Below are 72,089 nucleotides of genomic sequence, written 5' to 3'. Positions count from 1 at the left end.
TATCAGAATCACAGCAGACTTCTCAGCACAAACAATAAAGTCAAGAAGAGCATGGAGTGAAGTATTCCAGATCCTAAAGCAAAATGATTTCCAACCTAGACTGATGTATCCTGCAAAACTATCATTTAAAATTGATGGTGAAATATGATACTTCCATGACAAAGAACAGCTGAAGAACTTCAAGAACACCAAACGAACCCTGCAAAAAATATGGAAAGACAGTTTAGATACACAAAGGAAAAAACCACTAAGCAAAGCAGATAATTAAACAGAACAGAAAGATAAAGATGCAACAGCAGAGAGATAACATGTCAACAATAAGCCAGCATTTAACAGTAATAACCATTAATGTAAATGGTCTCAATGCACCAATCAACAGAAACAGACTAGCAGAATGGATCAAGAAACAAAATCCAACCATATGCTGTTAACAGGAAACCCATCTAAACCAGAAGGATACTCACAGACTGAAAGTCAAAGGATGGAAAACAATACTTCATGCAGCAGGAATCCAAAAACAACAACAACAACAAAAAAGCAGGAGTAGCCATTCTATTTGCAGACAACGTGAACTTTAAACCAACAATGACCATAAAGGACAAAGAAGGTCACTACATACTCGTTAGGGGAAAACTCCAAGAGGAAGAGATAACTATCTTAAATACATATGCACCAAACTCCAGAGCACCCAGTTATATAAAACAACTATTAACAGAAGTGAAAACTCAAATTATCAATAACACAATTGTAACAGGAGAACTTAATACGCTATTGACACCAAGGGACAGATCAACCAGACAGAAAATGAGCAAAGAAATAACAGAACTGAATCACACCTGCGAACAAATGGATTTGATAGACATATACAGAATGTTCCACCAACAACATCAGAATACACATTCTTCTCAGCAGTACATGGATCATTCTCTAAAATAGACCATAGATCAGCTCACAGAACATATTTAAACAAATGCAAAAAAGTTAAAATCATCCCTTGCAGGTTATCAGATCATAGCGCAATGAAATTAGAAATTAATGGTAAAAGATACTGCAAAAATCCCGCCAACACATGGAAACTGAATAATACACTCTTGGGTAATCAGTAGGTCACAGAAGAAATTAAAGAGGAAATTAAACAATACCTAAAAGAAAATGAAAATGCAGATACAACTTGCCGGAATCTGTGGGATGCAATGAAAGCCGTCCTCAGAGGAAAATTTTTTGCACTGAGTTCCCACATCAGGAAAACAGAACGAATACAAATAAATAACATGATGCTACACCTCAAACAGCTAGAAAAAGAAGAGCAAGTCAAGCCCAACGTCAAAAGAAGAGAGGAAATTATAAAAATCAGAGCAGAAATCAATGCAATAGAAACTAAGAAAACAATCCAAAGAATCAACAAATCAAAGAGTTGGTTCTTTGAAAGAATAAATAAAATCGATTAGCCCCTAGCCAACCTTATTAAAAATGGGAAGAAAAAGCTCAAATTCATGCAATAAGAAATGAAAAAGGTGAAATCACTACAGACTCAATAGAAATACAGAAGACCATCAACACCAATTTTGAAAACCTCTACTCTCAAAGGTTTGATAACACAGAAGAAATAGACAGATTCTTAGAAACATATGAAGTACCAAAGCTAGATCAAGAGGATGTAAAACTGTTGAATAACCCCATCTCTGTTAATGAAATTGAAAATGTAATTAAGTCCTCCACCATATCAATAAAGCCAAAAGTAAGAATCACATGATCATTTCTATACATGCAGAAAAAGCCTTCGATAAGCTCCAACATTCATTCATGATAAGAACTTTACAGAAAATTGGAATAGATGGTCTTTACCTCAATATAATAAAGGCCATTTATGACAAACCAACAGCCAACATCATACTAAATGGCCAAAAATTGAAAGCCTTTATTTTAAAATCAGGCACAAGACAAGGATGTCCTTTATCACCACTCCTATTTAATATAGTACTGGAAGTACTAGCCAGAGCAATTAGGCAAGAAAGAGAAATAAAAGTGGTAAAAATAGGAAAAGAAGAAATTAAATTATCATTGTTTGCAGATGACATGATACTCTACATAGAAGACCCCCTAAACTCCATTGAAAGACTCTTAGATACAATAAATTCAGTAATGTAGCTGGATACAAAATCAATACTCAGAAATCAATAGCATTCCTATACATAAACAACAAAATCACAGAGAGGGAAATAAGAGAAACCACCCTCTTCACATTAGCAAGCAAAAAAATGAAATATTTACGAATTACTCTTATGAAAGAAGTGAAAGACCTATACAAGGAAAATTATAATGCACTGAAAAAAGAAATTGAAGATGATCTCAGAAAATGGAAAGACACCCCTTACTCATGAATAGGAAGAACAAACATTGTTTAAATGGCCATTCTCCCAAAAATGTTATACAGATTCAATGCAATCCCAATAGAAATACCATCAACATTCCTTATAGACCTAGAGAAATCATTCCTAAAATTCATCTGGAACCAGAAGAGACCTAGAATAGCAAACGCAATTCTAAGCAGCAAAGGCAAGGCAGGAGGCATCACAATCCCTGACTTCAAGTTATACTACAAAGCAACAGTAGTAAAATCAACATGGTATTGGAATCAAAACAGAGCTGAAGATCAATGGAATAGATTAGAAGATACAACCACAACTACAAACACACTCAACCACCTTATCTTTGATAAAGAAGCCAAGCAGGTTCACTGGAAGAACGACAGTCTCTTTAATAAATGGTGCTGGGAAAACTGGCTCTCCATTTGCCAAAAACTAACGCTAGACCCATGTCTACCACCATGTACTAAATTAAAATCTAAATGGGTCAAAGATCTGAATACTAAAACAGAAACACTAAATCTATTGGAAGACAAATTGGGTAGAAACCTTGAAGACATAGGAGTAGGTAGAGAATTCATGAACAGGACTCAAACTGCACGGGAAATACTTCCCAGAATCAATAACTGGGATCACCTCTTATTAAAAAGTTTCTGCATGTCAAAAGAAATCTCCAGCATAGTGAAAAGAAAACCCACAAACTGGGAAAAGATTTTAGTGAACTCTCTCTCAGACAAGGGACTCTTGTCTAAAACATATAAAGAATTAAAAAACTCAGACCCCCAAAATTCAAAGATCCAATCCAAAAATGGGCATCTGAGATGAATACGCCCTTCTCAGATGAAGAAATACAAATGGCAAATAAATACATGAAAAAATGTTCATCATCATTGTTCATTAGAGAAATGCAAATTAAAATCACACTGAGATACCATCTCACTCCTGAAAGAATGGCCAGGATCAAGAAAACCAACAACAACAAATGCTGGAGAGGCTGTGGGGAAAAAGGAACTCTCCTACAATGTTGGTGGGAGTATAGACTGGTACAACCTTTGTGGAGGTCAGTCTGGAGATTTCTCAAAAAGCTGGGATTGGAAGTCCCATTTATTCCAGCTATTCCACTTCTAGGCATATTCCCAGAAGAACTGAATGCATCATACCACAGTGATATATGTGCACCTATGTTTATAGCAGCACAATTTGTAATCGCCAGATCTTGGAAACAACCCAAGTGTCCATCAACTGAGGAATGGATAAAAAAGTTGTGGTATTTCTATACAATGGAGTATTATTCAGCTATAAAGAAGGATCACATTGAGATATTTATCAATAAATGGGCGCAGCTTGAGACCATACTCATAAGTGAAATAAATCAATCTCGCATGTGTGAATACCGAAGTTTCCCTAATGTAATGATTCAAATATATAAAAATATGGGGTAATCATGATTCCCCATTATGTGGTGTTAAAGCCTCATAAAGTTTTCACTTATTAATTGGAAAGGCTTTATTCTGGGCTTCTTGATATGGAAATATTTGAAGCTATAGTATACGAAATTTTATTCAAATATTTCAAGGAAAAAGACAGACACTGTGGTTACTACTGTTAAGTCGGGTTATTTGGTGGTGAAGCATTAGGTTGCTGAAACAGTCATGCTTTGACTTGTATTGTTATATTGTTATGTCCTCTTTTATCTCAATTTCTCCCTTATTCATTAAAAATCATTTAGTTATTTTTTATGTTTTTTTTAATTAAGGGGAAAAATTTAAAAAATTAGCAGGATATATAATAGTAACTTTTTTTGATTTCCTATTAACTTGTTTTGAAATCCTGTAATACTCCCACTATCTTGTTTTGACTGATTAGACTCTGTTCCATTCTGTATGATAGTATCAAGTTTGAGGGTATATGCAACTACTTTGTTTTTTTTTTTTTTTTTTTTTTTTTTTTGTCTTTTTCCTTTTTATCGGTACCGGGGATTGAACTCACGACCGCCTGCTTGCAAGGCAGGTGCTTATGCCACTGAGCTAAACTCCCAGCCCAGCTAAACTCCCAGCCCAATGCAACTACTTTGAAGGCAATAAGATTCACTAAGATGCCCATTCTGGTTTGACTATTGTCTCCTTTGGAAGTCCTATAATGTTTACAATGCTTAAGTTTTATTGGTCTTGTTCTCTACTGTTTTGTTCAACTTTATAATACCTAATGAGATATACAATTCTTTTTAAGGAAACAAGAGACATTATGGGAACCATTGTTGATAATCTTGTACTATGTTTTTACATCATATGCTATGTCTATCCTTGGTTTTGACTGACAGCTTTGTTTTGCCATATTTGACTTTATTCTCCCCCCCCCCCAAGTAGTAAGAACTAAAAGTAATAAAACCCAAAATGTGTAAATTTTGTTGTAAAAAAGAGAGGGAAAAAAAGGTGCTCTAAAGGATACAACTGCAAGTGTGTTTAGGGATGTTAAATAGCTGACATATTAATGTTTTTGGTTGGATCATTGAACACAACTGTTGGCAGTCTCACTGTTTGAATGTCCACTTTGTATGCTTTCATACTGTGACTTGAGCAACTATCTCTAAGATGATAATGTATAATCTATTAACTGGTGATTTCTTACTGTTTTTTTTTTTTGTAGTTCTGTATTACTTGTACCCTTACACCACTTTGTTTTGTTTTGTTTTTTTCTCTTTTTCCTTTTAAATCAAATTAAAAAAATTAAACAAAACAGAAACAGTTAGAAATAGTACACACTTTCAAAGAAAAAATAAACAGTAAGAAATCACTAGTTGATGATTACAGATTGTCCTCTTACAAATAGTTATTCAAGATACTAAAGTGAAGCATATAAGGAGGGGATTCAAACAATGAGATTGCAACCAGTTCTGTTCAACTATCCAACAAAAACTTAGAAATATGGTTATCAATCCTATACACTTAAACATACATGCTGTTTTCCATATCTTCAAATAGTTGAGATTGAGTAAACCCAAGCAGACTAATATCATTCTGAACAAAGAATAATACTATTGCTGGGTTTCATATTATGACACTCCAGGATCAGCACTGATTTTAGTGTCTCTTTTTCTTCAAAGTATCTGTTCACTTCATCATGTGTCATAAGATCAGTTCTCATAAACTGTTTATAGATTCCACACATGCATGAGTCTTAACATGTATTTCTACCCTTGCTATATTAGAGGGAGAAACAAAACAAAGCAAGACAAAACAAACCATATTCTTATAAACACATGAAATGAAATTACATATAAGACCATTGTACAAAGAGTTCTACCATGGTTCCTGTGTTGTCTGTTGTTATCTCCAATAGAATTGGCTATATCATCAGACATAGTATAATTGAATATATCAGTACACTACAGTATTAATAAAAACACAACTTTGTATACAGTATAGAACTTCAAAAACCAGCAATTATCAAACCAGAATATGTATCATAGTCTTGTCATCTTCAATGTAGTTGCCTATACTCTCAGACTTGATATTATCAATCGTATCATTTTTAAATAAACTCTTCTCTGCCTCATTTCTGTTATGCTCTTTTTTGCCATCAGTTGTCTGCTTATCTTCTTCATTCTGTTTTCTGCTCAATGCACTGAGGCCTCTCAGCCACTGTTCCTGGAATCCTAGTACTTTTCTCTCTCTCTCTAGAATGCCCTGGAGTATTCTCTGTAGAGTTGGATTGGTGGTTGCGAATTTCCCAAGTTCCTCTTTGTCTTGGAAGCATCTTGTTTCTCCATTAATTTCTAGAGAGAGTTTATCAGGGTATATCAATCTGGGATGGAGGTTATTTTCTTTCAGGGCTTGGAACATTTCGCTCCATGTTTCTTGACTTGATGGTTTGTGCTGAGAAATCTGTCGTTATTCTGATGGGCCTTCCTCTATAAGTTATCTGTTTCTTGTCTCTAACAGCTTTTGATATTCTGTTCTTATATTGAATTTCTGGGATCTTGATTATTATATGCCTGGGTGCAGCTCTGTTTAGGTTGTAAGTGGCTGGAGTTCTGTATGCCTCATATATCAAAGTATCATTCTTTTTCCTATGTTTGGGAAGATTTCCTTAATTATTTCTATGAATAACTTTTGTAGTTCCATTGTTTGTACCCCAGCTTCTTAATTCACATTCTTTATTCTCAAGTTATAGATCCTTTTGTCATCTTCTAGCCTTTGTATTGTTACTGTTTGTTTCCTTGTTATTTTTAAAATGTTTTCCCTTTCATACTCCCACATTGCAAAATTGCCCTCCAGTTTGGATAACCTATCTTTAGCTTCTTTTAAGCTGATTTGCCATCTTTCCATAGAGTTTTTAATTTCCTTGTGATTTCTTTGAATCTGCTTCATGTATTCTATATTTTTTTATATTCTTTACCAAATAGTTCTCTCCTTTGTTTGAGTTCCTCCCTTCTTCCATCTGTGTCTACTTAAGGGGTGCTTAGTATCTCTTTTATTAATCTTCTTATATCTTGCTTTATTTGGCTAAATATTTCACTTTTGAACTCGTCTATGAGATCCTGAATACATCTCTTTATGTCCACTGGTGCTGTGTCTGATATTGCATACTTGCTGTTCTCATTATCCTTTGTATTTACCTGTTCTGGGTCAATGTTCTCAAGATTGGGACCTGGGGACATTTTATTGTTGCTTCCTCTTCCCATCTTTTTTACTTCTTCCAGGAGGCCCCAGTTTCTTTCTTTGTTGGTTACAATCCTTCTGAAGTGCGCTGGCTAGATGACCCTTCCCACTGCTGTGTGCTAGTGAGTTGCAGACAGGGACAGCGTATGTTGGCCCCTCCCCTCCAGATCAGTCAACCTGCTGTGGCTTGCACTCTACCACCTTGCACCACTTCTCCTCCCGATCAGTCAAACTTCCGAGGCTTTACTGTGTTAGTGTGGTTAGTGTGCACCACCTCCATAGGGAATTGATTTCAGATACCCTATTGGGTCTCAGTCAGGTCATGTGACCCAGGCCTAGCTCACTCCACCAATCCCATTTGGGAAGGGAAAAATTGACTGAAGTCACTGCTGCCTCTTGTACTTGCCAGTCCTGCCCAATCCCAGAATGTTGTCCGCAGGAGCCCTCCTATTTATAGAATGGTTCCACTCCCTCCTGTTATTCACCACAGGTCGATGTAGGCACCCTGCCAACTCAGCTCTCTGTTTGGCTCGCTAACCCATGTACTCAATGTAACTGAGCCTCCAGTGAGGTGAAGTGGCAGGAACCTCGGACACCTCAGAAAGTCATGGACCGGGAATGGTTGGCAAGTTGAGGTGGGACCTCGGATGGTCAGCAAGTCACCTTAATTTCTTCTTGGGATGAGAGAATTCATCTCCCTCTGTTTGGGGCTCCGCACTCTGTATTATGTTGAATTCTAAGATGACTATCTCAGGGAACCTCAGTAGCCAGTTGTTATCTATCCATCATCTTTTTCTCTCATTCCCAAATCTTTACTTTTGTGAAAATTGCATTCAAGTTGGAAGACATAGATGAAGCAAGATCATGTATGTACATTTGTAATGGAATTTCAGGTAGCATTTGGTGGAGAAAATAAAAGGAAGCCATGTGACGAGGGTTCTTTGCGCAGGGATGGGGTGAGGAAGGCCAGCAAGAGTCAGGGAAAGCAGTCTCCATGAGGAGACACTTGTGTCAAAAGCCAGCTGATGAGGACAGGGTTTGGAGAAAGGGGATTCCATACAGAGGAAAAGCGAGGTCAGAATCCCTGAAGGTGCAACGTGGTATGAGGAGACCTCGTTTCTTATGAGCTGGCATGGTGGTGGACTGGCCTTCTGTTCTAAGCACACTAGGAAACCCTTGGAGCTTTACAAGCTGAGGAGTGAAACAATATTCATGCTCTGAAGGGGTCACATCTTCAACTGGATAAAGATGAATGGCAGACAGGCAACTCAGAAGTGAGATCAACTAGAGGTCACTTGGGGATGGCACACATGTTGGTGGCAGTGTGGGGATGAAGATGGAGCACAGGAAATCATACATAGGGATTAGAGGCAGGATTCATTTTGGAGGAGTCTACTTGCTAAGGGTGTCAGGGGTTTGGACATAGGTAGCGAGAAGAAGAGAAGAATCTATTCCTGCTAGGATTGGTCCTGAGCAGCTTGTGAGATGGAAACACATTGAAAGAAAGATTGTGAGAGACCAGCTTATTAGAGAGGAAATTAAATGTACTGCCCTATTTTGGGCATGTTAAGTTTGTGAGGCTGTGGGTAGTCTCAGCAAACTCCAGAGCTCTATGGGTAATCAGTGTTTTTCTTTTTGTATTGCCTCTCCTGCATATTCTTAGAGTAAGAAAAAAACAGAGCAAATTCACTTATTCAAACAAATATTCATTTAAAGTCCACATCCTAATAAGCACTGATGGCAAGCACTGCTTTAGCAGATGTGGATAGGGCAGTAGAAGGGAGGGAACTCTATTTTGTACTCAACTTATTTTCCCCCTTGCAGGTTTAGTTTCAAGAGTGTGGGTGAGACGAGGGTGACTCATTTCCGCGCTTTGCTGGCATGTACAAGGCTGGCAGTCATGTTTGGTCTCTGTTGTCTTTCTCTTCCGCGGCACTCAGTAGATACATTCAGAAGAAGACTTAGTAGCCTGAATATACAATGTCACCTGCCAAAGTCCTTGAAGACAAAAGTAATGTATGCACAAGGAATGAAACACCTTAATGCATATTTCCTCCCTCTTACTCATCCTATCCTTCATTGTTCCATCATTTATTGTTTTATAAAGTACTAGAGTAAAATAAATATCTTTCAAGTCATGATGATTAATAGCAATGGTTAGATACAGAACTAACTCAGTTTAGGTCTGCCGTAGGGACACCCGAATCCTGCTGAGTAATTGGTTATTGCAGCTTTCTTAGAATTTCATTAGGGGTAAATTGAATTTCTGGATCTAGGAAATTACTTGGTGATTCAATCCTGACATGATAGATTCTGATCCCATGTGCTTAAGATAGGAAAATTTCTAGCTTCTCCCCACTCCTTCCTAAAATGCAGAGCGAAGGAGAAATGCAAAATGTTTATGCTTTGAATCAATTCAGGTCCTGATTAGAATCCCGGCAAAGCAAAGTGGAAACCATAAAACAAAGTCAGCTTGACTGTTTGGCTTCCCCAAACATCCTGCACCCTTCCCCAGAACTGGTTGCTCCAGCTTGTATCTGAGTGATGCTTTCATCAGAGCGAGCTGTGCCAAGCTGAGATTACTGCCTGCTGCAGTCATAGTCTGGCTTCCTGTCTGGTGAAGAAGTATTTCATGGTGGTTTATAGCACTGGCTTTTGTCAGTTACACTAGCATCCGAATTCCTACACTGCCATTCATAAGCTTGATGACCTAGGGCAAGAAACTTATTGTTCCTCCTTGTCTGTGTTTATAATGTGAGAAAAACAAATGCAGGTAAAGTACCAGTCACAGTGCCTGGCACAGGGAAAGGATCCGTTCACGCTCCTAAAATCTACTCTAGTGCCAGGCATTCTTCAAAGCTCAGGGGCAAAACAAAGACAAATTAGACACAGTTTCTGCCTCCATGGGCCGTATATTTGAACCCTCCACAACTTTAGTTATCCTCTTTCATTCCAGGGTGACTCTGGGGAAAACGGTGAAATAGGCAGAAAGTGTGTGCTATACAATATTTCTCTCTTTGTGTATTCTAGAAGCAGCTGGAGACCTTATCCACACCTTATCCACATGTAGGCCCTCCATAAAGGTTGATGTACTGGATCAACTTGAGAAGTCTAGAGGCTTAACTAAGTAACTCAGCAGCTCTACCTCCTGGGGTATAGAGGACATGTCCTTATTGCTCTAGGATGTTGTTCATTGTGTCAGCTTGAGAAGTTTAGAAGATTACCTAAGTGATTCATCAGGGGGACCAGGTCCTTACTCTGAGGACATCCTCAGCCTGTGCAAGAGGAAGGCATGGAGATGGTGTGGGTGTAAAGGACCCCCCACCTCACCCCAGGGTGGGTAACCTGCATACAAAAAAAGGGATATGAAGAAGGACTTGTATGTTGTCTTCTGGCTTCTGGCGCAGACTGTTTGGCTTCTGCTTGGGATTCTTCAGCCTTCTGGGGTACATACTTTCACCTTCCCTCATAGACCCATTGGCCTCCTGATAAGGACTTGCACAGAACACTGCAGTGAGCTCCAGACCTTGGACTGAATCCTTTCATTTCCAGGGTGCAGACCCCTCTGCATGCTTCCTCATCCAGCTCTGAGGATGAGGCCTGTGTTACTGATGTTACTCTGACCATTGTAAGCCCATCTTGAAATTTCTTATCCATTTGTATATTTTGAGTTATATCTGTATCTCTAGTAAACCCTGACTGATATACTTACCTCCTCACACTGTGCCTTCTCGGTCATGCTAGGCAAATGATAAGCAGGCTTTATCAGCTGCTGTAGGCCTAACATATACTGCTGTTGAGGGCTTTCATTGCTTAATTACACTCACACACAATAATGAATCTCTAGAAGCAGCAGGTAGTGATTTGTGGGACGTTGGATGGGATTGGATGGTGATCCCCTGTGCCTGACCAAGTTTCCAGCATCAAGTCTGTGTACTGAGCACAGGTGAGAACACGACCTTCTTCATACTTTCTCGATTCACAAACACCTTTGTTTCAGTAAAATTTTGCTTTGCTTCACCAACTCGGCTTTGGGTGAGCAACACAACTGTGGCCCACTTCCCCAGAATGGTGGAACAAAGTGAGTTCATAAACCATGGATGCCACTGTGTTTCCTTCCTTTTTCTCTCCAGTTTTCTCCCTTATGTTTGCATCACTCACATTACACAAAATACATTGTGAAACCAATTTAAGTAAATACTGCATCTCCTGCAAGACTACCCTTGCCCATTCCAGGTGAGAGAAACCTCCCTCTTCTGTGGCCAATCTACTATCCGCTTACTGGATCCTGTTCATTTCTCTGTCCACATTTGAGTCTGTGTGAGTGACCCAACTCAGCACAGACCACTGAAGCCAAGCCATGGCCCTCACGTGATTAAGATCTGAAATCTTTCTCTTTTGCATTTCCTTTCAATGTGAAAGTGTATTTAGAGAAAAAGCCATATCAATTTGGAACATTACACATTAAGAAATAATAGGTTGTGTGCACAAATTATAATACAATTTTGCTATTCATAATATTACATGGGATTTTATTTTTTTAAATTTTATTTAAGGAGAAAAAAAACAAAAAGGGTACAAGTCATACAGAATTTCAGAAAAAAATAAACAGTAGGAAATCACTAGTTAATAGATTACATATTGTCATCTTAGAAATAGTTGTTCAACTTACAAAATTAAAGCATATAAAGTAGACATTCAAACAGTAAGACTGCAAACAGTTCTGTTCAATGATCCAACAAAACTCAGTAATGTGGTTATCTATCTTATACACTTAAATATACATGCAGTTATATCCTTTAGAGCACTTTCTTTTCCTTTCTTTTGTACAATGACAATTACACATTTTGGGTTTTATTATTCACTGGGATTTTATTTTAAGTCATTTGTGATATAATATAGGTATCTCATCGTGGGCTATTAAACTTTTAGGATGAACAAGATCTTAGGTGTAAGCCAGAGACCCCATGAATAAATTAGTACATGCACAGGAATTATTCAATGTTTGTTTTGAGTACCTACAAGGTGAGTGGTTCTTTGGCCCCCACTGTGTGTTCTACACAGGCAGTGGTATCAGGTGTAGATACACTTAGTAAGCAAACCCTTCATGAGAGAGACCACAGGAGTGTGAAAGTCACAGGGGGAGGGAAGAATGAAGAAGACTGGATAGCAGCTTGGGAAGGCAACGCTCGTGTTCACTGAGAGTCTGGCCACAGAGCTGGGGTGCTTTGCACTTACACAGAATCAAGCGGGCAAAAAATTTAGAGACTCAGAACCTCCTGCAGCCTGGATTTTCACATAGGTGGAGGAAAGTTACCGAGGTAGGACCTTGCTAAGGGCAAAGAGCAACAATTTAAGGGTTTAGTATGTCTGGTGGACTTGCTTTGGAGCATCTCTGCTATTTGCTCCTTTCTTTGAGGTGCTTTTCCTTGTGTAGCAACAGTGATGATACTGATAAGTACCAGTAACCCTTGGCCCCAAAGCTGGTCTGCAAACAGAGGCAAGAGAGAACAGAGAAATGTGACAAAAATAAAAATAAATAGATAAATAAGCAGAAACTAGTCTAAGTGCATCATGAAAGATGAAATGAGTCATTTCAGTTTCTCAATGACTTCAGTTCTCATGAATCAGTTGGTAATTTGCATAGTTTCTGTGGATAGGTAGCATTATTTGAAGCTCTCTCGCTTTGTCTCCTATCAATGGATCACTGCTTTTCTCATGAAAAAGGTCTTGCTTAGGACAATAATTAATAGATGCTGAATGTTGATGGTCCCCTTTTGTCCCAGAAATTTAGACTCTTAGCCACAGGTATATAGAGAAACGTGTGTCTCTCTTCTCTTTCATACAGTTGGAGCTAGTTCTCTTTTGTTGCTAGAGAGAAGCGTTTAGTTTTCTTCAGTCATTTGGGTTGGAGCTCAGATAAGACAGCGGAGATTATTTTTAATGAGGTCTGGATATAGATTGATGGATGCGTTGTTTAGTGTAAAGGCTAAGCTGCTGGAGCAATAGGACCCTTCGGGTAGCATGAGTTAGATAAGACTGGAGTTTATTTATATTTGGTGGTTGTCATAATAATAGGTGAGTTTTTCTCCTTAATGTCAATTGCATCAGTTGTCCTTGTCTACACGGCCGCCAGTATGATGATCATGCTGTGACTTGCAGAACAGAGAAAGGGCAGAGGACAGCGTCACTGAAGATGGGAGCCGAAACTCAGGATTTGTCACACTCTGTCATACACTATTGACCAAGACTCAGCTAATCGACCCCATCCACATGCAACAGATGCTGGCTAACACGCTCTCCAGCTTCATGGCCATCCGCATTGCTAAATAACTTTCAGCACTGCATTATTTCAAGAAAGAAAGGTGACTCCTGACCTCATGGTTTATAGGTCCATGAGGCGAATTTGCAGGGAGCAGGAGTCTAATGTGAGTAGAAGCTCTAGCAAGAGTCACAGCATCTGTTTTCTCCTCTCCCTCTAGGGTGGACTGAATTTTGGGTTTTGTTTGTATACAACTTTAATTCACTCATTTATTGCCTACCATATTTGATGTTGAAATTGTACTCCTAATTCATTAAAAAGTAATTAAAATTCGAGTTAAATGTCATTTTACTTTGATATGATCACTCATAGTTTTTTTTCAGTTGTAGAGAGGTATCCTAAACTCTCTGGAGGAAACAGGCCAGCCACTGCTGACCTAGCCCTTTGGGTGCAGGAGCAGAGAAAGGGTGTTTCACCCTCATAAGGGCCTGTGGATATCAGAAAATGCTGATTCAAAGAAGAAAGGCACCTCAGCCAGTGGCTGCAGGGGGCGGGATGCGTGTGGAATACGTGATACATACTTCCATAATTCATTTAATTCTTCAAAAATAGTTGTGTGGTAACTCTGCATGGGCCACGATAGGGCCCATGAGGGCATCCTCAGAGCTCAGCGAATGCAGGCAGACAAACCAAACTGTGGGAAGGATGATAAACCTGAATTGGAAAACTAGACATACGCAATCTTTTCTAAAAAAGGTGTGAAAAGCTGCCTTCATCATTAGTGTATAAAACAACAAAAAACAAAAACAACATGCTTTAGATAGCAAAAACCCCATACTTTACCACATTTATTTTCTAATTGAGACTTGTGATTGAGGAGCTGAAGGATCACATTACTCCGCAATCCTCTCTGGCTTTGACGTCCTACTGCGTCTTGGTGTGGTGAGTGACAGGGCCTTGGGACCCTTGGTGTCCTCTAACCAGACCTGGCTGCTTTAAACAGGACCCAGCAGGAAAGGCTCCTGGTCAGCTCACCTGGCTAAGGTTCTAGGGAGAGGCAGGAAAGAGTAGTGGGGTGTTGGAGAAAAGTGCTGTGAGCACATGCTAATTACCTTGCATTGTCTATCCTTTACAACACATCTGGAAGCTGAGTTTCAGGAATCATTTTGGATTCTGCTGTGTCCGGGGCTCTGAAGTTGGGACCCTTCCTGCCCTGTTGCCTTTGTCTAGATTCATGGTGGCTCTGAACTACCCTTTGACAGTGGCTTTGACTTGAGCCTTTGGTACAGGTATTCAAAAAGTATTTCCTTTGTAGAGGGTTTAATTAGTTCCAGACTCTACCTGCTGGTCTCTTGATTCTGAATGCTCACTGTGCCTGCCCTGCTCATGTGTTCACACTTTTATTCCCAGTTTCTCCTCAGGTTTTTCCAGCTTGTTTTCGCTGTCTTTTTATGAACCGTTGTGTACCAAGCCTGTCATTATCACAGGTGTCTCTGTATTCATCTCCACTGTGTGGAACACCTGCAGATGGTACCGGATGTGGGAAAACAGGGATGGATCATCAGAATTTGAGGTAAGAGATCAGGGTGGAGCATGCTGTGGGGAAAGGATGAGGTGTGTCCAGGACTGAATGACACCTTTTGATGCTCTGGGGTAAAAGTAGCTGAACCTGTAGCTGACCGCAGAAAACAGTGCTGGGTGGGGAGGAAGTTTTTAGCAGACTGTGTGAAGCTGCCCGAGGTTTGAACCCTGTGTCTTGTCTCCGGATACCTGGGTGCATTTCCTGCTTAGTGTTTTGGATACCTCCCAGGGTGATAGCATTGGAACTTCCTCATTGATAGGTTTTCAGGGACTTCAAAATGATCACCAGGTTTTAATAGGTACTCCCCCATAGGGTCTTCTGATTACAGCCTACACTCATCATAAAATCAAAATAAAATATTTCCTACTATTTTGAATTTTTTTATTATCCTAGTTATCAGTACACGTTCCCATTCCTGGGGGAAGCTGGTGCGTGTAAACCACACAGCTTAATTCCTTTTCTTGGTGCTTTCCTTTCCCTCCCTGCATCCTCTTTTATGTCCATTTGCAGTACCTAATGGCTACATTCCTTGCATAGTTGGTACAAGCACATAACACACTCCAGTTCCTTTTCTTTCATCCCCATCCCTTCCTTTCCCTCCACCCCCCAGCTCTGGATCCCCTTCCCCACTGAGAATGACCTCTCTCTGTACTTGCTATTGTCTAGCTTTTATTTTGGTCAAATATTTCTTATTGATTCTGTCTTCCTTTGTGTTTCACCTTTACTCAATCCTTAGTCGCTCTTTGATGGTTAAAAGGCGGGGAAAGATCTTTCAGGAATCAAAGAGAATCTAATACTAACCCGTAAGGAGCATGAAGTTTTATTTGATAATGTAAATGAAATGCTGAAAAAAGAGGAGGCATAAATGTATAAGACACAAGAAATGCAAATATGAGGCCCAAATTACATAAGAGCACTTGGGTTTATTGTGTAAGACCCATTGCCTTTTATGCATTGTGAGTTATACATTAAGTAAATGTTGTCTTTTGCACTGAATATTTTAGAGCACAGTGTCCATGTGTTAGTCAGACAAGAGGACTCATCTGGTGCTCTCTGAAACTTTCGTTTTTCCAAATGTTCAACACATGGCCAGTAGGAGCTAATTGTGTATTTATTTTTCATGTTACATTTGACTTTGGAAGTTATATCTGGAGTTAAAAAAGACTTGGCAGAGCCATAAGGATTGCTTTAAAACTAAACTGACAATATCTTTTTAGCATATAATGTCATGTTCACTATGTGTGGAGATGTGGGAAAGGAAAATATCTTTCCGGGGAAAATATCGACACCTGGAATACTTCTGTCGATTTCCAATGAAAATCTTGCAACAAACTGCATATCAGATGCTATGCAAATGTGTTTCTATTTACCAAGAACACTTACCCTGCTATTTTTATACACATTGGAAATTAATTTTATCATCCATTTTCAGATATTTTATTTCTCTGTAAATCCTCCTGAAAAGAACCTTCTCTGATAACCCTGTACAATTATTTATTAAAATAGCAATTTATCTCTGAGATTTCCTCCTCCTAATCTTTAGTGCATTTTATTCTTGTTTCATTGATGGTCTAGTTAGTTTCAGGGTTATTTACCTTCTGGATTTCTCTCTCTTAGTTTCAAACTCCTAGAAGACAGATTCCATATTAAATTCACCCGTTTTTCTTGTATAAAATGCTGCTTAAAAATGATGCTGAAAGAACAGATTGTGTTGTAATATGAAGTTTTAAAATTTGTACTATATGCTCCTTAAGGTCAGAAGAGAATATCGCATTCAGAATCCCCAGCACCCATTATATTTTGAAAGCTGCAAAAGGACTCTATAAATCATTGCCATGTAAAGAAATAGAAATTGTACCCATATGTTACAGTTTATCTTGTACAACTGTTTGTCTTAGGCTTCAAGGGAAGAAGAGTGTTTTGACAAACCACATCAACTACACGGAATGGTTTCCCTGTTCTCCAGTCCAAAGGAGGAAACTATGGCATTGCTAAGAGATCATAAATCTCCCAAGGAAATTGTGGAACAGGTGTAAGGTTTATATGGAGCACCAGGGTAGAGTCTAAAGTGTAATTATACTTGTACTATTTCAACTTGCATGTTTTGGAGACAAGCTTGTTAACATTCTCAACTGGAAATACCACATTTAATTTGAAGCTTTTTCACCATTGTTATCTAAGGCAGATGGAAGAGAGTTATTTAAAGGAAACTTTTTTGGGGGGATATTATGGGTTGATGTTGCCAACTGTCACATAGTTGAATCCACAGATGAATATGAAAGTTATAGCAATGAGTTCTTACTGATGACTTCCTGTAAATTACAGTTCAAAAGGCCAATATGGTACGGAAGAGCAGGAAAGGTTGCAAAAGAAAAATAACGAAAGTAAAAATAAACTGGCAAATTTTTGATAATATTGGAGAAACTCTGTGAAACAAATAAAGTTGTATATTTAGACAAGCCACACCAACCAGGTGGAATGGTCCCCTGGGTTCTCCAATCCAAACAGAGGTGACTGCATGGCGTTGCTAGGAGATCATAAGTCTAGTTTTGTGATTGGATCAGAAGTCCTGTGAGGATTTGTTGACCTCTTGCACATAGCACATGAGCCTATTCTGATTTGTGAGCAACTGATTTTGGGAGTCACTGTCAGAAGCCAGATTAAGAGGCATCTAACCCAGTTTCTGGTCATTTTTGTTGATGTTAGGAAGAAAAATTATGTCATCTTGCTTTGTGCATAGTCATTGGCTAATTTTAAGCAAATTAAGGAGGAGGCTTTTAGAAAATTACTGAGCAAAAATCTTTATATAAAAGTAAACTGAGTTTGGTATAAAAGGAAAAGGAATTTTTGGAACCACAGATGTATGACAAGCAGACAGCATAGTAAAGCATCCGAAGAGATCCAAAGGAAATTATTTTACTTAATTCTCTTTGAAATCAGCCAAGCTCAGAGTTTTGGGCAATAGAGATTTGAGGTAGTCTTTAGAATCTCTTTGCTCATGATCATAAGCATTTGGTTATATTCTTTATCTCATGAAGAAAGATTTTTTACTCTTTAGTTTGAATGTTGAAAAAAGTGATATCTGTATTCTTGAGCAATCACATCAGTATTAAATGACAAAATGCGTAAAAACCTCCAAAATTTTTATAAAGCAGGAATGGTGTAATGACCAGTGTAGAAATGAAAGCACCTAATATATCCCTAAAAGATAGCACCTCTTTGTGTAGTGAAGGCCTCAGAGGACCGGCTTCGTATGGAAAGTCACATATGAAAGAGAAAGGCAAGGTAACTTTGTTCTGTTCCTCTATCAGTGTTAGGATTTCACAATGTCTAAATTTAATCTGGAGAGATTTTACCAGCTTCTCTTTCCTTACTCTCTTCCAGCTATTATAAAATATGTGAGCACAAATGTGAGTCCTCTTTTTGTCCGTTTAATGACGAGGCACTAATTCAGTTCATTCTGAACCATTCTGAAGTCAAATTTCTTCCTCAAGACCAGGAGGCTGGAGCCCTGTTTTCCTTGAGAACACAGTTCAGCTTAACTTGCAAGGGTGGCTGGGTGCCGTGGTGGGGTCAGGGGTCTAACCCAGTCCCTACCATACACGCCCCAGCAGACTGAAGGCCCCAGAAAGATGTATCTGGTGGCTGCATCCTTTCTAACGGTCTAGCTTCACACTTGGACTTTCTCCCTTTAATTCACATATTTACCAAAAAGACAACAGTCTTTAGGTCTCCTGGACTGAGATTTTTTCTAAAAGGGAGTCCAAAACACTCTTTCTCAAAATTGTGCAGAAGCCAAACACTTAGGCTTGGACTGTGACCTTTGCTGTGTGGTGAGGTGACATCCTTTTTTGCTATCTCAGCTTCCAGAATTCAACCTGCTTATCCATCTGGAGGATTTATTAACCACTGTATGCTGGGCCCCAATTTTTGAATTATATGGAGAATGCCATGGATTCAGTTTGGTACCTCCAAATTTGTGTGTTATAGTTATTCCCTCCAGTACCTTAAGATGGAACTGTATTTGTGACAGTGTTACGAGGTCACTGAAGTGGGCTCTAGTCCAACATAACGAGTGTCCTTGTAAGAAGAGGAAGTGATGTCAGGGATGTCTGTGCAGGAGAAAGGCCATGAGTGGTGACCCAGTCACAAGCAAGGAGCCAGGCCTTGGGAAAAGTCAAAGGTGTAGACACGACGTGGGGCTTCAGAGAAACAGTGATTCCGTTGAAACCATGTAGAGTGTGACCTGACAGACAAATACAGTGGGCTTGGGGTGGACTCAAACTTTGGTTTCCTAACAAAGTCCCCTGATAGGGCCATGTTGGGAGAACAGCAGGGCTGGGCATTTCTGTGGGCTGCTTTAGTTCACAGTAACACCTCGAGGATCAGGGGTTAGGATCATGGTTAGTTCTGGGCACCAAGAGGCTCCCTTATGCTGGTGTCCATGAAAGTGGCCCCTTGCCAGTCACCTAGTCAGTGAACCACGGGAGGCACATTTCGGTAACTGCTGGTGCTGCCACACACAGAGAAGCTCTGAAAGTGGACTTAGGGTATTGCTTTTTCTAAGTTGTATTTTATCAGAAGCTACTTTATGTTAAAACATAAGACAACAAAATGAGGATTAAAACATAATCTGTATAACTGACAGTTAGTACCATTCAGTGTAATTCAACAATCCAAATTGAGCTCCTAGTAGATAATAATAATTGAGTTAATTTATTACCTCTTCCACTTTACTTTTGTGTTTTAAAGCACACTCCAGTTTGATCAAATTGAGAAAATTTTATGAATCATAAGGATCATGTTACATCTTTCTAAACAAAACAAAGCAAAACAAAACAAAATAAAACAAATTCTAACCCAACACAACCCAAACCAAGCCCAGAATACTGAGCTACATTCCTGAAGATTTTAATTCAGTAGACTGGGTGAACGTAGGACTTTCAATTTTTTTAATGTTTTAAATTTTATTAGTACATGTTTACAGTGCATAATAGGTGCATTCATTGTGGGGATTGGCACATGTACACAACACATCTTATTTATTTTTACTTTTTCTTCCTCTAATTTCCATTTTTAATAAAGATAGTTAGAAATTTTAATTCTGAAAATTTGAATATACCACTACATAAAAAGACATTGGCCTTGAAGATGAACACTATGTGAATAATAAAGATTGGTGTCTAGGAAAACCGAAGAGATTTGAGAAGTAAAATGCGGATGACCAATATCCTTAGTTTGCATGGAAATCTATGCTGCATTAATATAGATATCACACGTCAAACTAAGCTCCTTCATAAACTTCTGCTCTCTTCCTTGTCTCTAAAATGCTGCATTTTTCTCCAAAATGCCAACTCTATATTGAGAATAAAAAGTCATTTATTACCTAAAAGAGAATGTAAAAGAAAATTTGAGAATAAGTTGTTGCTTTAATATACAGCATGGCTGCAATATAGGGTTTGGAAAGAACCCTAAAATGGGAGTCTGCTTGGGATGGTATCTTTTTAATTTTTTTTTTTTTTTTTTTTTTTTTTTTGGTGCTGAAGATTGAACACTTCTTAAGGCTCTGTACCTGCTAAGCACAGACTCCCCCATTAAGCTGCACCCCCACTGCAAGTTTCTGCCTGTTTATCTTTAAGGCTAAGGTAACCTTAAGGATCAAGATTCTTCTTTGTATAGGGAGGGCATTAGATTTAAAATTTTATTGGGTTCCAATATTTTATAGGCCCCATAAATTTTAATGAAATGGAGGAGTGATGGAGAATACTTAATATTTTTAATCTCTTTTTAAATCATTGAATGACCATCAGTAATTGGTAATAACAATTTTGGGATCATCAAATGGGCATCAAAGAGGAAGAGCATTTCTCTTTCAGCTTCTAATTCACAGAAAAGCAAGACAAGTGAGAGGAAGAGAGCAGCATGTGTCACTTGAAGAAAATCTATTTGGAAATCTTAGCTCATGTCTTACCCACCAGCCTCGGACAGGGTCTCCAGGTAAGACTCAGGGCCAGGAAGAGCAGAACCTCTGGTTCTCCGTGCTTTCTATGGACATGCTTGCGCCATGGAGCTGAATGCCAATGGTGTTTCACTCCAGACTTACTGATCAGAGAAGTCTTTCCCCAGAGCCAGAGTGAGAACAACATGAAACGTGGCCAGTACAGGGACCTCTGGACGTGGAAACAAGTCTCCATGGCAGGGGGCTCAGCTTTACGTCCTGGGGCCCTCACCATCTCATGATGTGGACGAGTTTGCAAGGGTGAAGAACTCACCCATGTGCACACAGCTGGAGGGGCAGAGCTGGGACTGGAGTGAGGGCTGGAGAGGGAACTGGCTGCTCTGCTAAAGCCTCTGTGTGTGTGTGTGTGTGTGTGTGTGTGTGTGTATGTATATGTACATGTGTGTGTGCATGTGTGTACACACGTGACTGTATGAGTGCAACCCTCGCTCTGATGTTCAGAAAGGAAAGCTAAATTCAGTTTAAAAGTCTGGACTTCATCTGTGATAATCATCACAGATGATTTATATATATGCATTTATTTTGTTTTAAGGAAGAAATTCTTCCCCTCGTTTTCTAAATCCTGATATCATTCCATCCTGCCAGGCCCCCATGTGTTTCAGAATTACTCAGTATTACCCTACCCTCGAAGAGCTGTAAAACTCTTTGGCTTTTCACAAATACCAGATTGCTGCATTGCTTTATTAAAACTCACTTACTGGACTGAATACTCAGAGAAGCACACGGTCTCTCCACCCTCACATTTCTTTCTAGTTAAAATAAATCTTACATTTTTCACAGTTCAGGAAGGACTATTTCCCTTTAAATCTCACAGGAACATTTGAATTTTGGAAATTAGCTGGAGAAAGCAGCTTATGAAAGTAAAATTCACGCCCAATTCATATTCAAACACATGCACAAAATGCTGGTAACAGCAGATGCCTCACCTCGCGGTAACAGGTTTATCCAAATCTGGATACGGTGAACTTCTTTTATTTCTTTAAATAAGCAAATCTTTGGCCAGATTTGCTGGAATACTTTTTTCTTCTGGTGGTTAACAAAATAATTTCAGCTTGTATTTTAATTATGTGGAAATCGAATACTTCACCATGTTTTTCTTCACATAGTGCTTCTACATAATAGTCTCCAGAGTCTAGCACAAGGTACATTTATTTGGTTATTCTTCTATTAATCCTAGAATGGTTCTTCAAAAATATAGTGTTTTAATATTTAGATAACTAAACATTTAGAGAATTTTGGGTTTCAAGATACTCAGAGATTACTAGGGAACTCACTTCTATTAAGTTAGTTTACTGATAATAGAGTAAGCACTAGGGAATTTTCACATTTTTTCTGATTATATACCTATTCTAATATGATGCTAGGCAAATTTTTTCATGTGTGAAAGGCCATAAGAGTGGGGAAAATGAAGAAAAATGGCATTATTATGTAGAAAATCCTGCTGCTTGGCATATTCACACATTTTACATGTTCTCATTAAGTGAACTTGGGTTACAATTTTCCAGAGAAATGTTGGAAGCAACAGAAATCCTCTTGCAATCCTATGTGCTATGGCAATTTGCTTCCAATTAAATGACACACTTTAAAAGGGCAGTGTTTTACATAGGGGTCTGAGCGAGTACTGGACTATTGGGTTATAAACTGTATCCCCTTCCCCAGGAATTGTTCATTTTTCCTTCTTACTAGGAATGTCAGATATGAGTTTATTTTTTTCTCCTGACAAAACTTTATTTAAAGGGTTAATTTTAACATGTTTTATATTTTTTTTCTCAGTGATGTATCATTTTTCTCAGTGATGTATCATCCCTTCTCAGCTCTTAATTTTAGCAATTATACTTTAAAAAATCACTTTTCTGTTTAAACATGCATGTTTGATACTCTAATATGTGCTTTTCTGGATGTAAGAAGTTAAATATTAAGAAAGTGGCTTCATCTGGATGAAGTTTATGCGTGAAATGGAATCATCTGTTCATTCCTTTGACAGATAACTACTTAGGACCCGCTGTGTAAGGACATAGTTGTAGCAGCCGTGGAAATAAAATGATATGGTCAGTATTCATCCACCTTGAAGAGGTTAAAAAAATAGGACCAGGACCGTGCAAGTTGGGTCCTTAATGCTTCTGACACATATAGCAGATACTTACAAATTACTTACTTAGCAAATGATTAGCCGACATACCTTAAATGATCAGTTAGTGCTTCTTAAAATTCTGAGTAAAAAATGTACTGTTCATATTGTTTCTCCCATAAATGGTAAAGGAGGCAAAGTTATCTGTAATTATTGGTTTAAATAAATTTTTGTTTATGGATGGAAGATAGTGAAAACAGCGAGTTCACATTGAATACAGTGCACAGTGCCTGAAGTTATTAACAATTTAGTAGCAATATTATGCCATACTTTGCAATGGACCATTTCTGGAAAAAAACTACAATGTATCATTAATAACATCATTGTATTTTTTTATCTCACCATTTTCATAAAAGAATGTGAAGGAATGGAAGACAGGCACTGAGATTTTGTAAATGGGATTCTTAAAAGGAACCAAGCATAAGACAAGACCAGGGCTTGGATCAGTTTACGACCTTTGCAACTGCAAATTAGTGAAAGTGTCTCCATATTTCTGTAACAGAAGGATGTGATAGCAGAACCATGAATTCTGCTTGTTTGAGTGCTTACTCACAATTTGTTATGTGAAGTCATTTGAATTCTGTGCACTGCTGAGGTGGAAGCTGACACACAGCTGACATGACCAGAGAATTTGGATTCTGTTCTACATGGCGTGCTAAATGAGACCAGGGTTAAGCCACTTCTCCCTGAGGTGGGCAGGCGAGTTTTAATCAGGATTATGCTCAATTCCCACAGCATCTGTACTGCAAATGGAGGAGACATGTCAAGATTAATATTTAGTGCAGCAACAAGATATAAATTCCTTATGAACCAATAAACCCTACAATGACCTGTTTCCAGCCAACACTGGCACAGTATCTCTTTGCTCTCTGTCTTCACCCTGTTGCTCCATCTCACCAAGGTTCCAGGGCCTTTACACCTGTCGTTCTCTCCTGGAATGCTCTCTTTGATCTCCCCACAGCTCTCTCCTCTGTTTGTCACCTTCTAGAATGATCATTCATCATTACTGATGAGACACCGCTTCTATTCACTGTCCCTCCCCATCATTCTGGTGCAAGCTGGAACTTGGTTGATTTCAGATCTGATCCTTGTTATAGATTCAGGACTGATTGGCTGCCTGCTGCACTTGGTAAGTGGACACACTCTTGTGGGGATGGAAGAATTCTCTCCCCCTTCTCTTCCCACAGTGGTGTCTCCAGCCATGCCTGTATTTTCTCTGTGGTCCTAACTCCCTCTTGATGACACCAGTCCTTCGAAGCTGGTAGCACGGACTCCTTTCTTGGTTCCTAAACCTAGTGTTGATATTGGCATTCTGCTCTTGCTGCTTTACTCTTCAGCTTTTCCAAAAATTCAGTATTTTTGTTTGAAGTTCTTAGAGGACTTCCTTGACTGTACACTGTCAGATCTGATCTTCTTGCCTTGTTTAATTTTCTTTAGCATTTTTAACACTAGCTGCAGTTATTCTTGTTATTGGCTGAACTATTTATACTAGTACTATTTTTCCAGTAGAATGTAAAAAACATTAAGACAGATTCTGTATCTTATTTTTCATTATATTTCCAGTGTTCAGCACAGTTTGGGCTAAATATGGCATATGGTGTCCCCTCAAAGAATGTTACGAAGGTGAATAGGGACAGCTGCATTTCTGAGTTTCCTATGCAGAGCCAGTGATGGCACACACGAGTGTTTCTGCAGTAACTGTTTCTAGACACTGAGCCAAAGACAAGGGCCATCATTTTTATTTTCCTAATTCAAATGGAAGGTGAAGTACTTTAATTGGTTTTAAAAGAGGGTGAGAAAAAGCATGTAAGAAGTTTGATCCTGAAAATTCCTAGTTCTAAGATGGATTGAACTCTTAAAAATCCAAATGGATTATTCCTGTAAAGCTTTGGTGTCCCTGTTCTTCACAAAATGGTCTTTTATATGTTATTGTGTTTGTACTTTTTGATCAAAATCCTAATAGGGTGGAAATACCAGCGTTGTTATTTCCTTCAGCTTGGTTGGCATCAACTACACACTAGAAAGGTCCTATTTTGCAGATAAAATCCACATATCACTTTGTGTTCTAAATGACGTCCTGATGAATATCAGACAATTGTTTATTCTGTTGCACGTATCATTTCTAATGATTTGGCTATTGAAGATGTCTTCAATTTTCTACAGATAGTGTTACTTTTAGATACTTGTTATAGTCTTCCTGGACCAATAAAGACCCAGATATATTTAAATTAAAATATACCAGTTGTAAGTAGCTGTCAAAAAGCAAATCCTGGTGCATTATTTATTTATGTATATTGCCATCCCTCTATCTACTCCATAAAAATATAGATTTACTAATAAGTATTCTTGCCCATTCTCCAATTTGAAAAAATAGTTTTAGGTACTTATTATAGAATTCTACACTTTATGTAGAATAAAAAAGCATAAGTTATTGTGATAATTAGAGCAGAAGTCAATGATGAATGGCAAAGGAAGTCAGATGTAAAGTATACCAAAAGTTCTCTACAAGATTCTTAGTTGTTTTAGAGGTAGGCCAATAGTTGGTTCAGAGTTTTCTAGCAAACTAAGGGAAGAAAATTGATGACTTTCAAGTTCATAATGTTTGTAGGGCTAATGAGTGTTATGGATTAAGAGCTGATGGTCAACTTAACACCAGCTGGATTACATCAGTATGTCGCTGAGTGTAGGCGTTCCACCTGAAGAAAGTTGCCAGCATAAATGGAGACATGGAGAAGGAAAAGCCATCACATTGAGGCATTGAGGCATTGTGGGTTCTCCTACAAGCTGCTGTTTGAGCTGTTGGTTCTCTTGGAGAAGCTCTAGTCTTTACATGGAGCATTGCTTCCTGGCTCTGGAGGGGAAGACCTATGCCTCTTGGTCTCCAGGATGAATTCATCACACTGGCTTCTTGGCATGTACTCGACTGTGCTTTTCATCGTTGGAACTCGGGGCCTCTGTGTCACTGAGGAAAAGCACTGTGGTGCTTTTCAGGACCTCCCTGGTCTTTGTTCTTGGCCCCAGCGTAGAACCCTCAACCTACCAGCATAGCTCCTTTATCTTGCTGCCATAGACGTCCTAGCTTCTACCGCTGACCTTTGGGCCTTCCCAGCACGGATCTGTAAAATTGACTGGCGTGAGTTCTTGTTGGCTTTAGACCTTCAGTTGGACTCATGGGATGCATTGTCATGAGCTCTAGGTCTTCATCTGGACTCATGTGGGACATTGCTGTGGCATTCAGGCCTTTGGCTAAATATTCTATGTCTTTAGTGTTGTGGATAGATTTCCTGCATTTTCTTGTGTTAACTCTGGGTGACCATTATAAAAATAATATAAACATGATGTCCTGATTCTAATTGTTCTCTGCACAAACCCTGAATACAACAGAAATTAGGAGCCAAACCTTTTCAGATAGCAAAATCTGAAAGGTCGTCCCAGTGGATTTTGAGAGAATGGATACTCTTCTTTATAAAGGGGAGTGACATTGCCCGGTCAGGAAAGCGCAGGGAACTGTGAGCTATGACTTTGGACATGATCGTATGTAGGAATGTGACAGACATAGCATGTCCTAGTGCCAACATAGCTGGGTGAAAACCGTGCTCCACAGAGAAGTTGAGAAGCCCATTCCAGAGCATTGAAGGAAAGCTCTCATCAGATAGGTTAGACACTTGGGCTTGACCTGAGTAAATAACTTGCCCAAAGACTTGCAGTGTGTATAAAAGGTATTCAAAGTTTCTGACTCCACTCCGTAGTCAGAGTCCTTTCAACAAGTAAATTAAAAATGGAAACTGATTTTATTTTCCTTGCTTAATGAATCAGTGGTAGTCAAGGAAAGGCAGAATGTGGGGAGTAGCCAGGTTTTAAGACAGCAAATTGGCAGGAAATGAAGAGCTCAGCTGTCCACGAGTGTGAGTGACTAGTGTGTGGAAGTGCAGGGGAACGGGGCACTGATCTGAGCAGATTTGGTGTAAATTCTATTACGCTATCTACCAGTCACGTGACTTGGGCAAGTCATTCATCATTTTGGAAGTTGCAGTTTTGCATCTTTAAAATGAACATAATGAGGCACATCTTGAAGGATTTGTTTTTTCAAGAATGCACGGACATTTGTATAGGCACTGATAAATAGCAGGTGCTTAGTTATGTTAGCCTTTAATGCAATTATGATTATTATCAAGTCAAAGAAGTAGTTAAGAAAGCAAATGGTTCAATTCATATACAGGATTTAAAAATCAGGATAAGTAAAAGATAAAATGGAAATAAAACATCATGAATCATAAAGGCAAATTCAAATTTCAGGCCAGAAATCCAGGGTAAACAAAGCCTACAGAGGAGGGGAGACAGGATAACACCTTTTAATTACCAGGAGTGAGAGAGGCTTAGTGTGATGCTGAATCTAGGATTTTTAATTTGGTTCTCCCTGTTCCAGCACTGGTATTGGGTAGAACGGGGCTCATTAAGTGGAAATGAGATTTGATTTTGTCCTTGTGGGACAAAGAATGCTAGTGCAAATCTCACCAAAGGAAACTGCATATTTCCTAAATGCTGATTTGAGTACATATGACATTTGAACTCAACTGTGAAGCTGGCAACAGAATTATTCAACTCTTCATCGAATGTCAGATGGAGAAAACAACAATGGAGAAGAAATAATAGAAATCACTGTGTTCGACTTTCTATGATTTTAAATCTAAACAATAGATCAATTTTGTGGTAGTTAACATGGACAACTTTTATTGCACTTTCAATAAAAAATGTCTTCATAAATATTATTTCTCAGAGCAACTCATTAAATTTGTTTCTTTTTAGCATTGTTCTTTGTTACTATTTTTGAGATGAGGAAACAGCTTCATGCAGAACAACAAGAAAAAGTTATAAACATTAGAAAAGCAAATGCCAAAACTTAATTATGTCAACCAGAACTCTACAAGTAGTTCCTCAGCTCTTCAGATATTTTACTTCCATCTTTAGAAGTTGAATCTAACTCCTCCACTCCCAAAATAAGCTCCCCATTTCTCATGCTCTCTTTTCTTCTCATGTTTCAAATGTTAAATCAAAATTATATAAATTTCATTTTCCTTGTAGGTTCTTCCTTCCCAAGGCTCTCCAGATCAATTCACTGTACCTTATACTTCACTTTGTTAATGTAATGAAGTCTTTCCTTTCTTTTCACAGTGCTAACGATAAGTTAAGTTCTGAGTGCTATTGGGAAGAGGTGGGGGAGTCCTACCTTCTTGAACTTAACAGTTACTTGGGAAATCTAGGAAGCAAATTAATATGAAGTAATATATAATTATATATTATGGCATATATACTGTATGAATGAAAACAAAAACATGTTAAGCGAAAAGCCAAACGGAGTCAAATATAAAAGACAAAGTGAAAAAAAAAAAAAGTAAAAGAAAAGAAAAGAAAAGCCAAACGGGGATGCCTGCTCAGCTTGAGGAAGAGAGAAGCCTTGTGAAGAAGTCAGAGTGTGGTGACAGCTACAGGTTGGCTACCCGTTTACTGCAGTGATTTGCCTGCTTTGGTATTCCCCTGTTGAATCGGAGTTCCTATGTGTTATTTATTTTTATCGTCCCTACAGGATCTGACCTGGGACCTGGCCAGCTGGGCTGGTTGGATGAGTGTTATAAGCACTAAAAGAAAGGGATATGCTCAGTTAGCAAAATCTATAGCGCTGAATCCACTTGAATTCTGAATAAACGTTCGGAGTTCTCTTTTGTTTTGAACTCCAGGGGCTCTGGACAGAGGCTGTAAGTGACCAGGAGGCACTAGAATGGGGGTAAAGAAAGAAACAGTGTTTGCTTTTGTCCAGGTCTTCACTACAGGAGGAAACGTGGGAGCTAGGAATTCCTCTTCTGCTTGTTTTCATTTCAATCTCCTGGGCAGCATTAGGAGGACACTCCATGGGTAATCTTTGTCTTTGTGAAGGCCTAGAGGACTTAGTTTACCACTAACTAGGGAAGGTCAAGTGTTAAAACAAAGACAGGGCTGTTACTGGCACCTGCTTCCTACCTATGTGTTTGAAAACGAGAAAGTCTGTACTCAATTTGTGCATGGGCTTTTAGGGGTCATTCCACTGTGATGCACGCACAAGCCTTGTGCTATTTATCAGTCCTCCTCAAAACTGATTTTCTAATTAGACACCTCTCCATGTCGCGCTTTCTTTGGCAGTAGAATAAGATTGTTTTTGAATCAGGATTGGTAAATTCTGAAGCTCTGCCTTTGGAAATAATGAGTCAGGGAGCTGCGAAGTGCAGCGCTTACAGCACTAAGCTTTCCTTGATTTCCTGGGTGTGTTCATTTGATCTGGCCAGGGAGGTAGGAGCTCCCATCCTCCTCATTTATCTTTTTATTTTACTTAAATTTGACTCTCGCAATAAACAATCTAGTACCGCTCTACTAGGGATGGTCAAAAGTCCAAACAAGCAACCTGGGGGAATGAGTCTGAATCTAGATCCTTTCTGCAGGGAGATGGTCACACAAGGCTTGCAGGCGGGGAGTCCCAGGGGAGAAAAGCCCAGCCCTGTCCCCTGAGAAGAAGTCCAACCCTCATCCTGCCTCCATGCTGTGCAGGCCCAGAGATGTTTTTAGAAAAGCGATCATTATTATCTTTAAGCAATTCAGTATGAGAATATAGTAGTGTGGCAGAACTAAAATAAAAGAACTTTATTTTTTTAAGAAAAGGGAATCTTCCTAAAATAGAGAAAGTTTCACAATGGCAGCATTTCTGCTCCAGCTAAAGAAGATCACCACATTAAAAAAGTTCTTTGTGTGGACTGAAAAGAGTATTAACATTTATTTTCTTTTATTTCTCTTGTCCCCAAAGATTAGTGGGTACAGGGACTACAGCTGCCACACCTTGTGATCTTTCTTAAGACATTTTCCAATTAATTTTATTGCTTCCTTAGGTGTGAGCGCTAAATAGCAGCCCATGTTCAAGGATGTATTTCATAGTGTGTCACTTATCAGAAGGGCAATCAGCCAGTTTTCTGACAGCCAGTGACTTGTGCCTGAGTCAGTGAAACCTTTAAAAAGAGCTCATTATCAGTCAAATGAATGAAATACACATCATAAAATAGTACAGAATTACAATGTTTTTATGGGGGTGATGGATTGGGAATCAGCTGATGCCATTTCAAATATTTTATATTTCAGGACATTAACAGATTTAGCTTAAGATTCCCTCTTTTCCTCTTGGCATGAAATAGCTGTTTTCCTCTTATGACTGGTTCTGTGCTGAGAACAATTAAGAAGACAATTGAGGCATGTTTCTATGGTGGCAAGTCATCTCTCCATGCTAATAAGCATGCAGAATATCTTTTATAAACAACATCAAGAATTTCTTTGAGGCTTAAGGATGAGTGAAATATGGACTGTGCTGTATGGTCTTGGTCACTGCTCAGAATGTCTTTATGGTTCTGTGACAAATTCACATCCTGTGAGAAGTCAGCAAATGGCAAAAAACAAAAGCCAGAGTGGGAAGAGGGTGGAAGAGCAGCATCCTGCTAGCTGACCTAAGGACATTTTTAGACAAACAATTCTAATCACCAATGGCTGGTGGCAGATTATTTACATGTCCCGGGTGTTAGTTATTATATGGATGCTTCGTATTATTTCAGCTATGGAAAGGTGAAATTGTGATAGTGTCAGGTTGAAATCTCATTTGAGAGAATCCCACATTCCACAGTGACTAATAACTGGAAATTCAGACTTGATGAGGGCAGGGAACAAAGTGAGAACACATTGTAATAGCATTAGCATCAGCATGTTTGTTACTGTACAGTACAGTACTTTGAAAACAGCCACATGTTTAACCCAACTCAGGCATACATATGTATGTGATTATGGGGCTTCATATCATTGATACATTTTTCTAATGTCTCCATTAGAAGTACTTTTACTCATAGTGAATGCAAAAGATTTTTGAGACAGTTAAAAGTATGTTAAAATCCTATCTTCTTATATAATATACATGAACAAAAAACTCAACAAGGTGAATCTGTTCTCTGCGATTCACTCTAAAGTACTTTTTCCTCAATTTGATATGCAGTCATGTTGGTGACCTGGTGTAGGGGGGGCAGTGCTGATTTATCTTGCACGCTCTGGAGACAGAGGTTTCGTTCGGATGTCAGCTTCTCCCCTGGTTTTATATCCATGAAAACTTTAGTCTGGATAGTTACGTTATTGTTCAGGTGACTAAGCGAGGCAACCACCCCAAACCCTCTAAATGTAGTCTTCAGATCTGGTCCCATAAAGGCGTCTCAGTAATCACTTACAGCCCTACTCCTGTGATTTTTGCCACTGCTGTAAACCTTGCTCACTTTTTACTTGAATTTCTGAGCTAACCTCTTTTGGAGGCCTTGTCTTCTGCCTTATTTCCTCATATTTCACATTTTAGTGACACAATATCATAATACTTCAAAAATGTACCTCTCATCACACCATGACACAGAATCCATTGTAATAGTTTTCTTTAACTTCCACCATACAATTGTTCACAAGATGCTTCCCTTTCTCTTTGAAGTCTCACATGTGTATTGCATGGGCCAGTGAAGTTGTCCTCATTTATAGTTTCTAGAATTTTCCACTTGCAGCCTGCTCCTTTCTCGCTCTCCTCTGACACACACAAGTTGTGTTCTGACTCCTACTGCTTCTGACCCTTGAACTGAAATAGCCATTCATCTGCAAAACTGTAATGAACTCAGCTTATCTCTATTTTCCACCAGTAACACAAGCCCCCGCTTCTTCTCAATGCCTAGATTCTATTTTAATGTCAGAGTTGGGGATTGAGTTTATTACGGGAATGTGAATTTCTTTACACAATGATTATGTCTTATTTACTTTTAGATTCCTGGCAGGTTTGGGCGATGGAATAAGCAAGTTATAAACGTTTATTGAAAGGGGAAATGTCTAAAGTTTAGGTGCAAAAATTCTGTATTCAGTCATAGGATTTATACTAAGGAAATGAGGCTCTAAATGTGGAATTCCAGGCTTTGGCCAATTTGCAAATAGGATGTGTGTGGCTGTGTTGTGCTGAGTCAGAGGTGCAATAGCAGTGTGTGTACTGGGGCGAATGTGGGGAGTAGGCGTGGCTCGCCGTCTTTGAATGTCATGCAGTTAACTATTACATTAGGAATATGACTCCTATAGCTGATATCATTACTGGTTAACCATAGAGATTTAAACACATAGTGATTTGTTTTCTCTTTCAATGATGAGAGGTAAGTAAGTTGCTATCTAGTAGTTTAAAAATGCCAGGACAAAGATGTTTACAATTTTCCTGGCCATTTTTCCTTTTCTTTCTTTTTTTTCACTTTTCTTTCTCTTTCTCCATCTCCTCTCTCTCTATCTCTCTTCCCCTGTCTCCCCATGGTACTGAAGATTGGACTCAAGCTTTCTATGCACTAGGCAAACATTTTACCACTAAGCTACATTCCCAGCTATTGACCTTTTTCTTAAAGGTTCAAAAAGGTTAGCAGAATTTTTGGGACCACATTCCGGGTAGGAATCAGGAGAAAAAAATGGAAAGGCAGAAAAGAGGGCATTTTAAGAGAAATTGTAGAGGAATCTCTATGATGCCACTTTAGGGAATTATGTGAAATGTTGGTCAAATATCAGACAATGATGATACTGAATAAGCGATTTTGTTTTATCATTAAGTTTAAGAAGACTTATTGACTTTTGGAAGATCAGTAAATGCAAGTAAATAAACTTTGGTTTAACTGAAAACTTAATGGTTTAACTTATCACTCCATTTATCTGTGGTGAATTTCATTCGTTCATTCCTTTTTTTTAAGACATGGTCTCACTATGCAGATCAGGCTGACCTTGGGCTCACTTTGTAGCCCAGCCTGGTCTCAAATTTGCAGTGATCCTCCTGCCTCAGCCTTCCAAGTGCTGGAGTTACAGCTATGCACCATCATGCCCGGTTTGAATTTTATTCTTAATCTCATTAATAAAATCCTTTAACTGTCAGTGTTACCCACATTTACTGGGTAAGTACTTACATTGGGCTTGAGGGATAGAATATAAGAGAATATAAGAGAACTGGGCAACATTCCTGTCCTCTAGTAGCTTGTGAAACAGGAGATGAAACAAAGGGTCCAATGAATAGCTCTTGTAGTGGGTCAAAGCTTCTGTGAATGAGATGAGCCTTATGCGCTTTGGACAGGTAGCATCTAGCCCAGTGGTAGTGAGCCAACGGCATGCGTGTTGTTCTTCTTTTAAGAAAACAGATGTAGGATTTAGCTCAGCGGCATAAGTGCCTGCCTTGAAAGCAGGTGGTCGTGAGTTCAATCCCCGGTACCGATAAAAATGAAAAAGACAAAAAAAAAAAAAAGAAAACAGATGTAAATGTGTGAGTTACCTTTCTAAACAACAACCTCAGTGTTTAGGTTTAATTGCAGTGTTGACACTTAGCAATAGAAAAGTGGGTTTCGGGTTTCAGTTGGGCATTTGTACCTGAAAGGTTTGCCATCACTGGTTTAGACACAGTCTATCCAGGGGAGAGAAGGACAAAAACCAAGATGTATTCCAGAAAGAAGTGACATCTCGTTTATTTTCTCAAAGGATGTGAACAAATCATAGTAGTTCCCAGCAAATTAAAAGGCAGATGTTGACATATAAAAAGACATGAGCTTATGGTATGGACAAGGTACAAAATTAGTAAGCCCTGTGTATGTTGTCAAGAGTGACACCCTTACACTTGTGTGAATCACTGATTTCCTCTCCAGACTGTTAACTTTGTGAGTGGGGAATCACAAAGTGGAACCGAGGCATGGATTCTGGCTGCTCACCTGGTCTTGCTCTCTGGCTGGGGAGCTGTTGCCTAATACCCTAGGGAATGTGCGGCAGAGTGATGCAGTTGGGTAGAACATGTGCTTGGGATGTCTGAGTGACACTGGAATAGGAATGCAGAGCAGGGAGTGTAGAGAGCAAAGCACCTTGCAACTTAAAATTAGGATCTGGAATAAAAGGATACATTTGAAATTCCTTCGTTCATTCCACAAATTTTTTTATTACCTGTTATGTCCTGGATGCCAGAACTGTAACGAGGACCAAACGCGTTTCTTTTCCTCAACTTATTTGCAGTCTAGAGACACACAAGTGTAGGTTTTCAGGCTCTTACAGGTGGTATTTAAAACCAGGGTCTTAGAAGAGAGCCGTGGTTAAAGCACTTAAAAAGTGCGGAGAGATGCCTCATAATGAAATTTGCAGTGCACTGATTTGACCAGCCTTTGCAAGTGCTGGTAGAAAAGGAAGGAACCACTGTTGACTTTAACAGGAGCATCTGGAAAAATAGAAAGACAAACAGAAAAGAACAGCATCACAGAGGTCAAGAAGGGGAGGGAACTGCAAAAGCTCTAAGCGAGGGTCAGGAGGCTCTGGACTCTGGGGTATCCGTGGGCTCCATGAATAACAAGTGAAGTCCACAGGAGCAGAAGCAGAAGACTGAAGGGAGGCAGAAGCATTTTCATATGGGGGTGAAGAAGACACATGACACGTATCTGCTCCTGGAGTTAAGATGGCAATGATGGAAAGGGAGAAATAGGGAATGAGGAATCATAGTCCAGTTATACCAGGTACTGTATAGAAAAAGAAGTGCAAAATTTATGTACCTCATTCTCTAGGAATTCAGAGAAATGGAGTGTAGTGTGGGGTGGGAGGAGGGAGCCCACAGTTGGGAGTGAATTTCCTGGATGAAGTACAAGTGTGTGTGGCAGAGGAAGCAGTCAAAGGACCACTTCCCACATGGCTTCGGTCTCTCTGAGAAGGATAACTAAGTTCTTTGAGAACTTAGGATCAAGATCCTCCAGGGAATGCTGAGTGTTTCAAGTGAGGAGGAAGAGAGGGAGCTGCTTAGAAGCCTGTGAAAATATTATCAGGGGATCTTAAAACCCCTCCCTAAACTTAGAGACCCCTGTGTCTTGTTGGTACTGGCTCTCTTTGTCTCCTCTGGAATAGTTCAATTTAGATTCAGGAATGGAGGAAGCCCAGAGTTAAATGTATCCCTGCAGGGCCAACAGCTGGTTGAGTGTGAGAATAAGAGGGAAGGGAGTTGAGGGCATTACTGACACATAGTTTAAGTGAGAGTTTCCCAGGTTTTTCCTTCATCAACATTTTCAGTCTGTTGTGTCTATAACCCTTGGGATAGGGCTCAGATCAAGTGCTTCTTAACCTGGTAGACTAAGCATGGCCATAGGAGCCAGAAATCTTAGCATTGTATTTGAGCATTATATAAATAGTTTTTTTTTTTTTTTTTTTGGAAATGGCTGGGAAGCACTGGCTAAGTGATTTATGAAATCTATGCAAGTTAGGTATGGGAAGGTGCCCTCAAGGAAACCTAGCTTTTGAAAAACATTGATATTTCCATGAAGTAGAAAGGATGCAAGGAGGGGGATGGCAGAGCCATCGGGAAGGATGTGGCCCTAGACCAGGATGTTAAGAATAAAATTTCAGAGGATTTGCAATTTCAAGAAGTAGCAGAGATGGCTTGGGCTCAGGTTGGTTCGCTGGCTAAGTGTGGCACGGAGTTTAGTGTTGGGCTTGGGTTAGGTTGTCCCCAGAGATGCTTACGGTCACCTAGAGTAATGACGGGCAGGATTGCTGACACTCTTCTTTTTTTGTTTCCTCACTGTTCCCTGTCTTCCACTGCCCTGGTGACAATCTAATTATGGATTTTATTGTAAGGAGTCACTTGATCTACAGCTGGGTGATTAATTATCTAATACTAAGGCATTTCCAGGGATCCACACTAATCTTTTTTGTTATTTTTTCATTTGAACTGGTGTTTTCCTGACTAAAAACAAGTTTAATGTTGTGGAGCAAGAAGAATGGATGAACTAAAAATCCCTTGGGGGATTTTACATAAATTCTGATTCTATCCCTTGAAGTTGTTATAAGTGCTGCTATCAAAATACTTTTTTGAAAATTTAGATTTTTTTTCCTGACTTCAAAAACTGCAAGTGTGTAAATCTTAAAACTAGACATTTTGGGGGTATATTTGTTATAGATAACTTTAATATTTTTTTAGGGGGGATACTCAGAACCCAGAGGGGCTCTCCAACAAAACTGGATTTCAGCTTTAAAAAATTTTGTTCTAATTTGAGTCAGATTCTTGCCTGGTTCTAGCCTGGGTGGCCTTGAACTTGTGATCCTCCTACCTCAGGCTCCTTAGTCACTGGCTGACACACATGTGCCACTTTGCCCAGCTCAAGCGCTGACTTTTAAACACCATGTGATTTTCCTATATGTAGTAACTGTCAAAAATATGTTGAACACAATTTCAAGTCTGCTCAATAAATGATTTGTAGTATCGGTGTCGCATTTTGTCATTTCAGAATTACAGTTTTCACTTACCTGGCTTCTGCTTTTTACTTCAGTGCATCCTTATAAAAGATGTTTGCATATAAAACATTTTTGTTCTTTGCTCTGCGTTTACTCCAAAGAAGCTTCAGTTAGAAATTCAGTACTGATTTCACACAACTAAGCCAGGAGAGAATTCTTATGCTTCTTTCTTATTGTTCTTCTCTTTCCTTGTTTATTTACTTTTCCTTGTTTATTTCCTTTTCTCACAACTTTATCTGACTTCATTAAAGTTAGAAATCATGGTGTTACTTCCACTGCTAAGGGTTAGGGTGTTAAATGACGGTCAGTGTTACTCAAAATTTAAAAGCTATTGCCGAAAAATATGATTTCAGGAAAAATCTGTGTATAAGTAGTTTTGCTGTGCTGGCAGAAGCAATGTGGAAAAATGTGTTGCTAAATTGCTGTAAAATAGAATTTTTGGATTCTATAATTTTTCGTGGTGTATGCAAGCATGTGTAGCTGCACTGCTTGCTATTCCAACAAATTGCAGTTGTTCAAAATGAAATATAATAAGTCTCTTTAAAGGATTTGTGGAAATAATATCTAAATAAGTATTTGTGATGGATAAACTACTCAAATCTAAATGTAGGAGTGACAGCTTGGAAATGGGTTTATAGACATGGGATAAAGTTTCACAAAAGGAGAAAAATAAAATGAACTTATTCTGATTGCAGTCATGTTTAAGCAAGGAGGAAAAGCGCTTTCTGCTATTTGATGTAGTGTTCATGTGCAACCGCAGAGGAGAAATGGTTTCCGAAAGCTCTGTGAAAGTAGCAAAAATGAAATGAAAATCTGCATGTGTGATGAAAAGTGAACTCTTTCTCAAGGGAAGAACTTTCAAAGGGAACTTACCCTAAAGTCTTTTTAGATGTTCAATTTGTAGTATGAGTGCTTAATCTTTTTTTGCTCAGCTTTGAAATTGTACCTGTTTGAATCTGATTTGTGCCATTTTAGAAATGTACATATATATGTATATATTGTGTACATATATAATATGTGTATATTATGCTAAAAGGTAGAATCTGATTTGTGCCATCTTAGAAATACATATATATATATATATATATATATATATATATGAGAGAGAGAGAGAGACAGACAGAGAGAGAGAGAGGATGCTAGAATCATCTGTAAAATTAATTACAAAGGCCAGGAAAAAGACCCCCAGATCTTTGAATTTATTTATCTTTGAAAATTAAGGTTCTAATTAACATGGAGACTGATTTTCCCTCCCTCACATGCAGAGATAAGAAGAACTCTTCCCAATAATTATGTGATTTACTTGGATTCCTTCCAAAGAATGAAGAAAAACAGAGCAGGAATGTCCTAGGAGCAGAAAAGGTGAGAATTAAAGTAAAACATTTGATCAAATGAATTAAATCGGTGTTTGTGTGGAAATCATCCCTTAAAAGAGTCTAGGATTGTCTTTGTCTTACAGTTAGTGCCTTCTGGTTTTCTTGGCTTAGAAATAGAGTATTTAGCACAGAAATTAAAAGTACATGAGTTAACATCAAAGTACTTTAACATCAAAGAAATCTTTTTAGATTATTGTGTTTAAAGCAGAATATTTTTCCTCTGAAGTGCATCTTTAAGCTAGAGGTCAGTGTGATTCTGTTCTAAATGAATGGCACCTTCACTGAGGATTGGAGATGTGTTTTACCAAACCATCTCTGACCATGTTTTTTCTAGATTTTACTCATTTCTAGCACCTCTCAATAGCTTTCTCCATTCATGAACTGAAATAATTTTACTCAATACTTTCTTTTCCTTTAGGTACATGTTGATTATGTAAATATTCAAGAATTAATTTCTCTCATTTTTTCACTAAAATACAAGAACATTGGACAACAATCTGAAGTATTGTGTAGTTCTTCTGGTCTTTGGCTATTTGTTAATAAGCTAACATAACCCTTTTTCCTTTGAGTGACTTGAAGCCTACCAGAAAGTGTGTAAGTGTTCAGAAATAACCAAAATACTAAAAACAAAACAGTGCTTCGGAGAAAGAAAGGATCATTATTGAAAGTGCTAGTTCTAATGAAGATGAAATTAGCTACATATTGGTTTAGTATTTTACATCTATATGCCACTTCATCTTGAAACCAGGAATCATGTCAAAGTGATTCTTTCTGGTGAAAAAGATGTACAACTGGTATGTGCTTACAAGAGATGGTTTGTGAAACATTTTCTGAATAATTCTTGACCCCAAGCACCTTTGCCTATTTCTAGGTAATAAAACCCAGAGGGCTTCCTGCCACCTTTTTACCGAAGTTGGTTTCCTCTTCTGTACCGTGGGGGAGGGTGGAGAGGAAAGTTCCGTCCCCCTGGCTCTCCTCAGACTTCCACAAGGTCATGCACTATTTTCCAGCTATCCTAAGCAGTCTTTTCAAGGTTACCATACCATGCTGGGAAAGCACATAACATTTATTTTATTGCACATTTGTAACAATTTCTTAGAAACTTGAGAAACTCAGGATTTTTCTTAAAGAACAAGACAACAGATATGTAATTTGGATTCTTCACAAGGCGATCTTATGAGAATTTCTCCAGGCCCTGTTGATTCTACTTGCCTGAAATTCCTGCTGTCTTTAGTTCTTTAGTTCCTTTAGTTCTCTTGCTGATAATGTCCAAACATTTCCTCATGAATTTCATTCCGTTAGCCGAAATGCTGTCTTCTCCATCCCACTCTTTCTTCCCAGCGTATCCAGTTTTGAGGTATTCATCTGCAGAAAAGCTTCCAGCGTCCTTTGGTGGTCAAAGATATGAGCAAAGCCTAAGTCCGTACTTGCCTCTGGTTTTATTATTCTTTGGTTTACATATTACACATTTTCTAGGTTGAAGTTTCTTTTGAACAGCTGTACAAATGTGAATGAAAGGTTCATTCATTGAAGTACAAAATGCTAACGGCAAGTGTATATGCCTCTACTTGGACAAATAGTAATTTTCAGGAAGAGTAAAATCAAAATTCAGCTTGAGGAATTAAATATTTCTTTAACTAACACATCCTATTTCTTTTCCCATAGAGTCATACTATCAGCTTTTAATGTTGCAAACAATTTAAAACGTAGTGATTTAAAACAATGTGCTTAGTTTTGAATCTATGAGTTGGTGGCCTGGCTGGGATTATCCAGTTACTTTGCCTCTGATTGTCACTCACTAGGCTTCCCCTCAGGTCTGCTATCAGCTTGCAGCCTGACAGGTCACAGTCCTCGTGGCCTCGCTTGCATGTCAGGTGGTTTGGTTGGCCACTGCTAGCTGAAGTACAGGAAGGACCATGGAGGCTGTGTGTCTCTTGACATCCAGCCCACCAGTTCTCATTACCCAGAATTCATGCCTGCTTTCAACCATACAGCAAGTCCGTCCCCAGCAGACTCGTTCAAAGGGACTTATTCACGTGGCAGTTGAACTGCTCCCAGAGCAACCAGGAGGCAAATCCCAAGGTGCAAAGATTTTCAGCCCTCTCCTATGTTATATTTGCTCAGGTTCCAGAAAGTAGTTCAAGTCCTGACTGACCCTGATGTAAGGGGTGGCGAAATAGGCTGCACCTGTGATAGGAAGATCTACAGAATTATACGACAAAACTGGAGTAGAGAGGAGTTTGCGGTTAATTAAAAGCCTACAAGACATGCAGGGCAGTGATGGATTTTCCTTCTGCTTAGTGCTTATGAGAGTAAGAAGGGGATTGCAGTGTGTTTTAAAGGCTGGTCCTTTATCCCTGGAAGAAGCTCACATTGCCAGTTCTTTACGTGTCCAGAATTCTCCTCTTACACAAGGCACAACACAAGGTTAGGGAAATGGGAGAGTTAAATGATTTTCCATCAACAGTGAAATTGATGGAATGAAAATGGTAAAAAGGTTGAGGTCACATAACCTGACTGGCTATGTCATGCTTTGAATGTGAAGGCCACACTTCATGACCAAATTTATTAGCTGAGACAGTTACAGTTACCACTTAGCTATGCAAGAGCACTAACTGACTGTGTTCTTCCCCCTCACTTTTGAACTTGTTTAAACATATTTAGATAAAGTTATAAACTCAGATTTGCATCCAGACAGGTATATGAGTAGCATAGAAAGTTCACATAATTTGAAAATTTTCAAAATCTCTTGGGTTAAGTAAGCAGTTATGTCCAAAATACTTCTTAAAAAAGGAAATTGTATTTCTAGGGAGTGAAAATTGGGGAAATGAAACATATGGATGAAAAAATTTTGGTACAATGTCATCCAAGTAGAAAAACATTTATGATGAAGATAGAAAATAAATGTAAGGTTCTACTACACTGGGATATCCTAAGATGGCATAGGTGAAAATGTTCAAATTTTAGTCTAGGTAAAAAGAAGTCAAATTCTGAAAATGTTCATTGTTTACTTTGTTTTTCTGCCTAGTGCTTGTGTCTTACACAATCACACTTTCTGGTATATTTTTCTTCTAATCTAGTTCTTAGATTTCATTTTTAAAAAAACCTGTGACAATAATAGAGCAAAAAACATGTCAAATTACATTCAAATTAATACAAAGCTTTATTGATGAAACAACATGTTTTTTACTATAGTCTTTATTTTACTTAAAAATAGGATTTACTGCTTTTGAGACTTTATTTAGAGAAAAAGAGGAGACATCTGTAGAAAAATTGAACAGAAATACTCTGTTACAAAAGGCCTCACAAAAAGTTGTCTCTACAGGTGAACAGGATGGTCAGAATCTGCCCTTATATCTGTGTATACTTACACTCATTTTGTTGACATTATAGAACATTTATTACACGGTGACACTATTGGAAAATACTAACACCCTGAATAAGTTCCAGGTAAATATGTCAAGTGATAAATGTATAAGTGGACCCATGGTGTGTTGGGATGTTGGGTGTGTGTGGAAGCTACATTTAAACCATCTGGGAAGGGGCTGAATGACAACTTTTCTGCAAGAGGCACTGGTTTATAGAATAGATGGAGTTTCATGAGTTCTTTCTGTGGAGAAGGGGCAGGGTACGGCCATTTGGGTCTTCATTCTTCTGATGTTATTGGCAGTTTGAGAATAGTCCTTCATCTTGGCTTTGGGTTTTTGAACATATTCACATGGCAATAAATGGAAAGTGGATGTTAAACAACTAGGGACAGTTCCAGTTGAATTAATTTGGGATGTTTTTCTTCCTTCTTCAGTCAATTTCAGTACAAAGACAGTTGCAGGCACTCTAGTGTCCACCTGTGATATTTTAGGAGAGGGCTCTTCATACAGAAAACTGCCCACATGGCCCTGCCACCGAGGCATTTCGTATTCTTAGATCTAGCTTCCCTACATATCTGGAGGCAGCTCTTGCTTTTATCTTTGCAGCTAAATGAGTTCCTGCATGTTAAAAAAGGGGAAGTGGTGAACCGCCCCCACGGAAGGCTTTATTTGGTTTTTAAATGCAGGTTTCTTATGATCCTGTTGTGGTTATTATAGGAGACAATTTTAGCACTCTGAGCTATTCACTTTCCAGAGCAAGAGTTTACGGAAGAATTCTGCAGAATCTCGAAGGTTAACATTTCAGTCCAGCAAGTTATTAAAGGTCAGGCTATGTTTTGTGATTGAGTTTGAGAATTCTTGGGGAATGAGAATGGAAGGACTTAATACAGAAATACGGCACATTGGGAGCTTATTATCCAACTCACGCTCAACATTCTTCACATTTCATTTCTTCCTCAACTGAATTCCTTGTTGAAATCAACTCAAAGGGCTTCCCAACTGCTAGTGGGTGGTGATCTGACACACAAACAATACCACAGTGTTACGGTGGTGAAAAGAAGACTGGTAAATGTCTTAATCTCCTTAAATTATGGATCTGTGTGGCTCATATTTCTACATGTGCAAAATTCCTCAGCACAAGACAATATTACTGCTTGTTTAAGACATGTATGACTTGAATTAATCTAATTGTTGTCGCTATGGTATTATAACTTGAAATTTCATACATGTTATAGAATTATATATAGATAAAGTGACATTTTGATACCAAAAGAGATACTAGTTAACCTAATGGAAAATTTTAATGTTTTTAGTTGCATTCTTTAAGCCTTGAATTTTGAATTGATTTTTTTTTTAATTTCTCACCAAAGGAATAGTTGTTTTTTATACCATGTAGAGGAATCATGCTATATGCAAAAGAATCTTAATACTTCAACTTTTGGAAAAAGGCCAGTAATTTGTGAAGTCCTGGAATATATTATAGATAAGCAACTTATATTTTATTTTATTTTATTATTTTTGGTACCAGGGATCAAACTCACGATCTCACGCTTGTCAGGCAGGCATTTGTGCTGCTGAGCTAAACTCCCAGCCCTAAGCAATTTATAGTTTAAAGAAAATATTAAATACTTATAAAACCTTAAAATAGGTTTTCCCAAGAAAAATGAAAGAGGAAATCGGCAAGTACCTGAAAATATCTGTGTCTGAGTTTGAAAGAAGGATAGTATTCTTACTAAGTAGATAGGAACAAATTCTCCTAATAGTAAACATTTTGCACTTAATGAACTTGCACCAGGCCAGGTGCTAAATGATTTACAAACACCATCATCATCAGGACTAACAACAACTAGATAAGGTAGATTCTATGTATTATCCTCAGTTTACAGGTGAGTCCTTAGAACATAAGCAACTGGTGTTCTTGTCTTGAAGTAGAGAAGCTGGGTTTGAACGCAGACATGTTCTGACTCAAACATTTTGATATATTCTGCGATACTTCATTAATTTAATTTGCATGGTCTGGTAGAGAACCTACGGTTACCAGTCTTGGTGGAGCTTAATATCCCAGTCTCGAAATTGTGCTCAAGGTCTGCTGACCTCATCATCTTTAGTGATTAGGAAAGCTCTTCATTCCTTTTGGTTTCTGATTAAATTCTTCTGCGTTTTATACAATAGTTTAAATTTGCTTCATCACTTAGTTCTCTACCACCCATCCCTTTTTTCTCCTAAAGAACTCTGTTGATGAGAAGGGGACCAAGAGACAGAGGAAAGGGCATGGGAGGAGAAGAGAAGGTTATGCAAAAAGAATTAAGATGTATTAGGTCCCTGCACCAAGCTCTCCAAGAGGAATGCAGTCTTTAGATACTACAAACAGGGACTAATAAAAATTGAAATTCAGAAAAGTAGAATTTGACCTGCTTTTCGCTCCTTTAAAAATATTTCTCAAGTGTAAAACATTCTATTTCAACACAAACAACTGGCAGTTTTCAAGAAGTGTTTATTACAATTTTATTTGCTTGAAAACAGAACAGAAAGTGCTGACGGGGAGGATGAGGAGTACTGTCACGTGGCCTCTGCTCTGCTCCCTGGTCAGCGATTGAGGCTGCTGTGTTGTGTGCCTCCCTAGAAGGCAGGCTGTCCCTTAGCGTGGCTTTCTCTGTCTGCAACTCCCAGCCTCTCTGCCCATTCCCAGAGCTCAGCAGATTCTGCGTGGTGGCTCCACCTCTGTCCCTTCTCTTCTGTTTCTAATCTGACAGTGCATAGCTCAAGATTCTACATCCTGCTTTCCACTGTGACATTTCAATCCACTGCCCCCATTTCCTGTGCTGTTCTTTTATTTTCAGTTCTATCAGTGACACAAATACCATTTGATTCACCATCACAGCTTTCACATTTCATTTTCCTTTGTTTCACAGAACAGTCTACATTATCTTTTAAAAACATTTATGAATTTTTTTTGTCATCCTATGGGAAAAGCTCCTTAGAGCTAGAATGATCTTTTCTTTGATGGCAATTAGGGTAGTATTGAGTGTTAGTAGTCATTGCTTGGAATTAGTCTAACAATGAGAACTAGAACAGGAGGGTGCAAATCAACCCTCCCCATGGCTCATTTCCCAACCTCTTCATCTCCCTCAATAGTTTCCCAGGGGGGTAATCAATAAGGGATTGTGGGAGTTGATTATTTGATATGCATCCTCGACTTCATATCCAGTCTGTTGGTGACTTAGACTGCTATCTTTTTCAGTGTTTCTTAAATTTACTCATTTTTCTATTTTCTAGTGTCCTATATCAGATTCTTATGATAATATGTTCCAATGATGAACTTAGGCTGATGTCTAGGGTGCATAAATTAAGGCACATTTTTCCAAACCTGAAGTTCATACTTTTCTAAAACATCCTTTCCATAGATATGGAAACAATAATGTTCTCTTGGTTCCCAGTTTTGCCATACTCAACCTATATAGTTTTATTTTTCATAGCTCGCTAATAAATTCAGTCTACTTTGTACATGTTGATTTCATTCTGTTTTTCCCTAATACACTTATTACCATCTTTTTCTTTCTTTGATTGAGTTAATTTAGAGGATTAATCTTCCCATGTCCTTCCTGAAACATTATTTGGACCCTGTAATATATATGCTTATCTATATCTATATCTACATCTACATCTATATCTATATGACCACCATCTTTCCCAAATGCTTATGGGAAAAATAGTCATTCCTTAATTTAGCTTTTACTTAAAAAGAATTCTTCTACATCCTTGCTTCACTCAGCATTTAGATTGCAATATGCCTGGTGGTCAGTGTAGATATAATCTCTATTATTTAGATGTTAGTTGGTGTTCTACAAGGATTTTGGTCCTGATTATCATGGTCCTGATTATCAACAAAGGCCTCTCTATTTTGTGAGGAAAACAATGCTCAACATCCTGAAGGCTTGTATTTATTCTTGATGAAGAATTCTGGGAAGAATGCTAACTCTTTTAAGTCTTTTTCTTTCCAGGTTCTAAACTAAGTAGTACAGTAAGCAATGACTGACAGATTTCTTTGTATTTATGAACATATTTGTAAGATCAGATTAACATTATTTTAAAAATGAACATGTGTAAGTCAGATACTATGTTTCCTATAATTTTAAAAGTTCAGAAGGTCCTGCCCCTAATTTTCTTAAGGTACAATATTGACTGGTTAAGAGACATCAAAATGGGTTAAAAAGACAGAAGCTTGCTTGGCTTCCTCCTGATCACCTGCGCAATGGATTGTCGCCCTTGGGGCCAGGGGACGCGTGGCTTGTTTCCTGCTCTCTGGACTGCCTGGAAGATGGGCTCAGGGTGTGACTCTGCTCATTTCCTTTCTGTCACCTCCCAAAGCCCTGATTTGTTTGCTTTCTCTAGGAGCTATGTGCTACTCACACTAAACCTGCCTTCCTGTCCACGGATGTCCTTTGTCCCTGTGGACTCAGCTCAACTAGGAAAATCAACCCAAATCCTTAAAATCCAATGAGTTTTAATGACTTCCCCCAAACTTCTCAGTTGCCCATTAGTACTGGAATTGACCAAGTCACAGGAGAAGGTAGTAGGTATGACTCACATGTTTGGCATTTTACACAACAAAAATAAGCCAGTTGTTGGCTGGCTAAAACTGCCCGAGTTAGGAGCAAGAAATTCTATGGCAGAGCATTACTTTCGTGTGTGTGTGTGTGTGTGTGTGTGTGTGTGTGTGTGTGTGTATGTGTGTGTTGGTGTAACTGCATTTCCTGATAGTGTATGTTAGTGAGGAACTTTAGGAGTTTGATATCTGCCATGTTAGCATGGAGTGACACTTGCTTATTCTAAGGAGGACTAGGAGAACTTTGAACCTATAATGAGCCAGCAGTCTGAATCTGGAGATGATGCTGGTGAGACCATTTCCAATAATGGGAGCAGCTACTGCTGTAACTGAAACATAATAGATTTCCTAGAGAATGTAAGGAGACCCATACTTCAGCGCAACAGTATATTGATTTTGATGCACCCTGAGGTTTTGATGAGACAGATTTCTCTTGAAAGAGTTAAATCTCATACAGCATCATTCCACAAGAGGAATTTTAAGGTTTTTTTTTTCCCATACCATTACTTTATTGAAAGATGTGGACAGAAGTTCAGGAAGCATTGGTTGTACCTGTAGATATGAAGCGACAGGCTGGTGCCACTGCAGAGTCAGTGGGTGGCCCTTAGAGATCAGTGAGGACCACAGCACCCAGGGTGAAGAGCAGCTTACTGTGAGTAACCAGGGAGACTGGTGTCTTGATGGAGGCTGCTGTGAGCTGCCTTCTTGATTTTGTTTTCCTGCCACATGTTTTTCCTGTAGTGTAAAATGGTGTTATCTGCTAGGAGTTTTCTCAGGTTTCCTAGAAAGTGTGTGGCAGAGCAAAATTTTGATGTTATTAATTTATTATTTCTTATTTATTTATTTATTTATTTTAAAGGGGATAAAACAGAGGAAAATAAAACAGAATAAAACCCAAATGAACAAAACAATGAAAATGATACAGGACTTCAAAACAAGAAAACGGGGAACTAACGATAGCTACCATCTTCAGAAGGAGATCCTCCCTAGATGCCACACTGGGTACCATTATCCTTTGGACAGAGGGTGAGATCGCCATCCTTAGCCCTGCAGAGTCAGTGAAACACCAAAACACCACAAGCATCAAATTGCATTTCACCTCAAAAGCTATCATCTTCACCTGTGTTTCTTCAGATCAGTTTGTCACCCAGGAAGGGTAGGGGTGGGGTGTTGGCTCTTCTTGCTTTGCAGGCTGCGTGCTGGAAGGGGCTGGGGTCTGGCTGTCCCCCAGCTGCCGCTGGCCAGCACATGTTGCTGGTTCACAGAGAGGGCTTACTTCTTGGTGAATCCTTGTTCTCTTCCCCCACTGCAGTCTTCAAATGGCACTGGCTCATGGGGAAAGTCTGCAGCCTGGCTGTACTCCTGCCAGTGGCAGCCCATACATGGTGCTGGGTTGCAGGGAGGGTTTAACCTGTTACTTCTTAACCATAATTTCTAATGACATAAATGTGAAATTCGGGGTTAGATGTGTCACTCAAGTAGCATATCCTGTCTGACTTTTCATCAATTTTAATGTCTTCTTCTTGTGTGAAATACACAACTACAGATACTCACATTCATCCTGGGTCTACAAGAGACAGAGAGACTGTTGTGACAGGGACAGTCATGAACAAATCATTGTCTCACAGTACGCAAAGGCTGCCTTGCTTCCCGTGGGGTTGAGGGCTGAGTATACAGTTGGTGGTCAGTAAATGTCTCCTCCGACTATTACTGGTGCCATCTTCTAGTGTCCCGTACATTTAACATGAAGTTAAGTTTCGTTGTTTGGTGGGATACTGCTTTTTATCACTATCGTACCAGAAACTGATCTTCCTCAGTTTCATCAGTGTCCTTAGTCAAGTTTTCTAATTTACTCAAGAGCATAACTCAAAGCTCCAGGAATGTGTCTTTCTAGAATAGGCATTTATCTTAGAGAAGACAATTTATATTGTACACATAGTTTTGGTAAAGAAGAAAACAAAAACTTATCTTCTGTAATGCTAGTTATATATTTAACTGTAAGAAATGTTGGTATTTTAGTGTAATAATTCATGTGTTTTAAATAAAAACCCTCATCTTAAAGATCATTATAGATGTCTACATTCCTGAGGAATAACAAGGCTATGACACTGATGCTTTGTTTTTGATTATTTTAAAGCATGTTGACTAGCCAGTAAATGGTCACTGGTAAAAATGGTCACTAAAGCTTATTTTAACAAATATAATAACATGTTATATTTGTATGAGATATATGTATAGAAATGGAGGCAGGGAATGTAAAACATGTTCTATACATTCAATTATCTCATAATAAACTTCTGGCTGTAAACTATAGGCTGGTCTGTATAATATAGAGACCTACAAAATTTATACAGAGCCCTCTATAAATGTCATAGTTATTATCAATATCATTATTTAAGTCATTGTCAGTGTGCTTTTGAAAACAATGTGCCCTAAAGTTTTGGTTAACTATGTCTCTGAGACACTATCAGTTCTTTTTTTAGGGGTGGTTTGTGGTTTCGGGGTTTGAACACAGGGCCTTGTGAATGCTATGCAAGCCACTCTACCACTGAGCTACATTTCCAGGCCTTTCTTTTTTTCTTTTAAATATGCAATTCTTATGTAGTATTTTACTCCAACTAAATATTTTTGAGATAATGATTTTTGTATTTTATCAATTTGGGAACAATTGTGTCAGTGTCTCTAGAAATGGAGACACTGATCGCGTATCCCAGGCTCCTTGAATGCTGTCTTGGAGGTTTGAGTGCCAAGTGGAACATGGGTTTTAAGCCAGACCTTACACGCTGCCTGCCTAAAAGTGGTCTGGAATTTCTACCACTTAGTCCTTCCACCTACACTGAGGCGATAGCAGGGTCAGCTGGTGGAAACCAAACATTTCTATATTTTGCACAAGGAACATGCTGCTTTTAATTCTTTGCTTTTTCATTTTTAAACTAACTCCTGAATCTTGACACAACTGTAGAATTATACAGTAAAGTAGAGAAGTTCATGTATATTATGAATTGAGTTCCAAGTTCAGGAAAAGACAGTTGCTAAAAAAAATAAGAGGTAGACTTTGTCATCAAGTTTACAAGTCCAAGTGGGTGTGGTGGCACAGGTTTGTAATCCCTGCACTTTGGGAAGCTGAGGCAGGAGGATCCCAGATATGAATCTAACTTGAGCTAATTAGCAACTTGGTGAAACCCTGTTTCAAAAAAAATAATTAAAAAGGACTGTATATATATCTCTGTGCAAGGGCCCTGAGTAAATCTCCAGAACCACAAAGGACAAAAAACAGTAGCAACAACAACAAAATTTAAATGTCATTATCTTGGTTGGTTTCTTGTTTCAGTTAAGGATTTCTCAATGAAAGTTATTGAAAAGTAAAATGGAAAATGGTAGCTGAAACATTAAAATTTTTACAAAATTATGATTTATCCTTAGAACATATTCATTAAATAGTAAGCTGAAGATTTCCAAAATTACTTCCCTTTCAAATAAGGTTCTTTAGCGATAGTAACAATTTGTGAATTTCTCTTACTAAAAATAAGACTTTAGAACAACATTTCCATGAAATATATCAATAGCCATAGTGGCACAGATGATTACTTTAGTTCTTTATTTGATAGAATTTCAACATTTGGCCATGTGGTAGCAGGCTTGATGGACAGAATCCTTCTCATCCTGGGCCTGTTCTTCTTGGTGACGTCTTGGTCTGTGTGGACCTCACAGCTTTGAAGCAGAAATCTTTGTGAAGTGGGACCCATGCAGGGGTCGGTGTGGGGAGAGCAGATTCTGGGCAGGCCAGCTGTCTTCTCCCTGCAGAAGGTACATACTTAAGAATACATGACAACATGAAAATAGCTGGGCATGGTGCCACCCCAGGGCTCTGGGAAGTTCAAGCAGGAGGATAACAAGTTTGAGCCCAGCCCTGGGCCATTTAATGATGTAGGGAAACCTTGCCTCAAATCAGTCAATCAACCATCCATCAGTCACCAGCCAGTGACTAGGTATGTAGCTCAGAGTAAAAGCCCTGGATTCAGTTCCTGGTATCAAACCAAACAGAGAACGTGAAAATCCAGGCTAAATCAAATTAGATCCACAAGTTGTGGTGTGAATGCCTTGAAAATGTCCTTCTCCTTCTGTTTTTCATTTCCTGTACTCTATGCCTTTGCAGTTCATTGATTTCAGCTGCGTTGCCCATTGGTCCACCCGGCTGTCCTGCATTCAAGGCACGGTCTATGCTCTGGTGGGAGAACAACAGGAATTCAGCGCTTCACGCTGATGAACAAGGCTTTACCTTCTCTGCCCTTCATTAAATGACTCTTCTTTTTCAAGGCTTTGTTCTTTTCTGTAAAAGAGACTCAGAAGCCAGCTAGTGCAACAAAAAAGAAACTGTAAATATAAATCTTTTCAGGAATATAAATCCTTTCTCATTTTCACACCATTACAAATGTTGTTTTAGCCCGTGATACTCTGAACACCTAGATTTTACAGATGATAAGCACATTCCTTATTGATCTGACATTAGTTAATTTACCTGAACAAATAAGACAATTTTCAGGCACCATTCTTGTCATCTGATATAATGGAAGGAGTAGTTTAAATATTTGTGGTTACATACACATTAACACCCCGATGTTACGGTGATAACAAAAATGCTCAAAATTGTCTAACCATATGTTGTGAGCTGCTTTATTATGTATTATAAGATCTTAACATAGACCACATTTTTCTTCAAATTGGTGACAAAATGTCATTTGGTTTTACAAGGATGATTCAATTCAAAACTTAGTTTAGAAATGTGCTATAGTGTTATGTATTAGATTACAGATTTAGAAGATAAACTTTATGGCTTTTCTAAATTGCAAGAAATAGACATGGTAATAAAATGTTCTGTACTTCAGTATATTCTGCTTCAAATTGTCAGTTGATCATTTAATGGTAACTTGTCCCCCCCTTTATATGTGCTTTTAATATTAACTCTGAAGCTGTTGTTGTCATATTGCATGGAATATTTTTACTGCTTTAGCTTCCTATAAATTGTTTTGCCCCTCGTAGTCTCCTTTAGGAAGAACATTTCTGAATGTGTAATTCCTGTCCTGAAATATCTCAGGAAACTTAATTCCTTTTGGCTCACAAAAATAACAGCATAGTAAAGCATTAATTAGGACAATCTTTCCACTGTTTCTCTAAAAGAGGCCAAAGGAAGGTAGAAGAAAGCTCAGGGTCTTACCTTTATTGGTTTTTATTTTTTAAAACTAACCTTATTAAGTTTATAAAGTGATATTAAAATTTAATCCATTGAATATGCTGTAAAATCCAACTCCCAAAGTTGAGAAAGAAGAAAGCATGTGAAGTATGCTTGGTTTGGAAAGACTCTAAAAATAAACTGTTACCTCCTCTCATGACTCACCTGCTGATAATCACTGTAATTATTTTATATCATCCCTAGTTTAAACAAATAGAAGCCAATGAAATGATGTGGCCTTGTTTGTCCCTGATTTGTACAAACTTTGCTTCCTACCCAATTTTTCCACAGCTGGCTTCGTTCAATTAACAAAACCTCTCTCGTCTGTTGGATGTAGTGCTATCAGCTGTGCGGGTCTCCTGGGTTTACTCATCTTTTGTAAGTGGAATGGGCACCCTTGGCTAGTGGCTCCCGTTGGCTCCCCAGCCCGTCTCTGGTAACCACTGCACTCTTTTCATCTGTGAGTTGGACTAGTTAGATGCCACATGCAGGTGAGACCATGCAGTATTTCTCTGTGTCTGGCTTATTTCTCTTGGAATAATGTTGAGGTTCAGCCACATGGTTACGAATGGCAGTTATTTTTTTTTTAAAGTTGAATAATATTTCATCATGTGTACATGCCACAATTTTTTTTCTATTCATCTGTAGACATACACTTAGGTGATTTCCACATCTTGGCTATTGTGAATAGTAGTGCAATTTATTGTGTGGTTACTATGGTTACTAAGACTTTATTGTATCCTTGAAATTTGCTGAGTGATCCTTGAGCACTATCACCATACATGCAAACATGTGTGGGTACAAGCTTGTGTACACAGTGAGGAGAAGAGATGGGTATGTTAATTAGCCACATTGTGCAATCAGCTCACTAGGTATATCAAAAGGTCATGTTGTACACATTTAAATGTATATAATTTCCTTTTAAAAATCTCTCAGATGAAAAAAGAAAATGGTATTTTCACACATACTTAGGTGTCAATAAGAACGCTTCCCCATTCTTTTTCAACAACTATGCTGTATACAATTGTGTAGAGGTTTTGTAATTTTTCAAACCAGAACCCCGTAGATGGTTTAGAATATTCGGGCCTTTTGTGCTTACAAACAGCACTACAGTGAATGTGTTTTCCCTGTGTAAGTGAAATATGCATCAGAGATGGAGCTGCTGGCCAGAGTTGTAATTAAAATGATTTCCAAACTGCCTCCATGGGCAGTGTGCCAATTTATATTCCTATCAGCAGTGACTGGAACCATATTCTACTGTCTTCTAAGAAGACTCTTTTCAGAATTTTAAGGGTTTAATTTACTAGGTGAAATTCAGACTCCTAGCTTATGTTAAATGGACATTTCCATCGCTTAATTAGGTTTTTTTGTAGTTTTTCAATCAATTGTTTATTAATGCTTCTTGAAAATTTTCCTATTATGGTTCCATACTTTTTTAAAAATTTTATTTAAAAGGAAAAAGAGAAAAAACAAAACAAAACAAAATGGTGTAAGGGCATAAGTAATACAGAACTACAAAAAAAAAAAAAAAAAAAAACACACACACACACAGTAAGAAATCACCAGTTAACAGATTACATATTATCATCTTAGAGATAGTTGCTCAAGTCACAGTATCAAAGCATACAAAGTGTACATTCAAACAGTGAGACTGCAAACAGTTGTGTTCAATGATCCAACCAAAAACATTAATATGGTCAGCTATTTAACACCCTAAACACACTTGCAGTTGTATCCTTTAGAGCACTTTTTCCCCTCTCTCTATTACATCAAAATTTACACATTTTGGGTTTTATTACTCCTTAGTTCTTATTACTTTTTTTTGGGAAGAGAATAAAGTCAAATGTGGCAAAACAAAGCTGTCAGTCAAAACCAAGGATAGACATAGCACATTATGTAAAAACAGAGTACAAGGTTATCAACAGTGGTTACCATAATGCCTCTTGCTTCCTTAAAAAGAATTGTCTATCTCATTAGGTATTATAAAGTTGAACAAAACAGTAGAGAACAAGACCAATAAAACCTAAACATTGTAAACATTACAGGGCTTCCAAAGGAGATAATAGTCAAACCAGAATAGGCATCATAGTGAATCTTATTGCCTTCAAAGTAGTTGCCTATACCCTCAAACCTGATACTATCATACAGAATGGAACAGAGTCTAATCAGTCAAAACAAGATAGTGGGAGTACTACAGGACTTCAAACCAAGTTAATAGGAAATTTAAAAAGTTACTATAGGGGCTGGGGATTCAGCTCAGTGGCATAAGCACCTGACTTGCAAGCAGGCAGTCGTGAGTTCGATCCCTGGTACCGATAAAAATGAAAAAGACAAAAAAAAAGTTACTATAATATATCCTGCTATTTTTTATTTTTCCCCTTAATTAAAAAGTCATAAAAATAACTAAAAAGTTTTTTTAATGAATAAGAGAGATATTGAGATAAAAGAGGACATAACAACATAACAATACAGGTCAAAGCATGACAGTTTCAGAAACCTAGTGCTTCATCACCAAATAACTCGACTTAATAGTAGTTACCATAGTGTCTTTTTCCTTGAAATATTTGAATACAACTTCATATACTATAGCTTCAAATATATCAAGTCAGTGTAAAACCATTCAAGTGGATGAAAGCATTGCAGGGTATTTAGAACCAGCTAACAGAAAACGAACAATGGTTTCTGTATTACCTCTTTGCCTATAACAATTTTTGTTTATATTATCACATATCATAAAATACAGCAAGATACATCATGATAAAACCAATGGAGACAGAAGAGCCATAGTTTGGTGGGGCTTCAAAACAAGATGATAGTAAATCAGCACTAGCTATTATGATGACTTATTTTCTTCAAAATAGCTGTTCATTTCATCACAGGTAATAATATCAAGCAGCCCAGAATAAAGCCATTCCAATTAAGAAGTGACAACTTTATAAGGCTTCAAGGCCACATAATGGGGAATCATGATTACACATACTTTTATATATTTGAATCATTACTTACATTAGGGAAACTATTCGGTATTCACACATGTGAGATTGATTTATTTCACTTATGAGTATGGTCTCAAGCTTCGCCCATTTATTGATAATTATCTCAATGTGATCCTTGTTTATAGCTGAGTAATACTCCATTGTATAGAAATACCACCACTTTTTTATCCATTCCTTAGTTGATGGACACTTGGGTTGTCTCCAAGATCTGGCGATTACAAATTGTGCTGCTATAAACACAGGTGCACATATATCACTGTGGAATGATGCTTTCAGTTCTTCTGGGAATATGCCTAGAAGTGGAATAGCTGGAACAAACGGGACTTCCAATCCCAGCTTTTTGAGAAATCTCCAGACTGACCTCCACAAAGGTTGTACCAGTCTACACTCCCACCAACATTGTAGGAGAGTTCCTTTTTCCCTACATCCTCTTCAGCATTTGTTGTTGTTGGTTTTCTTGATCCTGGCCATTCTTTCAGGAGTAAGATGGAACCTCAGTGTGGTTTTAATTTGCATTTCTCTAATGACCAATGATGATGAACATTTTTTCATGTATTTATTTGCCATTTGTATTTCTTCATCTGAGAATTGCATATTCATCTCAGATGCCCATTTTTGGATTGGATCTTTGGATTTAGGGAGTCTGAGTTTTTTTAATTCTTTATATGTTTTAGACAAAAGTCCCTTGTCTGAGGGGGAGTTCACTAAGATGTTTTCCCAGTTTGTGGGTTTTCTTTTCACTATGCTGGAGATTTCTTTTGACATGCAGAAACTTTTTAATAAGAGGTGGTCCCAGTTATTGATTCTGGGAAGTATTTCCCATGCGGTTTGAGTCCTGTTCATGAATTTTCTACCTACTCCTATGTCTTCAAGGTTTCTACCCAATTTGTCTTCCAATAGATTTAGTGTTTCTGTTTTAATATTCAGATCTTTGATCCATTTAGATTTTAATTTAGTACATGGTGATAGGCACGGGTCTAGCTTTAGTTTTCGGCAAATGGAGAGCCAGTTTTTCCAACACCATTTATTAAAGAGACTGTCATTCTTCCAGTGAACCTGCTTGGCTCCTTTATCAAAGATAAGGTGGTTGAGTGTGTTTGTAATTGTGGTTATATCTTCTAATCTATTCCATTGATCTTTGGCTCTGTTTTGATTCCAATACCATGTTGATTTTACTACTGTTGCTTTGTAGTAGAACTTCAAGTCAGGGATTGTGATGCCTCCTGCCTTGCCTTTGCTGCTTAGCATTGCCTTTGCTGTTCTAGGCTTCTTCTGGTTCCAGATGAATTTTAGGTGTGATTTCTCTAGATTTATAAGGTATGTTAACGGTATTTTTATTGGGATTGCATTGAATCTGTATAACAGTTTTGGGAGAATGGCCATTTTCACAATGTTTGTTCTTCCTATCCATGAGCATGGGATGTCTTTCCATTTTCTGAGATCATCTTCAATTTCTTTTTTCAGTGTATTATAATTTTCCCTGTATAGGTCTTTCACTTTTTTTGTAAGAGTAATTCCTAAATATTTCATTTTTTTGCTTGCTAGTGTGAAGAGTGTGGTTTCTCTTATTTCCCTCTCTGTGATTTTGTTGTTAGTGTATAGGAATGCTATTGATTTCTGAGTATTGATTTTGTATCCAGCTACATTACTGAATTTATTTATTATATCTAAGAGTCTTTCAATGGAGTTTAAGGGGTCTTCTATATAGAGTATCATGTCATCTGCAAACAATAATAATTTAACTTCTTCTTTTCCTATTTTTACCCCATTTATTTCTCTCTCTTGTCTAATTGCTCTGGCTAGTACTTGCAGTATTATATTAAATAGGAGTGGTGATAAAGGACATCCTTGTCTTGTGCCCGATTTTAAAGTAAAGGCTTTCAATTTTTGGCCATTTAGTATGATGCTGGCTGTTGGTTTGTCATAAATGGCTTTTATTATATTGAGGTAAAGACCATTTACTCCAATTTTCTGTAAAGTTCTTATCATGAATGAATGTTGGAGCTTATTGAAGGCTTTTTCTGCATCTATAGAAAAGATCATGTGATTCTTACTTTTGGCTTTATTGATACGGTAGATTACATTTATTGATTTACGTATGTTGAACCATCCCTGCGTTCTCGGGATGAATCCCACTTGGTCATGGTATATTATCTTCTTGATAATTTGCTGCATCCTATTGGCCAATATTTTATTAAGCATTTTTGCGTCTGTGTTCATTAGGGAGATTGGGCTATAGTTCTCTTTTTTAGTTGGGTTTTTCTCAGGTTTTGGTCCTAGAGTAATATTTGCTCCCAGGAATGACTTAGGAGGGATTGCTTGCCTTTCAATTTCATTGAATAGTTTGAGGAGTGTCGGCATTAGGTCTTCTTTGCATTTCTTGTAGAATTCTGCAGTGAATCCATCTGGCCTGGGCTCTTCTTTGTAGGTAAGGACTTAATTACATTTTCAATTTCATTAACAGAGATTGGATTATTCAGCAGTTTTATATCCTCTTGATCTAGCTTTGGTACTTCATATGTTTCTAGGAATCTGTCCATTTCTTCTGTGTTATCAAACCTTTGAGAGTAGAGGTTTTCGAAATAGGTGTTCATGATCTTCTGTATTTCTGTAGAGTCTGTAGTGATTTCTCCTTTTTCTTTTCTTATTGCATAAATTTGAGCTTTTTCTTCCCTTTTTTAATAAGGTTGGCTAGGGCTTATGGATTTTATTTATTCTTTCAAAGAACCAACTCTTTGATTCATTGATTCTTTGGATTGTTTTCTTAGTCTCTATTGCATTGATTTCTGCTCTGATTTTTATAATTTCCTGTCTTTTTTTGGTTTTTGGGCTTGACTTGCTCTTCTTTTCCTAGCTGTTTGACGTGTAGCATCAGGTTATTTATTTGTATTCGTTCTGTTTTCCTGATGTGGGAACTCAGTGCAATAAATTTTCCTCTGAGGATGGCTTTCATTGCATCCCACAAATTCCAGTAAGTTGTATCTGCATTTTCATTTTCTTTTAAGTATTGCTTAATTTCTTCTTTAATTTCTTCAGTGACCCACTGATTACTCAAGAGTGTGTTATTCAGTTTCCATGCGTTTGTGGGATTTTTGCAGTATCTTTTATCATTAATTTCTAATTTCAGAGCACTATGATCTGATAACATGCAAGGGATGATTTCAACTCTTTTGCATTTGTTTAAATATCTTCTGTGAGCTAATATATGGTCTATTTTAGAGAATGACCCATGTACTGCTAGGAAGAATGTGTATTCTTATGTTGTTGGGTGGAACATTCTATGTATGTCTATCAAGTCCTTTTGTTCACAGGTGTGATTCAGTTCTGTTATTTCTTTCCTCATTTTCTGTGTGGTTGATCTGTCCCTTGGTGTCAATGGCATGTTATGGTCTCCTGTTACAATTGTGTTACTGATAATTTGAGTTTTCATTTCTGTTAATAGTTGTTTTGTATAACTGGGTGCTCTGGAGTTTGGTGCATATGTATTTAAGATAGTTATCTCTTCCTCTTGGAGTTTTCCCCTAACGAGTATGTAGTGACCTTCTTTGTCCTTTATGATCATTGTTGGTTTACAGTTCATGTTGTCTGCAAACAGAATGGCTACTCCTGCTTTTTTTTGGATTCCTGTTGCGTGAAGTATTGTTTTCCATACGTTGACTTTCAGCCTGTGAGTATCCTTCTAGATTAGTTGGGTTTCCTGTAAACACCATATGGTTGGATTTTGTTTCTTGATCCATTCTGCTAGTCTGTTTCTTTTGATTGGTGCATTGAGACCATTTACATTAATGGTTATAACTTTTATATGCTGGTTTATTGTTGTCATGTTATCTCTCTGCTGTTGCATCTTTATCTTTCTGTTCTGTTTAATTATCTGCTTTGCTTAGTTGTTTTTTCCTTTGTGTATCTAAACTGTCTCTCAATATTTTTTGCAGGGTTGGCTTGGTGTTCATGAAGTTCTTCAGCTCTTCTTTGTCATGAAAGTGTTGGATTTCACTATCAATTTTGAATGATAGTTTTGCAGGGTACATCAGTCTAGGTTGGAAATAATTTTGCATTAGGATCTGGAATACTTCATTCCATGCTCTTTTTGACTTTATTGTTTGTGCTGAGAAGTCTGCTGTGATTCTGATAGGTTTTCCTTTATAAGTGATCTGTCTTTTCTCTCTGACAGCTTTTAATAATCTATTCTTATGTTGGATTTCTGGGATGGTGATTATTATATGTCTGGGTGTAGTTTTATTTTGGTTATGACTATTTGGAGTTCTATAGGCTTCACTGAATCTGATGTCAGTTTCTGATCTCATGCTTGGGAAATTTTCAGCTATTACTTCTCTAAATGTCCTCTTGACATCCTTTATATTGTCCCCTTCTTTTTCATTAATCCCTATCAATCTTATGTTGTTTTTCTTTGCATCATCTTGCAATTGTTGAATTATTATTTCCTGATTCCTTGTTATTTTTAAAAGATCTTTCCTTTCGTGTTCACTAGCTGCAATCCTGTCTTCAAGGTCTGAAATTCTATCTTCACTTTCATTGAGGCAGTTTTTACAGCTTTCAGTGGAGTTTTTTATTTCCTGTATATCTCTGTGCATCTGCTTCATGTATTCTGTTTGTTTCTTATTTTGCTCATCTAGGGATGCTATCTTTTTGTTTAGTTCCTCCAATTTTTTAACTGTGTTTTCTTTAGATATATTCAGAATCTCTTTCATTTCTTTTGTCATTTCTTCTTTTACCTGGGAGATTATTTCAAGTTTGAATTCCTTTAAAGCTTCCTGGAGTTGCTTGTTTATTTCAGTAGCTATTATGTCTGATATTTGAGGTTTCTTGTGATGTGCTGGAAGTTTGAGATTGTAATTTGGTCTTTCGTTTTGTCATTTTCCTACATTTCTGTGTTTCAAGTGTTATTTGAAAGCTTCCTCAGGGTCTGTTGGAAATCCATTTCTATGTTTGCAGTTCCTGGGACTCTGGCACCCAGTTCCCCCAGGCTGCTGGGCCTCTAGAACCAGAGGCCCTCTTCTGCCTCTTCAGAACTCTGTAGTTCCAGATAAGCTGGGTTCCAGGGACACTGTGTGCCCGTCTGGTTGCTGGAAACTCCACAGTTCTCTGAGCGCAGCCTGAATAGGGAGGCGGATGTAGGTGCCTGGGGCCCACTTAGCCACTTCACTGCACCCGGAAGGCTCGAGGGTCCCAAACAGTCTGGGCTTGGGGCAGAGTGCACTGGGCACTTACAGCAGGCCGGGGGGCCACTGGAACTGGTGATGCTCGCTTGCTTGCTGAAAAATCACAGTCCTCCAGATACCCAGGGAGGCGGATGCAGGCGCCCCAGATCTGCCCAGCCCTTACCCTTCATACTTTTTTTTTTTTAAAACTATTTTCTGGCATTCTTATATTATGGAGATTTATCTGTGATTTAGTAAAGCTATTATCCTTGGTTTGTCATAAATCTTTAACTATATATGGCTTTCTTGGTACTCTATGAAATACATGCCATAAGAATTAGTGTTTTTTCTTTGCTCCTCCTCCTTCTCTTTCTATTCTACCTTTCTTCCTCTTCTCTTTTATCTTTTTCTCTTTATAAAATAGTACAGAAGAATATCCCTGTGACCTTGACACAAAAAGTCCATTTTTTGTGTGTGTGTGTGTGCCAGGGATTGAACTCACAACCATGTGCTTGCCAGGCACATGCTTATACTGCTGAGCTAAATCTCCGGCCCTGAGAAACTCCTTTTTAATAAGACACAAAAAGTAAAAATCTCAAAGGGAAAAAAAAGTAACTTCTTGCTATCAAAAATAGAATAGGTGCACATTGGGAGATACTATATATAACATTTAAAGGTAAATAATGATAGAGAAGAAAATAATTGCTTCACATAAAACAAACAAAAATTGTGTTTTAGAAAATAAAGAAATCCCAAAATAATCTAAAAAGACCACCAAATAGAAAAAAGCAGACTAAAATTGCAAACAGGCAAATTTACAAAAGAGGAAATCAGAATAGATAATAAATGCACACACTGTGTTTAAGCCACAATAATCAGGAAAATGTGTATTTAGAACAGGAGGCCATGCTTCTGTTCATTTAGTTTGCAAAAGTTAAAATGTTTTAAAATGGCAAGTACTGGGAAATTGAATGCCCTATAGACAGCTCATGACGGAATATGAACCATTGAAGTTTCTTTAGTTGTGTTGGGTTAAACCTTTTCTTTTATTTGAGATTTATCTTGTTTTATTATGTTTGTGTAGTTTTGACTTAGAATTCTTTCAGAAATTCCCATAGCTGCTCTAATATCTTTATTCAATGGTCCTTTTTCACATTGATGTAACTTGCTGCTTTTTTTTTTTTGCTATTTACAAAAATTACTTGTATATTTGGGTCAGCTTTTCAATTTGCTAATGTATTCATCAACCTATTGATTTGTATTTCAAAACACAGTTTTGTTTTGTTTTGTTTGGTTTTGGATCCCAGGGATCAAACTCACAACCTTGCACTTACCAGGCAAGATCGTAAGCTACGGAGTTAAATCTCCGGCTCAGCACACAGTTTTAAATAGTCAGATCCATAAGATGATTTAAGATTTAGGAATTTTTTGTTTGTTGGACTTTCCTTCTTCTTGGTAAGTTTTACAAATCACCTTTCCCCTTATACTGCCTCTGTATTGATTGCTCACTTGTTTCTCTCTTGTTAGTGTAATTAAATTAGAGGAACTGAGTTTTCTAGGATCCTCTCTCTTGCGTGAGTTGCATTTCTTTTAAGCAGAGCAAAGATCCCTCCTCCTCTCTTATGGCAGATGCAGGTTCCTGCAGGGAGGGCTTTGGGTTTGCTTCTTTCTCAGAACTTCTCACCTTCTGAAGAGGAATCAAATCGTACCTGCTTTGGTGAACACAGTTTCTAGACCCCTGTAGTAAGTGAAGATTGCAGATTATAGGCTTCAGGGTGGGTCTCACGTTTTTGCTTATGATTTTTAACACCCAGTACAATCCCCGACATGGCTTCACTTTCTGTAATTCTATCCCTCAACCTCTTCTTCAAAAAGTGGTTTTTGACAATGATCTATCATCAGGGGTCTATAGATAGTGTGTCGTTTATGTTCTTTGGAAAATTTTTAAATTTAATTTTACGTTTTTATTCTTTTTGGTTTTGCATGTGACTTGGAAGATTAGGGACAGGAGTGTTAAGCATTCTTGACTTTAGCTTTAGTCAAGCTCTAAACACAAGCACTGTAGTACCCTCGATAATGGGGCTGGATTGCATGGTTCTGTGTGCACCAGGCCACTGTGTCCTTTGTCCATGCCTGACAAATCCTTCTGAAAATCTTGCCACAGAGTCCCCCTTCTTCAGACTTATTTTTAGAGATTGACTTCTATATTACTTTTTTTGGAAACTTTCCCTTACTTTTTCAGTCTTTGAAGTCTTCATGAGTTCTTTCTTCTCACACTCTGATGGCATCATTTCTTTTTTCTTTACACTACAATTACCTATGTAGTAGCCAATGAAGGAGGCATTGTATAAATTATTTGCTACAGAGTGGATCTGGAATGGCTATCCATGGCTGTGTGTTAAAGGCTTAGTCATCAGCCTTTGGTACTATTGGGAGGTCATAGAACTTGAAGAGGTGGGAATGAGGTGAGGAAAGTTAGGTCACCAAGGGGTGTGTCTCAAAGGGGATATGGGGATCCCAACCCCTTCCTTATCCTTTTCTCTGTTTGTTTTCCAGATATCATGAAGTGAACTATGAGCTCCAACCATGATGTACTGTGCTGTCACAGCAGAAAGCAAAAAGATCCACTGGACCAAGGACTGCAGCCTATGAAACCAGGAGACCCAGTGACGTCTTCCTCCTTCCGTTAAGGTGAATCTCTCACGTCTCTTACCATAGTTCCACTGTGGACTCAGCAGTTTATGAGATGCTTCTTCAAGCTTCTTCAGACAGAATAGAGGAATCAATAACCTTGGAGAATGCTGTCTTTGAGAACATAATCTGTAGTTATGTCTAAGAAGCTGTAGAAAATCTTAAGGGAGAGAAACTTGTTAATACAGATATTAGCCAAAGTGTGCCATGTGTTAGTGCATGCTGGGAGGCTGCACAGGAGAGGCATTGAGGTGCCTGTGTCTGAATCTCTAGTTCTTAGTACAGTGCCTGGCATATGGCTTTCTGTAGTGTGGATCTTCCGTGTTCCCCAAAGGCCAGATACTAACGCCTTGGTCATCAGCCTGTTACACTAAGGGTGGTGCAGAACTGTTAGCCCTCAAGGCCTACTGAGAGGAAGTTGGGTCACTGTGGGCAGGCCCATGAAGAAAATGTTGGGATTCCTCAAGCTTTCCCTCTCTCCCTGTGTCTCAGGAACGTGCAGTGAACAGGTCTGTTCACCAAGTGCTTCTGCCAGGAGTCTAGTGGTCTTGGCATCAAGACCAAACAACTTCTGAAACTGAGCCATGGTAAAACTTTCTTCCTTCTAAGTTGCTTTTGGCAGGTGTACTGCACAGAGATGCATTAGGTACTACTTCATATGTGCCTGGTGATTACTTCATCTGTCTTATATGCTAGGCAAGGTACATAGTTATCTGGAGAAACACTTATGTGTTTTACATAAGGGTCCATAATGACTTAAACTCTAGAGAAGTCTGTGGATCAGCTTCACATACATAAACTGTAACTCAATATTTGCTCTTTTCAAGACTTGGAGACATTTATTAATAAAAGACCACTGAGGCAAGACTGGCTAGGTCAACTAATGAGCTTGAAAAACTTTTATATAAGGAATGATTGAAAGTACTCTAAGTGTTTTAGTTTGGAGAAAATGCTAAAATGAAAATTCTGTGTTGAACAATGACTAAGATATATTTTTATCAGACCCAAAATCTGCAGTACTGAAAACTCATTACAACATAATGAAGTAAGTGTGCTGGTTGAGTTTTTCAGGTTGGAGAATGGAACACTACTGCTCCGTTTTGAAGAATGGGTGGATGGCAGCTAATCAAGGAGACCCCTCAGGAGGTGGCCTTTGAACTGACAAAATAAGCATGTGTAGAGTACTTCGTATAGTGGCACAATCTACTGATGAATAAAGACCCGGTGAAAATCGAGAGTGGTTTTCTTGAAAGTCAAAGTGGCATATATGGACAAGTGTTTTTCCCATCACTCTTCAGCAGCACCCACCTCTCAGTTGCAGCAGGAGGTGGTGAACAATGCTTAAAATGCGTGAAGTGCTTTTCAATTTAGTGACTTAAAAGTCAGCCATTGAATGGTATTTTTTTCTTTATAGATTTAGCAATGATTCAATGCATTCTATTTAGGCTTATCTATCTTTAGCGATGGATTTCTTTTTAAAAAACAGGTGAGAAATTCTGTGGGTTTCAAAAATGTGTTGATATTAGATGGCTCAGCTGATGACTGAAAAACTTGTGGCTTACACTGCAATAGCTTGACTTTCTAAGTAGGTCACTGTAAGATAAATGAATTCAAAACTTTTCTTCTACTTACTGTAGATTTACCAGAGCTGTATCATCAGAAGGGCTGACGGGTATTCAGAAAATGGTTGTAGAACCTTGGCGGTAGAGTTGATTGTATTAAATAAAGTGAAAGTAAAAGTAATTCACATTAGATATTATTACAAAAAGGAATTAAATATTAAATTTTGTATTTTGTGTTTTATTTTTAAAATTTCAAAGAAACGTTTTTGCTATTTTTTTCCATATTGAACTGAAAGACTTCACTTGTTTTGGAGTTTTATTGTATAAAGTACTTAATTATTTATATTTAGGACCCTAAAATAACTTTTTAACAATCAAAATAAGTTGATTGCTAAATAAGACTGTGAATTATGTCTTTCTGAGGATATTTCAAAACATACTTATTAATGTGAAATAAAAATATAAAGCAAATAATTTATATAGATAAAAGCATATTTATATATTGTATGTTTGTTTTATATATATATGTTAACTTGCTTGGTTGAAAATCACATAATGAACTGCACCCTCTGAACCATGAACTAAGTAAAACTCTCCTCCAGTTAATTACAGGTGTCATTTTTTCCAACAAGAGGACAGTAGACCCGTACAGGTATGTATTTTTATTTATAGTAAATATTTTATTTTCATACATTGTAGGTTGAGTGATGATCTGTTTGTTTCTGGAAATGAGTTAGTTGACTGTGATTTAGAAACTTTCTTAAATGATCATTATTTTATGACATTGGAGATTCTTATTATTTATGAGATGCTATGAACATGTATTTAAAAAGACCAATTATTTCAACATTTATTAAACTAGTTAACTTAGAAAGCAATACAATTTAGGAGAAAGAGGATGGGTTTAGAGTTACACAGATCAGGATTTGATTCTGGGTTCTGCACATACTAGCTGTATTATTTGTAATATGTTATTCAAAGTCCTAGTTTTGAGTATTAAATCAAGTAACAGTTATAGGTACCTGTAAGTTAGAATTCAATAAATAATTACCACATAGCCTTACAATTATTAATTGAAGTGTTATCTTTTTCCTGTTCTAGTAATGACTTTTCTTAGGCCTGGTTATTTCCAAGATTATTCTCAAAGTGTTTTGAAATGTTGAACAAAAGATAATAAAAGAAAATAATAATGGTTCCTAAGTATTTCTATTTAAGTAGTTTGACTAAGAAATCTGTTAATAGTGCTAAATCCAATTTAAGCTTGTATTCTTTCTTTTAAATAAAACCATAATCATTATATATGTGCCCATGAAGGAAAAAACAAACAAGTTTTGTAAATTCTTTTTTACTTTCTTTCCTATTTTCTATGGCTTATAAGACCTCTTCACTAAACTTGAAAATAACTGCTTTCATATGTGTTAGGCATTTTCTTCTACCTACTTCATGGATATTTGATTGCAGACATTTTGGATAAAATTTTAAACTTTGCACTCTGCCTCGTGAATCAACTTGCACTGAGGAACATTTACAGAGGGTTTTCTACAGTAGTCACATGGGCCATTTCCTCTCTTCAGTGGCAACTGAGCTATAACAAGGTCTAGAATGGCCACGCCATATTCTTTGGTCCTGTAAGAAGCTCGTACAGAAGAACACTATAGTTTGAATTGATCTAAAAAAAAATCTTGGATCACCAGGGCCCTGTTTTGAGATTTGAGAATTTCAATGTATTTAATAAGATTAATTATTAATAATAGATCTGAGTCTACTCTATTACTGATTTTGGCTCATCCTAGGGTCCTTACACGCTCCTCAGCCTTCTTCAGAGAAACTATTTTCCTAAATGCATATTCTTAGACCTAAAATTATGTGCCTTGTATTAAGAGATTATCAACATTTGACCAGATTTCTTGGACTCATTCCAGACAGAAGACTGTTTGGGTTCCTGGAAGCATCCTCTGTGATTTTGATGGATAGATGTAGGGTGTTTTAGCCTTACACTTTACATTAGTAACATCTGCTTTTGTCATATGTGTGAGTTATATGGAAAAGATCTCTAGAGAATGCCAAATGCCCTATTTCTTTCCTGGATATTCTTTAAAGTATATTTTCAAACTTCCCCACTAATTAAATTCTTCCTTTTCCTTTTCCTGTTTAAAAATCTCATTGTGTTATGCAAAAATAGAGAGCTGGTTTCAGGGAAATGGGTCACATTTTCATTTACTTCTTGAAATGTCAAAATAGGAAGTGATTGCATCAAATAAGAGAAGAAACACATAAAATATATAATCTTTTTGAAAATGTTGTCAACAAAATTCAGTACTAAGTATAGGGGCTAATAGGAAAAGAGGAAGCAGCCAGCGACAGCTACCCTGTTACTAAGTGGAGACTCTGGATTTTTGCCTATTAATTTAAAAAATTATGATCTATGTAACCTAAGCTGAAAATAACAACCCATATTTTTTAATCAGTTGTAAGTTCATTCAACTCGTTTACCCTTGGAAAACCTCCTCAAAGCTGGGTCTGTTTTGCCTTCTACAGTCGTTGCCGAGGGTTCTGTCTACTGTTCTGCGTGAGCTTCCATATCACTCAGCTTCAGCTTCGGAATTGTCATCAGTGTGTTTCTCCAGATGATTTGGGGGCTCACATCTGCAGGTCATCGTTGTGACCCCTTGTAATCTTTATCAGCCTTTTAAAAGAGGATTAGTCATTAAAATACCGTGCCAAAATTTTATAAATTTCACGATCTGAGTAATAGTTTTTCTTACAGTTGAGTGAATGTTTTTAGAAAGAAATGAACTACATGTAAATCAAAATATTCCTAAAGGTAACTTGTTTAAATTTAGTTTAAATTAGTTTAGTCAGTGTAACAAACTTGAATCATTTGTAGAAAAATGGATGCACCCTGAAACCATAATGTTAAGTGAAATAAATCAGACACACAAGCTTATATATCATGTTTTCTCTTAAAATATAAATATTTCAAAATATAAATGAAGAGCAAAACAAACAGTAGTAGGAAGTAGGGAGATCTTTCTCAAATGGTAGATAATCAAGAGATGGAGGAAGAGCAAGGGGGAGGGATGGAAATGTGCTATGTACAGGTACCAGCTCCACACAAGGAATGCGAACATCATGTACTGCAACTTGGATTTATAAAAGAAGAAAAAAATAGTGCATTGCATTTTAGCCTTCTTTACTACATAGTATTTAGTAAAACCTAAGTAGAGCTTACTTTGGCCTATGATACACCAACCATATTTTATATAGAAAATGCATTCTGGGTAGAAGATGAACTGATTGTCCAAAGTGCTAGCACTCAAAGTTATTAATGAAAAGAGTTATTAATGATAAAAATTTTCTCCAGATTTGATTGATCCAATGATTTTCCTTTCAGTTATTTTGCTTTATGTCTTAGTTGATTTTTGTTGCTAGGACACAGTACCCAACACTTACAGCTTAAGTAGGAGGGATTTATTTTGGCTCACTTCTACCTGTTTCTTTCCTGGCATGATTGTGGGCTCTGAGGTGGGATAGCGTGGCGGGGACAGTTGGGGAGAGCTGCTCACAGTGTGAGGTGCTGGGCAGGGAGATGAGCTCGGGTTGCCCCCAGTGTGGGCCTCTCTGTGCAGTAAATTCTCCCAACTGCCGATCAGGTAGAAAGGCTCAGAATCCAATCACCTTCCCAAAACCATGCCCATGATCACAGGAGGCTCTCGGAAGTCATCTAGATACAAACCACACCATTTCAATTTTTATTATTTCAGCTTCTAATCTTTTTAATCTGTAAATTTTTGATAGAGTTGTAAATGATCATTTTCATTTCTAGTAGTAATATTCACAGCGTGTATTTGTGTGAAGTTTTCACTTACCAAACTATGTTAATTTAGAGCTTTGCATGGATTGTCTCATTTAAATGTTGCAAAAATCCTATAAAGCACTTACATTATCTCTATTTTATACTTGAGAAAAACCAAATACAGAGAAGTAGTTACATAAAGTTACATGGACAGGGAAGTGTCTAAGATTCATACTCAAAACAAGCCGATTTTCAGTTACTAGTCTTGACCATAATCTTATAAGATCATGCCAAATGAATACTAGAGATTATATTTCTTATAATAAACTCAATTTGAATTCATTATTATTTCCATTTTAAATGAATACCTAAGAAAAGGTCCATCATTTTAGTTTGAGAATAAAATTTTAAAAAGTTTGAAGGCACTGAGAGTTGTTTTACATTCGAAAAAACTTTTCCACACTCCATGTGACTTGTGGAGTTAAGTAATCGAATAACCATTATTCTTAGATGCTTGTTTAAAGTATAAATATGCGGGACAGATGGTATATAGAAATTCTGTCCTTTCAGTTTTGCTGTGAACTTCAAACTTCTCCAAAATAAAGTCTAATTAAAAACTAGGTACACATTTTAATTATGACTAAATTTATATAAGACATAGTACATAATAGAAGCGGAGAAAATTTCCTATAAATGACTTTCAGTTCTTTCTACTAAACTGTTTCTAAGGAAAAAAGCAAACCTTTATCTTTGGGCTTCAGTGTTGTACTGATCTCAGTCCAATCAAGAGAGAAAAACCACATAGTAATTTACACAGAGATAGTTTAATATAAAGAACAATGAACTATAACAAATTAATGAGGAGTTAGTTAATAAGAAGTAAAGAGAATTCTAAAAATTCTATGCCTACAAGGAAGAGCAGGCATAAGGAGCCACTCCCCACAGGGCTAAGAAACAACCCTAAAGTAACCAGTGCAGAGGTCACAGGGCTTAGCGTCTCTGTAGGAGGGCACAGCTGTAACTGATGGCCCAAGAGTCACCGGGGTACCCTGGTGACAGGAGTGGCTGTTTAGCCTTTGGGAAGATGTCTGAATTCTATATCCCAGTCCTAAGTGCAGACGTTCATGGGGAGTTGTCTCTCTAGAAACACCCGCCTACCAAACCACCCAGGAAGTGCAGGGAATCTCTGCAGCTATGTGCTGCAAGACCCAACCCTGGAGAAGCTGGGTGCTATTCAGAAAGACGCTGGGTGTGGGAGAAACGTCAGCTCTGGGCCAGTGGTGAGTATTGCAGGAAACTGGCAAATAAAACACCAGAACCCAGGAGAAAAACCTTTTCCTTTGCAGCGCCTAATACCTTCTACTGAAAAAGCATAGCATCGTACCTGATGACAAATACCCTTATCTGCAATCCCAGAGCAGAAAATAAAGGAAGAATTTGGAGTGGCGAGGCAGCGATTTGATAACTGTCACAGGTGGTGTAATCAGAAATGGCTGCTTTCTGAATGCCGTTCTTTTGAAGTGTAGTCAGGATGGAATCTGTGAAGACAGCCTGTTTGGATGAACTTGCAGATTCCAAAGTGACAGCTGAGCATGCTTGCCTGGCCACTCACCCAGCCTGCCACCTTGGGGGTTCCTAAGAGCTCCACTGTTGGCTCTGTTTTCCTGCAGCTGGACTGCTTCATGCATCCATTTTCCCCCAAGTTTACCTCTTCCCTGCTGATTCAAATGCCCAACTTGCTTCCTTTCCTCTCCCAGCATCTGTTCTGGCAGTCTTCAGAGAAGATGAAGTGTCTCCTCTCATCCACAAGTGTGGACTCAACTGTAGTTGTAGAGACAATTGGCCACGTGTTTACTTTTTAGCCAATCCTGTGGAAACTGGAGTGGTACTAAGAGGACAAGAAATGGCATCATGCCTGTTGGCATCATGCCTAATTGGTCTAACTGATGTGCTGATTTGGGAAAAAGGTGGTAGTGGCACAGAAATAGATATAAAAAAAAGATTCTTCTGCACTGCTGGAAAAAATGACTCCTTCAGTATATTCTAGCAGACATATTTTCAGTTTATTTTATTTTAATCCTGTTATGTGCTTGATCTTTCTCTCCCTCATAGTCATATTTATATAGTTTGATTTGTTTAATTAATTAATTGATTGATTTCTGTTGCTGTTTATTTAGGATGGGCTTGAACTTACTATGTAGACCAGGTAGGCCTCAAGCTTTGCAGGCGTCTTCCTGCTTCAGTCTCCTGAGTGCTGGGATTTGTTAGTTTTATAAATGGTAATGTATGGCTGTAGTACAGGTTAAAAAATAAGGAAAATGAAGAAAAATTAGTACCTGTAGATAACCAATCATATCAGTTCAATGTGTATTATTGAGGATTTTTAATAGCCTTATAAACATGCATTTATTATGTCATAACCAATAGTGCATATGTATATACAAAATAGTACCATATATTCACTTTTTGTTTCTCTTTTCCAAGAATGAGTCTCAGATGTTTTACAAGGGCAATATAAGCAGGGATAACTTAATCTTTTTAATATTTGCTCGATATTCCATATTGTAGATACATATGTTTCCTCTTGATGATATTCAGGCTATTTTTAAATTATTGTCTCTTCAACTTATGTGCAGTGGAACATTTTGAAGATAATGCTTTTAATTTTTAAGACTCACATAGTACTAAAAATGGTTGAGTGTAAAAGAGGATAAGTCTCTGCCTCAGGAAAATATTATGAACTAGAGCTTTTAAAAATAGGTTTTCTGTAGGACTACTCTTCAGACACTTAACCTGATTTCCTCTTGGTTGACTAGCACATTGGAGTAGATTTTGTAAAGAATCTTTTTGAAATGATAGACTCCAGATTTCTCATTCCTTAGGAGTCATTATTTACCAAAAATAATATTAGAAAATATTTCTTGGATTTTGTTCTTTAAAAATTTGTGTTGAATATGATTGAATGTTTTGTCAATGTTACTTAAAGTTAACTTTTGCATTTTTCATGATTTATTATACTAATTTTCTAGACATAGAGGTTACATTAGGGCTGCTACTAGAAGATAAAGATAAACCTCAAAATAAGTTGGACTTCTCATTAAAATTATAGAATGCTAAATAGTTCAGCAACATTTAGTCTATAATTTCTAAATTTTAAGTAGCTCTTCACATTTTATTCCCTACATGACATGTATTCAAGTCCAGTGAACGTGGCAAATTCTGACCTTATACTTATTGAAAAATTAGCCATTAGTGAGTTGGAATTCAGCAGGTTTCATTGTGTTACTTGTCATTATTTCTATGAATAGGCTGATTCTTCTCTTCCTGTCATGGTGTTCTTTAAGACTGAGATCCAGGACACAGTTATACTTTGTTTTTAATTAATCATTTAATTGAGAGTTATGCTTTTGGTCCTCTTTATTGGACTATTTCAATGGCTGTAAATAATGCCATTTTTGCCTTTGCGCTTTTAAAATCTTATTAATTCAGAGCATTTGAATTAAATTAAGGGAGACATTTGGATAGATATAACTGGGCTAGACATTTATATGTGCAAATTGGGTAACATACTTCTAACACCCATTTGTTTCTATATCTGGCCTAGAATGTGGAAACAGATGTAGCAGTAATTATCACGAATGTTTTTAAAAGTTGGATTATATTGAAAGCTCTGCCTGGCAAATTTGCACAAGACAATGCAATTGACGTTGACTGAAGTAGCCTCTAGTTTGAAAATTACCAACCACTGTGTGTGACACAAGTCAAAAAGAGAACATCGTTTCAACCTGTATTTTAAAGGGACAATCAATTTTAATATTGTAACTTTTAAAAATAAGTATTCTTTTAAGATAAAAGAACAAGGCAATTTTATTAGTGTTAAAATTTTGGATATGGACTTAAACTTTAGTCAGAAAATTTTTTGAACAAGTTAATCTCTCTTAGACTTGTCAGGGGGCAGAGTAACAGCATACAACAAAGGCATTGGTAAAGTCACGTTCAGTGCAGTAAAATAATATAGCACTTATGAATTTAAAACTTTTAGCCACACACAGGCCTTTCTGTGAATCTGTGCGGGTTTCAAACTATCTTCACCTGCCTGGAAGCAGCAATGAGGAACTTCCTAGCCATATTTGATTCTTCTGACATTTGCTTCTAGTGTTCATTTGAAAGGTGGACTTTCAATCTACTTCTGCTGTTTGTAATAATTCAGCAAATACTAACATTTATTGCATGACAAGTATTATAATATTTTCTGTTTTCTCACTAACAGTTTCTTCCTGTTTGAGTCATGTAATTTCTCTGACTTGCTGTTTCATCCTGCAAAGACTTTGGGATACTCACACTCACAATGGCTGACCACCCTGATGTCAACAGCAGATATGTGTTTTCACCTAAGTCACTTCCAGGTGCCATCTGGGTCCAGGCTACACCCATGCCTGTGTAGGTTCTTGAGGCTGTGGGACTCAGGTGTGACCCAGGGTATTGTGAGCCTTGATGGCCATGGAATTGCCCTTTCTGACACCTTGAGTGCCACAGTGCAGAGCAAGTGACACAAGTCCATCTCAGCAGTGGTATCCCACAGCCGTGGGCCTTAGTTCTTCCCCTTCTGTGCTGGTTGGAGGGCTGCAGGCTCAGTGTGATTCAGCGTGATGACACTGATGGCCCGAGGAAGACAGAGGAACCTGGGTCTGCTCTGGGTCTGGTGATTCTTCATAGTGCTGGGCAGGGTCCTGTAGCTCTGAACACTGGCTGGAGACTGTAGATGAAGCATCTGCACCTATTCCAGGTCTGGAAAAAGGTTTAAGAGGACAGATTACTTTTTGTATGTTATCTCCTGGTTCATCCTAAACAGTACACAAACTGTACATTTGAGACAATCCTGGGCTTGGGTTGCCCTCTAGTGCTAACAGAGTGACAACACAGCAACAGCAGACTCC

The 72,089-nt window shown here is 37.9% G+C and overlaps 1 long non-coding RNA gene across 1 annotated transcript; it reads left to right on the top strand.

Moving 5' to 3' along the window:
* Positions 1–37,602: 37,602 nt before the first annotated feature.
* Positions 37,603–64,660, top strand: LOC134472886 (uncharacterized). The gene is made up of 3 exons (XR_010042892.1): positions 37,603–37,730; positions 61,660–61,794; positions 62,866–64,660. It is a non-coding gene; the product is annotated as an uncharacterized LOC134472886 (long non-coding RNA).
* Positions 64,661–72,089: the final 7,429 nt, after the last annotated feature.

This window comes from Cavia porcellus, unplaced genomic scaffold (genome assembly GCF_034190915.1).
Source record: "Cavia porcellus strain 051 isolate PalLab524CR breed Dunkin Hartley unplaced genomic scaffold, mCavPor4.1 scaffold_2, whole genome shotgun sequence".
Taxonomy (NCBI): Eukaryota; Metazoa; Chordata; class Mammalia; order Rodentia; family Caviidae; genus Cavia; species Cavia porcellus.
The sequence above is the reverse complement of the archived record's forward strand: the minus strand, read 5'-3'. Positions and strand labels throughout refer to the sequence as shown.